Genomic DNA, 62,458 nt, shown 5'->3' with positions numbered 1-62,458 from the left:
AATGTATAACATTAGGAGATACCCTTGCCAACAAGGTTGGTAGCCTATTGAAAGGAAACCCTTACCCAACAACCGCTCAAGTCTGTTGGTTGTGGGTTTGAGTCGACATGTCCCACTATCGCTTGTTGGTTTTGTGGTAGCGTTGCCTACCATATGAGGGCTTTGGCCTGGGGACTATGAAAAGGAGATTAAGTATCATTTCATATCAATTAGTCGTGGAATTTGAAATGTAACACCTACAAAATTGGGAGGGAGCAAAATTTATGTCATTGCTTGACTAAATAAACTTATCTGGTTGGTCTTAAAATCTGCCACATTCACGTCGAACATGCTAAAATTCTATAGATAACCTTATGTGTGCTACTCATATGTCAAGTTTTAAGTCAAATGGTGTCAACCAAATGCAAAACAAAGCTCTACAAATCCAAGATGATGGGAGAGTGCACTATAGTTGTCAGAGTACTATAGTTGTGTATGATATACAGGGGATGCTTGCCAATATATACGAGAATCTATTTTTAATTTAAATTTGAATTTGATCTATCCAAATTGCCCACTACCCATCCAATGGTTGAAATTATCACATCATTCTCCTACAAGAAGCCATGAAATGGCATTTTCCCCTTAAAACTATTAAATTAAAATTATTTTTTGGGTAATTTTGAATTGATTTTCAGATCACAACTAGTCAACTTGATAACGTCATTTAGGTTCGTATACAATATGACCCAAAATTTATACATGCACTCAAAAACATAACTATCAGATCATGTTTGTGTTAGTTTTGCTTTTGTCACCATTAGTTTTCTTATATCATTTAAAATTTTAGGAGAGAGTTTTCTATGCTGATAATGTTCGAGGAATCTTCTCCCCTAAACCAATCATAGAGTAAAAAAAGGTTTCATCTGATAGGGGAACCACATGATCCGGGAGGACAAACAGTGTCAGTGTTAAACCCTCATGGTCATGATGTGAGAGAGCATGGGAGAGCACTCCCACACTGTTGGTGAGGGAATCTTTATACCTAAATTAATGCATGTTTATAAAATACAACATGAATGTAAGTATTGTCAAAAGGCAGGCCAGCGAAAGCCTAGTTCGGGCTCATTGTCCATAACTATGGCTTGGGCTGGGCCCTAACTAAAAATAGGCCCAAGGCAATTCACATCTGTAAAAAGAGGTGTCAATCCTGAGCCCGCCCGGTAGGCCCGACCTAGCCTGACTCACTTAAGGCTCGACCTGAACTGGCCCGTTTAATAAACGTGTCGGGCTTAAGCCCAGCCCGTTTATTAAATGGGAGTTTATGGTGCAGAGTAATAACCCGTCGGGAGCCCGACTGGCCTGATTCACTTAAGTAGCCCGTTAGAACCGACTCAATTAGCCCGACCGACCCGACCCCCTTTAGAAAAATGCTTAAATTGCAAATACTTATTCTATCACTAATACTACAAAATATGAGTAATGAATAAGTAGGACTAAACTAATAGTTGACAACACAATGGACATATGGGATTTCAATGAGAAATATGGTGACCTTTGTGATTTCACTGTAAAGAAAGACAACATAGAGAAAAGATAAAACATTTGGCATACAGCTTGGTTTTCATTGAAATAATAAGATTGAACACAAACAATGTGCAGAATACCTATAAAAAACTAACATAGTCAAACAACTCCCAAAGTAGTGTAATAATTGAAAGGAAAGACAGCTGCCCAAATTAGGCTTTTTCTTTCGTTGTATTATTTATACCGGTGAATAAAAAATCCAATTTTATGTTTGTAATGTTCTTGGATCATTTGACTGTTAGGAAGAGAATAATTCTTCTAACTTAGATTACATTTTAAAAACATGATTCCCTTGGATATGGTTCCGGAATTGTGAATGTTATCCTCCGTTAGTTTTAAAGCCAATAGTTTAATTTGCTTAAAAAATGATTTTAGGATAGGCCCGTTTAGAATTAAATAGGCCCATAGCCCGTTTAAAGCCTGTGAAAGGCCCGTTTGAGGTGGCCTGATTAAAACCCGACACCGATCGACCCGATTACAAACCATACCATGCCCTCCAAACCCAAGCCCGATTAAGTAAACAGGCGTTCACAGTGCCAGGATTTCACACCGCCAGGCCCAGTTAGGCCTGACCGAGACCAGCCTAACCGGACTGATTGACACCCCTACCTGCAAATGCTACCACACAAGGATTTAAACTGGACTAGACTCTGAAGTCATTGGATAGGATTGCCAACTAGATTTAGACCCAGAAAGTCCAATCCCAATACTAACATGAGAGAGAGAGAGAAAAAGGTGGTGTGGGGAGGAGTACATTGCCTTAGAAGTATGTATCCATTCATAGTAAGCATATATACTAAAAACTTCTTAGTCAACTGCAAGTCTGCAGCTATTCCTATTTCAATATGAATCACAACAAAGCCAAAATTAAAAAACCCCAACCCCCCCAAAACCAAAAGGGGAAAAAAAAAATTAGTATGAATGTAGTAATTCTTCCACCCGGTGAAATTAAGCTTCACTCAACTTTTGTAGCTTAGCCTTGGTCAAATCAAGTTGTTCTGCACAGTAAAATCAACAATGTGTTAAGAAAGAAAACCAAAATATATAAATGATCTACAAAGAAGAATGTTTTATGCATGAAGGTGGTAATTACTTTGCTCAGCTGTTCTTGCCTTCTGGATGCTTGTACGGAAGAAAATATTACTGTTTTTCTGATAGACAGTCTGCAATAAAGAAAAATTAATATATGAATTGATAATCCAAATAATCCAGCTGATGCGGCACACTGTAAGTAGATATTGGCAACTGTGCTGAAAGTTGTGAAAAAAATAATCAGGAAAAACAGAAATTGAAGTGCATCTCTTTTCTACCCTTGCTTTTGGAAAAGCAACCGTGTGATGGCTGAAAAACAAACTCAAAACTAGTTTCACCACCATGAAAAGATTAGACAATACGAATCTCCATGTCCGTGTTTATCTATGCTCGTCTCAGAATGCCCTCAGTTATTCCATCTAGCACATGTTATTTCCGTAAACCATTACATCTTCCCTTGGTCTTCAGCAACAAAACAACTTTCCTACTTGGCTTCCTTTCAATGCTTGCTTGTTAGCTGTTATTATCAGTCCTAAAGCAACAAATATCTAAGGAATTGCACAATGGTACAAGGAAACACAGTAGCTTTGGAGGCAAAATGTCCCGATTATGTCTCACCTCAATACCTGTAAGACTATAAGAGCTGTTACCTATAAAGCTGCCTCTCGAATACCCATTTACCATAAAAGTTTTGAGTGTTCAAATTTTTTTCTCAAACTTTACCCCTAATGTGAGAATTAAGAATTGCTACTATCAAAACTTTCCATTCCTTCAGTCTCACAACAAAAAAACATCAATCCTTCAGTTGCTTTATAGCATGACACTACATTATAAAACCAATTGCCCCCTAAAGTTGAAGTGTAAGCTTGCAATGCGAATACATTATTAGATAACATTCAAAGCAATGTGGAACCAGACCAGCAAAGAAAGACTTGAAATAAAACTCATAATATATAATAATTACAACTACCTAAAACAGACTCTTGTCACTGACTAACACCCCACCAATAAATTGGTCAAAACTTTTTTACACGACTCAGAATTGCAAGATCTTGGTATCGTTGGATTGGTTACTCAATAATCTCTCAAATGACACCAATATCACATAATACAAACAAGTGTTGGCCTACTTAAAATAAGCAATTTAAAAGAAATAACGTAATCTCCAGTATCACGTGCTCACAATCACCAAAATCTAATCCCGAGCTCTGTGGAGCATATACAAACCACTCAATGAGGCCATTTGATGCTCCTGCATAATTACCTCTCTCACATGTCTTCAGCATGAATGGTCTTCCCTCAGACAAATCAATCAGATAGAAGCGTTCTGTAGAAAAGACATCCCAATCATGGTAGGTGGACTGAAAAGTCTAATGAATGGTGACACGGGACAGGTTGGTAATGAGCCAATCCTCCCACGGATTATGGGCCCACGAAGAGTTCAACAAACAGCCCCTCCTTTCAGTCTCTGCCACTGTGAACAGTGACTTGGAACAGACTAAAGCAACAATAACAACAACAACAACAACAACACAGCCTTATCCCAACTAAATGGGGTCAGCCACATGGATTTTTACCCTCCAATCAGCTCTATTTGAGGTCATACTTCATACAAGGCCTAGATTGGAACAGACTAAAAGTCAACCAACAATTTGTGAGATTTGCGATGTAACTTCATATCAAGCCATATTTTTTCAATAAGTTCCTAGCCCTTGCCCATCCCAAAGTCAATCAACCACCAGGAAATTTATTAAAATTCAGTTCAGGGTTGCTGTGATTGTACTATAGCAGGCAGGTCTGAAAAACCCCAATTTTATCTTCAAACAACATGTACAGAACTCTACCAATACCAAAATACTATAGATGCTTCTAGGAAAGGATACATATAATATAACTGGAATCAAATAAACTCTATAAACTGGAATTTCAGTACTAGATTTCAACTACTTCAGCCAAAACAGAGCAACCAGAAGCTCAGAAGTATTGTTGTAACTTCCAGAAATGGCACAGCATCAATTATTCAACAGATTAGAAGGATTCTTGCAATCTGGAACAGGAAAAAAGAGAAATTACCAGAAAGTAGAAGAAAAATAGAGAATTAACAGTAATGCAGAAATGCAGTTGCAAAGAACGCAGTGCAGCAACCAAAATTTTATAATAGAAGAGAGGTAATTAAGAACAACAAAAAAATTTCTCCAAGTCCACAATGAACCAGAAACCATCTTCTCCTCCCTACTTATAGACTTAACCCTATTAAAATAAAGGAAAGAAAATATACTTCCTCACCCAATTGTTCTAAATCTGGAAAATCAAATAAACTCCCCTACATATCTGATCTCTCCAAGATCACAACTTATTTCCAAAAAAAAAAATATCCCAACTTATTTCTCAAGAGTTTCCATATTGAAGAAACACCCTAATAAGACTTTCTAGACATGCCCTCCTTTGCTGCAAAGAAGTCCATGAGCTAAACGGCTGGGTTGGGCTTCTGCCCCTCTTATAAGGTGGCACATACAGTGTTATCACAGGCAATACACGAACAGTGCCTCAGATGCATGGCAAGGCGAAGTGAAGTGCATGGGTTCCAGCATTCCTCTTTGAAGCGAGTCGCAGGTCTTCAATCAATCACTACACTTTTGTGCACCTTGCCTCGCTCGCGCATGGGTTGCGGCTGGGTTGGGCTTCTGCCCCTTTTGTAATATACAGTGTTATCACAGGCAACACACAAACAGTGCCTCAGATGCATGGCAAGGCGAAGTAGTGCATGGGTTGCAGCAGTGCGCATCTCTTTGAAGCCAGTCGCAGGTCTTCAATCAAGCACTACACTACACCTTTGTGCACCTTGCCTGGTTTGTGCATGGGTTGCGGCATTGCACATCTCTTTGAAGCCAGTCGCAGGTATTCAATCAAGCACTACGCTTTTGTGCACAAACCAATGTGCACAAAGGGTACTTTTGTAATATGGATTTATGTTCTACACTTTTAAAGGGTTAAGTTTGTAATATAGAAGAAATGTTCCAGGCAGTTTTACAATTACAACCAATGTTGATTGTTCTATAAGTCATGAGGAAGAAAGAAAGAGAGAAGACCACAAGACCTCAAGAGTGGGAGAAGTTGGAGACCTGGAAGGCAACCAACCACAGTTGCAACCTTTTTTTTGGGGGGGATAGCTGCCCAAGGAGAGTTGAACCCATGACCTTTTAATCGTGAGGTGTTGAAAGAAAAGGTCCACCTCCTCTAGTTGTCCTCCTCTTCTTCCTACTATCTTATTCTTCATTTTCTTCTGCTTTGTTTTTCCCTTCTTAAGTCCTTCTCTTCAATTCTTTTTTTCTTGTTTTCATTTTTTCTTTTGGGTGTTCAACCTACAAACCTGTACCTGGCTCCTACATGGCTGTACCTCTCCCCTACATGGCTGTACCTACAAACCTGTACCTTGTTATGCTTTTTTCTTTTCAATGCAAACCTGTCCTACATGATAACTATATGGCCATGATTTTAAATGATAACTATATGGCCAAGACCCAAATCAAACATTTAAAATGTCGAAACATTATGGTTGAATCCTATCCTATCATTCCAATTAGACTAATTTTTATAAATTTAGGAACTTGGGGCATTTATGTAATTTAATCATCAACTGTTAACATGCTCTCAGGGCACCAACCTTAAATGTAGATACCCTGGATGTGAGGTAACTCAGGTATTCGGGTGTAATTTACTCTTTTCTTTCAGTTTCTTTTAGGAGAATGGATACCAAATCTATCATCTCCTATTTCTATATGTCATTTGGTCATTTTGCACATCTCCTTGCTCAGGAATTGACTCATTGATGGAAAATCACTATAATCGGCTTATTGTACTGGAGAAAAGCCTTGGGTTGGTATCTACACATGTTGGGCCTTGGTTAAGAGGTTTGCATTGTAATGGACCAATTTAATTGGTCTAAAATAAGGATAGGAGTTAGGCATTCAGAATTTACTTTATTAATGGTTTAAGTTAGAGTCCTAGTTAGAATAGGAGTTGTTTCAAGTCTTTTATTGAACCAGTAGCTAGTTTTATTACTAGTTGGTTTAGGTTACTTTTTGTCATGTTATGAGTTAGAATTTGGAAGTTTATATCTATGCAGTCAACCATTCAGGAACATGAAGTTATGAGATTATGAAGCTTTCTTCAATATTTGAGTGTGGATTCATGGAGTGCTTGGATGGATTTCTAGCAATGCTAAGGTGGACCTATTCAATGTCTTCTATCTTTTAGTTCATATTAGCTCAGCTTTTGGGTTAATTTACCACTCTTTTCTGAAACTAGTTGCACCCCTGTTTTCTCGTTGTTTCAAGTCATCTTCTACTTGAAACAACTACCTGAAATATGTGTTGTTTTGCTTCAACTTCTATATGGTGGTTTTTAAATACTAGTTCTATTCAATCTCAGTTCTGTTGCTATTGCAATATCATATAAAATACTGTTCTGTTTTAGCTAATTTCATACATTAGTTCCTACCAGATTGCTTTTTGAAAATATGTCATTGGTTTTTGAAATTTCTAATCGATAGTACTGTTATGGACTATACTAAAACTCTTTATTCTGTTATCAGATTTAGCTCAAACTTTGCAGGCGGGTTCTTAGTAGAATAGAGTACTCAATTGGAGTTTGGGACTATTCTGACTTTCCCTGTAAGTTGTATAGCTTTTCCTAAATCTGAATTTTTCCTGTCCTGCGATCCTATTGTGAGCTATTTTTCTGCTAGGCTATTCTGGCCGGGAGACTGGTTTGCATTAATCATCGTCTGCATAAATTTTCTTGGGTGGGTATGCCTCCTCTCCCACCGACGCACCCCCAATTTTTCTTCCGGAAGTACTGAACTTTGACTGCAGTAGAATCCATACTGCTTTTTTATACTTAATAAGTTTCATGGTGCTCCAAAAAAAAACTATTAAATTTTAGGGGAAGGTTCTCTAAGCCAGGGGAGGGTACGGTAGGACCTTCTCTCTATCTCTCTCCTCCTTGCATGAAATGACCTTGCTGCTCTCCTATGTAAGAAACCATCCCATAGAGGACTATGCCGCTTGCTCATAGAACCCTCTCACCAATCCCATTAAAAAAAATATTTATTTAAGATCATGTCAACAAATCAGTCCCAGAAAACAGTAAAAATCAGAGAAGAATCAGCTAGTTGAAGAGAAAATTAAAACTACATAGATTCATTCATTATAACTTAACCTACCAATCGCTGATTTTACCCTACTGAAGAATTGGAATTAAGAGCAGAGAGAAATCGTGATTGGCTTGGAAGATGGTATCCAAATGATTTCAATTCAATAGAACTTACCCGAGAAGAAGAGAGGTTATCCAACTCAACAATTGCAACCTCGTGGCTTCTTATCTGAAAAAACCCAAAATAAAATAAAGCCATTGGTTTCTCTCACTCTCTTGCCATCTTCTGCAGAAAAAAATTGATAGAGATAAGAAAGCCCGTTTCGGATAATGGATCTCACCTGCTTTCCAAGTTCGTATCTTGGGTCTTCGGCAGCTGAAACGAAGGAAGACGGGATTGGAAAGGAAGACGAAGCGGCAGCCATTCTTTCACTGTCTCTACGACTCTGCCCCCGCGGCGAAAGATACCGGACAAACGGATCTCTCTCGGTCTCTCTCCCTTGGGCTTTTGGCCTTCTTAATACTTCGCAGTATAGTTTGTAAAGTGGCGTATTATGGGCTTATCAAACGGGTATCCCGACGTTTAGTTAAAAAAACGTTTTCCGTATTATTTAAAAAATACGGAATTATACACATCTTTTAAGGATTATACCTAAATAATACATGTATGATACAGTAATGCTTTTTAATAAATTAAAAAATCAAATCTCGCAATCTATCTTCCCCATCTCAAAATACCTAAACAGTGACTATTGCCCCCCTTCTTCACCAAGTTGGTACCCTAGTGGCCTAGCCCCTTGTCCCTTCTTCTCCTTCTCTGTCTCTGTTCCTAGCAGCCAACAACTGAGGGTGATAGTTATAATAATCAATACCTCTGCTCTATTAATCTTTTATGTTTTCTCTTCCCATTAGTTGTCCGATTAGTCACCGTCTGAGGTTATTTATTTGAGCCCTTGCCCTAGCCCCCCTTATTTTTTTCGTCTTCGTTTATCCATGGATTCTATCCATCTCTGTTAGTTTTTCTTAAAGTGAAGTGAATGCATCTCTCTGTCTCTCTCCTTAGCAATTTTCTTGTATCAAAAAGCTCCAATTCCTCGATTATGAAATTTGGAAGAATTAGGGCTATAGATAAACCAAAATCATAGATTTCTACTGGAATCCTTTATTTAATTCTGCAAATAATTTTTGGACTACTTACCCTGGTTATTTAATTATGGGAATAATTCGTGATAATATTTTAACTACTTACAATAGTTATTTAATTATGTGAATAATTTGTGAATTATTCGACCGTAACATAATAATTATGAATAATATGAATAATTCTGTCTGAATGCGAATTTAAAATAAAATTCTGAAAAGTTGCGAATTTTTTGAATTTGATTAAAAAACACGAATAAGTCGGAGAGGGTCTAGGTAAGGGAGTTTCAAGACAACGGCAAGGCGAGCAGGAGGAGAGTCGAGAGAGAGGGATCAAAGGTAAGAGAGAGATTTGTGAAAGAACGGCCAAGAGAAGGGAGGAAATCAACAGAGGGGATTGGGGGTATACCGTATACCTACCTATGCATAGTTGTCGCTACCTAAGGTAATGGGGGTGGAGGGTTGTTCATTGCCGCCGGTGATCAAAAGAGAGCCGTTAGCAGTCCATTTATATAAACTAATACAGAATACAAAAAATTGGATTAACGTTCACAGCCTCACAGGTGTAAAAGCTAGATCTACTACAAGTACAAAGTTTGATCGACAAAACACCGCTAAATAAGCCAATAACTCATTGGGATTTGGGAATCTCTTAAGGCTTTGATGCATATCATGTGTTCGATCAATCGATTGTCAGAATACCCACCTAAACAGAACAGAGCTCCCCAAGTTAACTATGTAGTATGCATGCTCTCTTCTGGCTTTGATTCCTAGCACATGTTTGATGAATGGTCAAAGTACCCACCAAAACAAATATAGAGCCCCCCATGTATGGAGAAATCCAATTTAACTATGGAGTCCAATTTACTGGTTTAGTGGGTCTAATGGGGAAGCAGCTTTCTTCAACATGTGGGTGTTGTAGCCCGGCAGTCACTGAGAGGGGGGGTGAATCAGTGAGTTCAATTCTGATACCTAAAAACCTGTCCGATGTCTGGCCAATAAGAACCTGATATACCTGTCCCTGTTTGCACACAGTCGTATGCACACTCAGCCTCTTATAGGCACTTCCAAGTGTGCACACCCATTCCACATTCCACGCACTTCAATATAAAATGCAAACAACAAACACCCACAACACAGGGTTTTTACGAGGTTCGGCAATTTGCCTACATCCCCGGAGTAGTACCTGTAAAGGCTTCGTACCTACTCAATACACTACTTTTGACTGCACCCACAGTCGGGAGCACCCACACCCAATTTTCTCAAGCCGAAGCTGAGATGGCACTCGTAGTGCTGATACAATGTGTAGCACCCACTACACGGGAGCACCCACTCCCGGTGCTTAGCACCCACTAAGCACACAATAAATAATACAATTAAATTGGGCTTATATCAATGCCCTACAGTCAAGCTCTGCCTAGCATATGCATCCACAACTAGCTAGCATGCTTACAGTTCATCCACAACTAACCTAGCATGTATACATTCATCCACAACTAACCCTAACATACATACATACATGTAATGTAAAATCACAGGTTAGAGAATCTCACAACCGATTGCCTGGGATGACTGGAAACTTGTACTGACAAGTTTGGTGCTCACACCTTCTCTCTCCTTGGCTTCTTGCTCTTCAAAGCAAGCACATCCTTGCTTTCTTCTCTTCTTCCTTGGCTTTGAGTTAATCTACCATTAACACACTTCAACCACCTCTTTTACCTCCTTTAATGGCCTAAGAACATTTATCATCAAGAATGTATGTTCATTCAAGGACCAACAAAGAGGGGGAAGCTTCTCCTACCAAACCCGTAGCCTTCTTTCACTCAAAACCCATTTTTCTTACTTCCATGGTGTAGGGATTGAAAAAACGAAGAAGCTGCAACTTGGTTCACCCAAATCCGACTTAAAATGAGGGAGATATGACCTTTTGAAGTTGGAGCAATGAGATAGCCTGAAATGGAATCTTCGTACGGGTGGCGTAGGCTACACCGGCGGCGCGCGCAACAGGGGCGAGATCTGACCGTAGATCTCATATAAGAGATCTTATAATCCAAGCCGTCCGATTAAACCAACGGACAACAGATCCAAACCGTTATATTTGAATCTCGATGACGTCATCATGACGTAGGCGCTGACATCGTCAGAAGTGTTGTCGATCTATGATTGGTTGCTTTTCCGGATTTTAAGGGAGCTTGTCTCCCACTCACAAAAGAGAAATGGCATATCGACCGTTGGATCCGAATCCTCCATGATACTTTAATCAGATTTCATGAGATCATTAAGATCGGAATCTTTTTATACCTTCTATACACGCGCGAAACACCACAACATACCTTGATAAGGTGTAGCGCCAGTGCATCAAGAATTATGCACGTAACCAATTAAATTCTACGCGTAAGCATCTATCTCGTCCATGTCAGCGCAAAATCTCAGCAGCCTTTGGATGGGCATCAAGCCTACGTGGACGAATCTTGGCCGTCCATTTCACTTCCCTTTACTCCTCTTTATTACAATCAAGCCCCTGCCTCCATATGTTTCAGTGCTTAAAGACCCCTTGCAACTCAGACCTTCAAAATATTTAAATTACACAAAAGCCCTTCAAATTTCAAAATTAAATTCCGAAAAACCCACCCAACACCGAGAGCAACTGATGGATTTTCGGTTTGGATTTTCGAACCGACTTTACGGAAACGCTTATAACTTTTTCATACGATATCCGATCGAGATGAAACAAAGTGCGTTGGAATCGTAACTGGATGCTCTACGATTTTTAGAAGAATCAATCATCTGAATCATCCATGTAAAAAGACCAAAATGCCCCTACACATTTTCAATGATGTATATTTCTCATACGCAATCGGAATGCGATGAAATCAGAACCGTTGGAAAGATTGTATTTTTTTCGTATTTTTATATGTAGAACACTTCCTTTAAAAAAATCATCTTCAATGCCAAAACTGCCCTCGACTGTCATAAATGCCGTAACTTCTTCATACGGTATCGGAATGTGACGAAATCAAATGCACTGGACTAGGAAAATTACAATCTATCTTTTTCATGAAGAGCCGATCTTCCAAAAATGTCATTTTCATTACCGAAAATGCCCTCGATTGTAAATAGGCCAATTTTGCCAGTTTTGACCCAGACACCCGCACCACCTATTAATGATGTATTAAACCACTCCATGCATACCAATCTGCTCTGTTATCTCATCGGTGACACTTGATACTGCCATGTCATCATTTTCATCCACGTCACCCAAACTGGCCACATCATCACCGCCACGTGGCCGAGTTGCCAACAAGGACAACCATAAAACAACAGTGGGTTCTATCATTGAATTAGATTATCATTTCTGAAGCCTTTCAAAGGCAAATGCTTTAATATGGTAACTGAGTTGATTGTTGCAGTGTACCATGGAGTCATGATTTTTTTTTTAAAGCCATGAAGTCATGAACTCAATGGCATCTGCAAAAGAAAAATTGCCTACTAAGAGAAAATTAAAGATCAAAGTAATAGATTTGATTATATTTATAGTCTTATTGAGTTATGCAAATGGGTCAGTCTGAGATCTAGGAAGGATCTATATCCCAAATGCGGGCAATCCTCTTTGCATAGGTTGGCTGACACTATCATCAGTATTAATAAGCTCAACATTCCTGGAAATTGAGAGATTTAATCTTAAGTAGTTATTAATGAAAAATTATGCATATATCTCACATATTTAAATTATAAAACTAATATCTGAATTTTTTACTTGACTTTTAATTTGATAAAAAAATAATTCTTTAAGTCAAATCCAAATTCAAATCAGGATTTTATTTTGCCCATTTTTTTGTTTTTTTATCGAATTCAGTAATCGAATTATTCCGAATAATTATAGAATCCAAATTTACCGACTACGTTGACACCATTTCGCACCCAATTCTTTGCGCAGGGGCGTGCGCTACGGGACAGAGAACGCGTTCCTTTTTGCCTTTTATTTCCCAAAACCGAACAAATTGGAATCCGGACTGGCCAACAAGAGGGCCAATTTTGCGCGAGTTAAAACTTAAAACCATGGGCATTGAGATAAGAGAGGAGAGAGGGGTTGCCACTAGTGAGCTCTGGTGCGGAATCTGGGGGCGGCTTAGTACTTACTGAGGCCGGCGGTAAAGGTACGATTTTCTTCTTTCTCCATCTTCTTGCTTTTCTCTCTCAATCTTCACAACGTATGACTTGCGTTCATGGTCTTCCCCCATCTCTATTTTCACCTTCTTGAGGACTTGCTTGAAGAAATAAAACCCTGAAAAAATGTTAAAAGTTTGTTAGATACGTTTGAATACTCTGTTAATGTAGATTACATTGCTTTTATAAGTTAATTTGGAATTCCCCGTTAAGCCATAGGATAATGCTGTTTCAAGTTTTGTCAGATATGTATGAAGGTTTCGTCATCAGATAAAAAATTCTGAGATTGCTTACAGTACTTCTTTGGAGTATATTATTTTGCTTTAAACAGTCCAAATATTTTTAATAAGTGTAGATATGTTGAAGACAGTGGTGCAGTTGTCTATCTTTCCCCACCTCTTCTTCATTGTATCAAACAGAAGAGGAGAAAAGGGGGGAGGGATTTGGAAGGGCCTAATATACTATTTATTGAGCTCTTGTGACTATTGGAACTTTTCTCATGAGCTCTTTTAACGTTTTTTGATAATACCAAAGGTCCTTAGATTACAGAACCATAAAAATGATCCAATTCACCTTGGATTCTGATCCAAGATTGGAATTCTGGATTGCACGCCAAACCCATTTTCGTTTGAGCCTTTTACCTGTTTGTATCATGTCGTCAATGAACTGAAGACTTCATTATTGATTTCCCACATGGGTTTTTTCTGTTGAGATTCTCAGTTATTTTTTATATTATAATGGTGGTGTTTCAGCCCACTTGTTTGAATATTATAAATGTGGTGTTTTAACCTTAGGTTATTAACTCATATTTGATTACCTTAGGTCCTAACAAGCTCAAGAGGTCTCTCCAATCTCCATGGCAATCTCACTTGCACATTCCGCTCTTTGCAAGTCTTCATTATTGTTTCATAGGTCTTGTGTCAGAAGCTACATCCTAACGCCTTTGGCTTCTGCCTCCACTTCATCTTCTGCTTACTCTGCAAATAATCCCAGGCATCAGAAATGGAGGCAACCTGTTGCATCTGTACTAGAGATTGGTGGAGTCAAGATTGTGAAAGATGGTAAGATTTACATCTTGCTAAGCAGTGGTTTTGTGATCAGTCTCTTGATTTACTTAATTATTTCCTATTCATGCTTTGTTCAGTATGGTTGATATAAATAAGCTCATGTCATCTAAATATTTTGAGCTCTTTTATGATTGGACCTGTAGATGTGGTGAGAGATGATCCCACAAACAACGTTACAGATACAATATTTTCAAAACTGGGTATGCAACTTCACAGGAGGAATCACCACCCAATTGGTATTCTGAAGAACGCGATTTACAATTATTTTGACATCAATTACTCAGAAAAGTATTATAAATTTGATGATTTGTGCCCTATTGTTTCTGCAAAACAGGTATGTCTATATTTTGTGAAGTTATTCCCTTTCTACATTTATACACATTTAAATTCTTTATCACTAACTTGTATCTTTTGCATGTGGATAATTAGCTTTGTTAGATTGCTTATTCTGTTTGTAGTCCAATATTTCCACTTCCCCATCTTGATGTTTTTTTATATGCGGCTTGTTTTACTTGTTACTATACTTTGAGATTTAAATTTCAACTTGGGTCTTGAAACCAAATATTTCGGATTTCGACCTGGGGTTTTGAAACCAAATGTTTTGGATTTTGACATATGATTTGATTTCGGTTTTCAGTTTATCATTTTGGTGGTCAAATGGCCATACTTTGGTCTGAAACTTTAGAGAAGTCCTAATAAGCATCTCTAAATATATTTGAGCCTTTAGATTGCCAAAAAAAAAAAAAAACACATAAAATGGTGGTTTGGCTTCGGATCCTAGGTTGGTGCTTTATGCTATCTGTTTCGGTATCCTCTCTTAATACGGATTGCATACTTAAGCATGTTTCCATATGTTAAAAGTATTAGATTGGATAAAAGAACACCCGAAGTGGTAGTTTGGCTTTGGACCTTATGACATAAGGCGGCAAGGTTCCAGGTTTCGGGAAAGTGCAAAATTTTAGTCAAAACTTTGAAGGTTTCGGTTGCTGGTTTCGAGGCCCAAATGGTCAAATCAGTTCCCAAAATGTTTAGGAAACCTTATTTTAGGTCTTTTAAAGTGGAGCCCTTAGTTTGTTAAAAAAACATACAAAATGGTAGTTTGGCTTTGGACCCTAGGTTGGTAGTGTACGTGGTACATTGTACAATTCTGTATACCCAAAATTTAGTATTAGAACACACATACTTGATACTTCAATTAAAACAACTAAAATATGTGTTAGGAATGAATAAACATAAAATTAGATACCATTTCATAATTATCAAATGTTCTTCATGGTTCATTACGAAGATATGGGAGTAATTTGGCAAAAAATCACGAAAGCTGAGGTTTTCTATGAAGTCTCTTTCTTTGGATTCGAAACTTGTGAACCGATACCGAAACCTGAAGCATGGTAAAAATTTCATCGAAACTTTGAAATTCTGATCGAAACCATACATTTTATACAAAGGTTTTGACCTAAACGACACCAAAATCCTAAACATGGTCAATATTTCGGTCGAAACATTGCAGTTCTTCAGTATCGGAGGCTGTTTCATTTCGACAGCCTATGAAACCGAAGTATTTCGGTTGGTTTCGTGAAATTTCATTGAAACATTGTATTATATATGGCGGCCATGTAATTCTCTGCGTGAAGAATCTCTTAAAGAATTAAAGTGCATCACAACAGCCCTATAAGTGGAAATTTTGAAATTTAAGAAAATTTAACCAAATGATGCTTCAAATCCTCCCTAATGTTGACTTGGGGGTTTCTAGTAGTTTTATAGTTCTCAGGTGAAAGGGGGCGAAAGCTTGAAATTTTGCTGAAGCGAGTCGAAATTTCATTGAAATTCTGCTGAAATGAGTTGAAATTTTGCCTAAGTGACTGAAATGACCGAATTTGGCCGAAATGCCAAAATTTCGGTTGAGGTCTGGTATGCCTGCAGAGTCGGCCCTTGCTTTGTTTTGAGGCTTCTTGAAACCAAAATATTTTGTGAAATTCAGTCATTTTGACCGTAGTTTTGGACCATTTGTGTAATGCTCAGTTCTAAGTTAGAAGAAAGAAGAAATATGAAGATGATTTGTATTAAACTTCTTTACTTGATAATTGTTGTTATATTTCTCAAAGAATCTTACTGCTTCTTTTCATCAAGAGTATTCCAGATAGTTTTGAGTTTTTGAGGTAACTAGAAACAATATTTGAAGTATAGCAGAATTGTTTTTATTTATTCTCTGATGAACTATGTATTAATAATGGAATAAGTGTTGCTCTGCCAGCTGCACTTGAAAGTTTCCTTTTACAAATTCCAAGCATATAACTTCTGATTAACTTTATCGAGGATGGAAGTCAAAGTTGATTTCAAAATGCTGGGTCTATTACCTCTCATCTCCCTTTGTTTCTTTTCTTTCCAAGAATGAATACAGATCTTCTCTGCAAACAGTATCATTGAAAAGTGTTTAAGCATAAAATTGTACACTGAACCACAACATTGCAATGTTTAAACAGAAGTTCCACAAACCACCTCAACTTTTCTTTACTTTGAGTATTTGGAAATGTTCAATACCTCAATGTGACTAATTTTATTTGAGCTCCTGTCAGGCTGAAATTTTGCTGCCATCTCTAGTACTTGTTATCCCAGTATGGTGCACTCAGGATTATATACCCTTAGAATGCTCAAAACTAAAAGGCTACAAAAATGATTTTTGTTTTGGGGGTAAATTGCAGCTACTTCCAAGTATGAGTAAATTAAATGGCAGACAGAAACTTAAATAGCAGCTCCCAGAAAAAAGAATTGCAGCTCTAATTGTCAAAATTATTATCTTAAAGCTTTAATTTCTTCAGTGCCAGAAGCTCTTAGAAGTTCCTGGAACTGGATGTGGCTTCCCGCATTTACTTACTTTTCACTGCAGGATTCCTTTGAAGCTGTGCCTTAACATGATTTGTTACTTGCTTGGCTTCTCAGATTTTATCCTGTCTGAGTTTACCATTATCATGTTGAACTCAGTGGCTCACTAAGAGGGGATGAATCAGTGGCACTCAAAAACTTTCCTTGAGTTAGTCAATTGCTATGTGTCGCTGTGTCAACCATACAACCTTATGCACATCCACACCATAGACACTAGGCAAACAAACCACAATCGAAACAAGCATAGCAAAATGAAGAATCAAAAGATAAGATATACATGGTTTGCCAGTGTGGCTATGTCCACGGTGCAAATGGTTAATTGGGCTACAACCCAAACCTAGACTGGGTATAATGCTCAATACAAAGTTTAGTTTCACCCGCCACAAGGAGCACCAACCCCTAGTTCTTGTAGCACTCACCACAATGGAGCACCCATTTGATAGATACTAAATGTAATTCAAAATGGCATACACAATTGCCAAAGCCCAACGTTATGGCTGTGGCGATTATAGAAGACAGCAGACTAAACTAGAACAGGTTGTCGATCTCAAATCACTAGGGGTTCTTAGGACAGATTAGTAGAACTGATAACAGGGCTTGCAGGGCCTCAAATAGGTTCAAATCCACTTAGTACTATGAACCACAGTCCAAAAGAACAACAGGAACTGAAACAGATCTATTGATCTCAGTCCTGGACAGCAAGGTCACTAAAAGACAAAATTATGGAGATTTGTAATATCTTCAGATTGGCTGGTCAGAAACAGCCCAAACCAGGGTCGAGTCTCACTTTGGTAGGGAGGAAGGTTTGACCAGAATTTTAGCTAAAACCTATGGCTGGAAGTGCTTCAGGGAGCAGGGAAACGATTAGGAAGCTAATGAAAATTCTGGGCAGAACTGATAAGAAAACTGAATTTAATACCTATAGAAACTTGAGCAGATCAGTAACACTTTGTGTGGTTGAGAGAAGAAGAAGATAAGCTAAGGAAGAGGACCTCTCGGGCTTCACACCACAGAGAGTCAATCACTCAATTGGATCAAACACCAATTCCATCAGCCTTGATCAAACACAAGACAACTCTTCATGGAGAAGACAATAGTAGCAGACATTAATTTGTTTATCAAAATCATTCTAAGCTTTAGGAGCCTCCTCTTCTTTATTTATAATATTGATGGTGGAGAGAATTACAAAATAGAAGGTTCCTCAAAAGGAAACCTTAATTTAGTTTCCTAATGCAATACTTACTAAAAACTGAAATTAGAAATTAACTGAAAAAGGAAACTAACTACTAATGACTTGACTCAACTAATAACTTGAATCTTAAGTAAACAAAGACTAACAAATTAAATTGAACCCAACTAAAAAGGAAACTAATGAAAAAGAAAACAAACTAGTAATCCAGTATGCAACCTTAAAGCCCCTCTTTTAGGCCCATAAAAGTGGCCTATTACACTCCGAACCTTATGGACTGAAGGCCCAACACATATACAACCCAACCCTAGACTTATTCCTAATAAAATAAGCCTAGTTTGGTGAAGAATCTGCATCAGAGGGTGGTCTAGGTTTGAGTTGGATCAAAGAGGTTAACTTGGCTGGCATCATCAAGCTGATCTGAAAGGTTGTGACCAAGAAGAAAAGTATTTGGGTTGATTGGGTCTATTCTGGGCTTCTCCGCTCTGATTCTATTTGGACTGCCCCAGTTCCTTCGGATGCTTCATGGGTTTGGCGTCAGATTCTTTCTGTTCGATCTATTGCCCTTGGGGCTATCCGTTGCCAAATTGATGATGGTTTGTGCACCTCTCTTTGGGTTGACCATTGGCACGCTATGGAAGTCCTCCTTCATATGGTCAGTTTGAGAACTATTTATGGATTGGATCTCCAGAATTCGATGGTTGTTGGCATCCTTAGCTGTGGAGCCTGGACCCCCTGGTCCCCTCCTCCCCTTTGCTTGCTAGTGTGTGGAATGCCTTGTTGTCTATTGCAAAAAGCCCTAGGGTAGGGATGACATCATCACCTGGTCTCTGGCCTCCTCAGCCTATTCAGCTCTAAGGCGGCTTGGGATTTTATTCGGTCTCAGGACCCCCTTGTTCTCTGGCGAAGGTTATATGTTTTAAACACCATATTCCTTGCCATTGCTTCATTGTTTGGAGGGCTCTCTCCAACTGCTTGTGATGCGGATTCGGGTTCCAAAACTAAAATCGGATCGCTTATGGGCCCACCAAAAAATAAATAACTCAAGTCTAACGGTTCACTGCAAACTTGTAATTTCAGAAGCAAGTGTGCACATCACATGTAAACTACTAAGTGAGGGGGACAAACTGGAATAGAAATTAGAAGTGGAGGGGTGTTCTAGAATTACTCAAAGTGAGGGAGGAATTAATAGATCACCAGCTTAAGAAAGAGTGGGTGGGGGTAATTGTAAATAGTACTAAATAGGTCACTTAAGAATAAAAGAAGAAGTGCCAAAAGAAGAAGTCCCACCCCAAGGAATTCCCTCATCATTGCTTCTTGGAACCTGCAAGTCGACCTCATCCCTCCCCCCACTTGATAGCTTTTTGGATTCCGGTTACCTGGCCCACCATTGCCCCTCCCCCTTTTTTTGGTTTTAGTTGCCACTGTCGGTGATTGCATTGTAATTGTTCTCTTCTAGTTAGCTTTTTGTGGGCCCCGGCCTTGGCCTCCCACTCCCCTCTTCTCTCCTCCCCTTGTATATTCTTTCTCTCTTGGTAATGAATTATTTATTCATCCAAAAGAAGAAGAAGAAGAAGAAGAAGTTGTCTTCTTGCTTCTTACGATCCTAACCAGCCAAGGCGGAAGAGAGAAACTTCAGTTCATTCTTCTTTAACAGATCTCGGCTTGGGCTAAAACTTCTGGTGAAGGCTGGAAACCAAAGGGCCTCTTGATTCCGACTGATAGGCATCGCAAATCATCAACCAAAGAAAATCAACTGTTGCTGCAACTTGGATCTGGCAGTCGGTCAAGTCCAGATCTGAATCTGGTTTGGAATCTGTTGCTGGAAGGACCTGTTGGAGATGAGAATCTAGGGTTAAGGTCGCCCAAGGAGAGGAAACCCTTAACCAAACCTCAGCCCGAACAGATCAAGCACTAAGGAGATCTGAGAGCTTGATTTGGGCTGCAAATATTGCCAGAAACGGGATTTTCGGCAAGGAGAGAACAGTCACAATATAGAAACAGAAAAGAGAAGAAGATAAGAGAGGCAAAAGAAGAGAAGAAGATCAGGACAGGGAAGGAAGGAAGCTTCCACAACTAATGGCATCCATAGCTTTAACCAAATAGTCGTTCAATTCTCAAAACCTCTTCATCATTGGCCACAATAAAAGTATTTAAAGACTCATAACAATCATATTTTCCGATTCTGAAACTGAAACAAATACTTGCATCTAATCCAAAATAGAAATAAAATCTCACTCAAATAAGAATAAAATTTGACTGCTTAACTAAGTTCTAACTTTAAAAAGGAGAGAAATAGAGATATAAACCAAATCCAAAAGGTAGCCCTAAATCCAATGTTTGACTGCATCAGCGTGCCAACTCAGTCCTTTCTTATCCATCACCAGGTCGCTCTCTCCCTCTTATGCTGCCTCTGTTGGAATGCCATTGAATATGTTGAACACCTATTATTTGATTGGCCTTTTTCCTCCTCTATTTGGAAAGGTGTCCTTGCAAAATGTTGCTAAAGAAGTCGTAGGATCCTCGTGTTCCACAGGGAATGGATTTGGGTGGACATGTCTTTTGCTGGTACTTCTTTTTGTGATATTGTGGGAAATCTTGCCTTCAGTGCCGCTATCAATCATAATTGGATGGAGAGAAATGTAAGGAAATGGACCTCCAACTTTTGGTCTCTTTGTCAAATTTGGTATTCTATTTCCTTTGACATTAAAGCTGAGCTCTCTGCTGTCTCTTTATCTTTTTCAGATTCCCTAAGGAACATGCATATTGTTGTCTCTTGGGACCTTGCCCTTCTCTTCTTTGACGTCCCCCTCTCTTAAGGGAGGGCTTTGTGTATTTTCTTTGTTTTTCTCCTTTCCCCCCATTTTGGGGTGGCTGTTTTTTGCTCTCTTTGGTAAGGAAATTTTTATTCACCCACCAAAAAAAAAAAAAAAGAGTAATGAGCAAACTGCAGCAGCAATATATCTTAATTCATCCTTGTCCAAGCATTGGCCTAGGACTTGTACTCATCTATACTAGCCAAACCTCAATTCATAAAACTGGAATGAGATTCAATATCCACCATTACACACACACACACACACACACACACACACACACACACACATATATATACTTTACCCATTGGACTGAAGGGAAGATCTAATTGTAACCAAGGTTTTAAAACTCGATCTCGCTAGCCTTCTCGCCAGCCAAAAAAAGAGATCTGGCGAGATCTTGCCGAAACCTTGTATTTTTTGGGTGGTCAACTCGCTGTTAGATCTCGGTGGGCATATAACCTTTGTAGGCTCTGAAACTGTATATTTACCCTATTTTAGCCATTATAAACACAATGGAAACATCAGATTTGCAAAAAACAAACTCAAAATGGTACTTTGACAATGTACCCTATGTAAGTATGCGGCGAGTCTTGAACACTTCATCTAGTATGATATATTCATCAATCCACCTTCCACAATCATCATTTTGACACAACTTAATGATTAGAATATATAAAAGCCATAATTTCTAATTCCTACAATCATACTGCTGATTGATGAATCACATACATTCAAGTAACAACTAACAAGTAACAACTAACAACTAAAAAGTAACAAACTAAGTTAACTAACAATGTAGCATAACAAGTAACAACTAACAAGTAACAACATAGCAAGTAAACATAAAGCCATAATTACATAACATCTCCGTCCTAGAAACCAAGACTCCTTGTACTGAAATGAGTGACAGGCCATATCATCATGGCCTCCATGTTGTTGCTGTTAGTGTCGAAGTATGTTTTGCTTTGATTGAATCACAAAGGCTGGCCATGTCATAGTTTGACGGAAGTAATACTCAAAGTCAGCCACAACAGCCATATAAACATCATCACTAACAAACTGGAGGTACCCAATCCTTGGGTAAATATCTCTGAAACTAAATGAGCTTGAACGTAATCCATAACTGCTGCTTGGTGCTTGACGGACAGGAATCACCATGTATGGCTGGGGTTGGGGCTGGGGCCAAGGCTCTGGAGCCCCGAAGATGTTATCCACAAAACCTGACCCAATCTGGGAGTGTGAGTCGTGTGATTGACCTCCATACTCAGTGGCAGAGGGGTAAGAGCTGGCCTATGGCTGTGGATATCCAAACTGGCCAAATTAATTATAATGACTATAGTCTGAACCGGTTGTCCCTGTGCTATATAGCTGAAGGTGCATCCAACGGCTCCCCAATAATACAAGTACCAGTGATGTAGTACCAACAAGGGTTTACACAAGGAGAACCAAGACCAAGGTCGACCCAGATCTGGTCCAAGTCAGCCCACGATTTGGGCTGCTGATGGGGTTACTAATTAGTTATTTAGTTTCTATTTTGAAGTCCTAAATTAGTTTCTAATTTCTGTCAAGACTAGTTTCTATTTTCATTAGATTCCAATTTCCAGTTTTTAGTAACTTCTTGTAATCAGTTTTTAGTAACTCAGATTTAGTAACTATGAGTTACTATTATTTGTAAACCCTCCCCATCATTATAAATAAAGAAGAGGGCTCTTTTATGAGCCACGATTTTGATTAATAAGAAAACAACTCTCCTGTTGCTGCCGTTGGGTATCCATGGCTATTTCCTTGTGTCAGATCGAGGAAGAAGGACTTGGTGTGCAATCCAAGTGACTCCTTGCGGAGTGAAGTCCAGGAGGCCTGTTTTTAGTGTGTTTTCTTTACTTTCTTTCACATCTTCAAGGCTTACTAAAACTGCAGAAAACCAGGTACAATTTCTTCTATCTCTGCCCAGAATTTTCTGCAAAAACAGAGCCTTCGGTCTCTGCTGGAAAGATCAGTTCTGAAGGTCTGATCAGCCTAGTCTTTTGGTCGAAGGATCCCCTCTGTCCAAGTAAGGATCTACCCTACTTTTGGCTGATTCTGATCAGCCATCTCTGAGATATTAAAAATCTCCGGATTTTCGTCTTCTAGTGATCTGAAGTTCCTATTTCTGAAATCGACACTGCTGTTGGTTTAATTACTGATTTCTCTGGGTTGTTATTTATATTCTGGACATCTGAATCTGATATTTACTTGCTCAGTCCCTGATCTAGTATTAAGAATCACTGCTGTCCTTGGTTATTCTCTATATTTCTGTTTCTGGAAGTCGATTATTGCTGGGCTGTTATTGAAGTCTGATTTTTCTGTTATATGTATTTGGACTGGTTTGGTTGTTCTTTGGTCTAAAAGTTCCTGCAAATTTGGGACTAGTTGGGTGTCCAATTTAGTCTTACATTAAGTGGTACCACTCTCCATTCTTAAGCCTCCTAACAAAGATGTCCATGGAGCCCACATTATCCTGCTCCTCTCCACCAGATAAGAATCGACGACGTGAGCCTCTCCTGTAGGGTGTGGGTGTGGGTGCGGGTGCGGGTGCGGGTGAACGTGCACCATGGTCTATGTCCTGTGTGGCATGAGTGAACTGAGTCTCTCCTGTGAACCGCATCTTTTCTTGCTTCGGTTCAGTGTAATGGTACCTCTCACGTAACCCCCCATCACCACCATCCCCATCCCCATCCCCATCCCATCCCCATCATCATCATCACTTGCATCATCATCACCACCACCACCACCACCACCACCACCACCACCACCATTATCACTGGACGGTGACCAAATAGTTTCAGGCTCCACATCAACCCCAGTAGCTTGGGTCTCGAAAGGCCTGGGTATCTGTGAAAGCACATGACCCTCTTGAGACATATACTCATCCACGTCCCTACCCATCTGACTAGCTACCACGGGGTCGGGCCTACCCCTAGGCTGATCCATAAGTGGATCGCCTCGATCCTTCACCCATTGGTATAAGGGACATCCTCCTCCGGATTTGAGTCTTCTTGGAAAATGTTAGCGAGTTCAATTGGTTCATTGCTACCCTCTTGGTCTTGACGTATATGCTGCATCTTCAATCTCATATTGTAATGCACAAGCACCAATTGCTGCAGCTTTCCATGACCCAGTCAGTTCCACCTCTTGGAGTGGATCAGTGAGAATGTACTCCAGTTACGCTGACATCCAGATGTAGAACAAGTTTGAGAGAGCACCTTGATTGCTATCTTCCTCAAGTTAGGTGCATCTTTTCCATATAGGACCCACCATTCACTCGGGGTAGTAGTTTGTCTCCCAGCCACTGCCATTGCCGCTGCCGCTGCTCTACCAAAACTCCCATTAGCATCCCTGAATTCCTTCATCTACACATATTTCAAACATTGAATACAAGTTAGTACACAATACGGTATGTACTTCAACACTTGGGAACCTATAACCTATAAGTCTGTATGTATCTTAAACATTAACCCACTACCCACCTCAGTGTTGCATGCTGCCTGTAGATCAACTTTAGGGACCAACTTTGCCACCACAAGCTCCAGTGCTTCTATCAATTCATCATCCATTCCTAGATCGTACTTGTAGTGGAACTTAGGATTGAGATAATACGCTACAAATTCCATAAGTAACTTGTCATTAACTGTAATGTGTAAAGTAGTCTTTAATAGTTAAGTTTATAAACTCACCAGCTTTATGTAGTGGATGCATCAAATATTTCTCTCATCTCTTAATCATTTTGATGTAGGATTTTGCACCCCTAGGGATATATGCCCTCACCTTGTCCTTCATTTTCTCCATTGCAGTATACACATATGGTAATGTAGGCTTCTTCTCTGAGTCTACCAACCTCAAGACAGTTACTGTTGGGCCAAATAGAAGAAGAACCTTCTTCACATCTTGCCAAAATCCTTCACTAGAGATAGTGGTCTGTGCTGCGATACCACCTGGCGAACCCAATTCCTTCCATTCAAACCTCTCTTTGCTGGCAAACATCGATCTCAAACCAACCATCTTATCTTGAAAGCTCTTCAATGCAATGTAGTTGGTTGCAAATCGGTCATACCTGCCCTTACCAAGTGATGTAGGGATAGGTTTGACAAGCCAAACTAGACCCAAACAACAGGATCTTGTAAACCAAAGAACAACCAAGAACCCAATATACCAGCAATAATAAATCAGCAAAAAGCAATAATAAATCAGCAGTCCATCGATCTCAGTGTTTCAGAATTTCTGTAGTTGAATAGAGACCAGGAAAAACAGAGGCTTAGTAGTCCAATAACAGAGGCTGAACCATGAACAACAGCTACCAATTTTAATACATCAACAGCTGGAACAATCGAACCAGAATTCTGGACAGAAGTGAGTTAGAACAGAGATCGACCAGATTTGAAAGATTTAATATATCAGACAATCCCTTGGTCAGATTACTCTAAAAATTGGATCGAGTCTTCCATACAACAAGGGTAACACTCGACCAGAACCTCAAAGCCATTGGGTGGCCAGAACTCCAAATAGACTAGGTCGATAGAATAGGAAACAGAGAGCTTAACCCAGAAATTTCTGCAGAAAAATTCAGATTACTTGCCTGTATTGCTGGAGAAGAGAATCCAATAAGAGAACCAGAAAAGAAAAGACCCGCCTGGACTTCTCGCCGCAGAGTGTCGATCGGATCACACACCAATCCCTAACCCTTGATCAAACACAAAGGTTTAGCCATGGAGAAAACCCAGCGGCAACAGCATGAAGCTTTTCTTTTTTTTAATTGTCAAAATCGTCTCTCTATGATGAGAGCTCTCCTTTATTTATAATAATGATGGGGAGGGTTTACAAGTAATAGTAACTCAAAGTTACTAAATCTGAGTTACTAAAAATTGATTACAAGAAGTTACTAAAAACTGGAAATTAGAATCTAATGAAAATAGAAACTAGTCTAGACAGAAATTAGAAACTAACAATGACTTGAAATTAGAAACTAATTTAGGTACTGAAATTAGAAACTAATTTAGGTACTGAAATTAGAAACTAAATAACCCCATCTAAAAAGGAAACTTAAAGAAAAGGAAGCAAATCACTGAATCCCGTATGCAACCTTAGAACCCCTAGTTTAGACCCATAAAAGTAGCCCAATATACTCCAAACCACATGGACTGAAGGCCCAACACGTATACAACCCAACCCTAAGCTTATTCCTAATAAAACAAGCCTAGTTTGGTGAAGAATCTGCATCACCAAGTCTCCACCGCATTTTTCCCTCAACAAAGCGAGAGCAAATCCATGGTTGTAAACAAATGTGGTCACTTGTCTTGCCCGTTCAACCACACCTGCTACCAAAGACTTCTTCGCCATTTCTTTAAGCATTAAGTCAATGGAGTCGGAAGCACATGGTGTCTAAAAAAGGTGGATGTGTTTGCTCTTCCTATTCATTAGTTTCTCCCCCGCTTTCTTGAAGTTGCTTCCATTGTCTGTGACAATTTGAACAACATTCTCAGGCCCCACCTATGTGACAACATCCTTCAACAACTTGTATAAGTACATTGCATCATTCTTTTCTTTGGATGCATCAACAGACTTTAAAAATACAATCTTCCCATCACAATACGCAATGAAGTTGATGATGGACTGTCTAGTTGGTCCAGTCCAACCATCACACATCATAGTAACTCCATATCGTGCCCACTGTGTCTTCAAGCCAGTAATGTACTCATCTTACTCCTTCTCTTGAGACAAATAAACATTCATCATGACATCATCTCATAAGGAGTGGGCCCCTTTGTTCCTGGACTAGCCCCTCCTGCAGTGTCGATCATGGTCTGGTAATTTGTCCCTTGTACAACATTAGCAGGGATGCTATTATAGAAAAAAAATTTTGACATTGCACTCCCAAGTTGTTTCCGTGAATCCCAAGCTTGCTTTATGGTTCTTTGATATGTATCCTGCTGTCTAAATAACAAGGGATCTTGCCTCTCTTCAGGATCTCTTCGGGGTGGTGATGGGGGTGTGGCAGTCCTCACACTCTGAGCTCTCCTTAGAGGCACATCCACATTCCTTTGCTTCTTGTTCATTCTTCCCTCCGTGGGAGGCACATCTGATGTAGCTGCTCTAGAACCAGAGCCACCTGCTCCTTTCTTCATCTCTACCCGCTTAACGTTTTCTATTTGATGAGAGACCAGGCTCGCTGCCTTTACTTTTTGCAATTCTCTCCATTCTGCCCTTGACATACCTGATTGTGGGTTGTAATCACTATCAGAGTCATTAGAGTCAACATCCACTGTTGTTGGGTGAGGATGACTCTCTAAGGGGGTGTTTGGTTCGGTAAATCAAATGGTGTATGTATCGGATATGAATGTCAATCTTTTGATAGACATTCTTCTGAATTATGTTTCTTTCTGAAAAATCTTTTGGTTGCCTTAAGGCTAGTACTTGTTTCTCGCGGGTTGAGATATTGGATTCCGTAGAGAACACCTTTCCGCTTACTCCTTTTATACTAGGTGGTAAAAAAGGTACTCAAATATGAGTTTAAGTGTTGAGGTAAACTCAGATTTGGAACACATCCTTTGTAATATGGTCATTCATGGGAAGTATGATGCTCACTTATGAGGGTCATCCTAGTGGAACCAAACAACTCCAAAAATTAAGAATTATCATTCTAAAGAATGTCATCCCAAAGATTTACTGAACCAAACACCCCCTAAGACTGCCTCATTGAATTCTTGGTCCAACCTTTGTTTCTCCACCTTCTTTAACATTTCACCTCTTAGACTACGTTGTACATCTTTTATGACTTCATATGGTGCTTGGGGCATTTGACAACATCCTTATACCCCCCCAACCAAATGCTGCTTCAACCTAGTAGCACCTCCAGAATTTATCAACTTCTGACAATATCTACACCTTCACTTTTTCTTATCATCGGACATAGGATCCCCATGTAACCATGCAATATCACCACCATGAGAAGTAGACATTGTTCCCCAACTTCAAGTCTTCAACACTATTACATAAAAGTGTTTGTGCATGAATTAGTAAATATTAAGATAGTAACTATTCAACATAAACACTATATTGTAAAGAATGCATGCATTAAGAGCTACTCAATACCTTGTAGTTATTACTTATTAATCCCCTACTTTTTATATTTTTTTCTGTAATTTTAAATCATAATTTTTTATTAATAATAAATCAAAGTTCATAATAAAGTATATTAGAATGCAACTAATAGCGCCATTTTCATTTCAAATTATACAAACAATATTTACACAACATTAGAGTAATTTTCCATTGAAAACAGAAATTTTTTTCATAATTTTTTGATTTTTCTGTAATTATTTAATATATATTATATATTTCAGAAAATTAATTAATTAATTTATTGGATGAAAAAAAAAATGGCCACCATGAGGCTGTAGATCAGCCTTTGGTGATCAACATATAAAAAAAATGAGTACCAAACATGTTACATAAATCATATATATATTTTTTCCAAGAAAAGCATTTATTGTAGCAGAAAAATAAAAAAAAATAATTTAAAAGCAGAAATTAATTTTTCTTCCATGAATGTATAGATCGCCTTTAGTATCATGACATATAAAAAAACCAATGGTAAGAAACAAGATTTGATAATTACTTTGAAAAAAATGGATTTGGGAATAAGTTTTTACTTTAGTGTTCTGGAGGGGAAAAGCCACCACCAATCTTGAATATCTTTGCTTCAATGCAACTAAAAGTGAAGATCTCCAAGAAAGAACAGATGTTCCACATATTTTTTGTATTTTTTCTCTCAAAAATAGGTCCCAGAGACAAAACCAGGCGAAACCAGCGAGATATTTCGCCTCTTGAGGTCAAAATCATGTATATATAGTGTGGTTTGGGCCAGAAAATGGACCGAAACTGGTTGAGTCGAAACTTTGACCGAGATCTTGGCGAGATTTCGAAATCTCGCTCGAGATTATGTCGGTTTTCTGCCTCGCCAGTTGGGCCATCTCGCCTTTTGAGGAAAATGAGATCTCAGCGAGATCTCGCCAAGTTCTTAAACCATGATTGTAACCACATTGCTTACAATTTTGCTTTGTAACCATGGGCTATTTCTGCTAGATGGAAGAATGATGTGGCAAAAATGATCGTTATATTTGGGGAATTTCCTAGCTTGGCCACGTGTCTAATTCGAGCCCCAAATTCAGTTACTTGACAGTCCATCTATTCCATACCCTCCTGTGTTATCCATGCACCCCACTGTAGTCTCATGCGCCCTCTTGTCGTCCTTAATTCTGTTTTGCCACATGGCAAACTCTGATCAGGGCTGAAATTTGACATGGCTCCTACTTTGATCCACCAAATGAAAATAAAAGAATGCAAGACAAAACGACACTATATTCATGTGAATTTACTTTATACTTTATTGGGCTTTGTAAGCCTCCTTGTTACTCCTTACCCCGTTAAAGTGAAAAGCTCAAAGCCCACCTAAACAACCACTCGTTTAGACTTAATTAATTCTTCTTTGCTACGGTGGTTCTAGGACTGGTATAATAAGAAATCTCACTGTAAGGAGGAATATAAAACCCTCATGGCATCTTGTTTTGCTAAGTTGTCTATCTTCATCTCCTTTTATATTTTTCTTATACACATTAATACCCATTATTGATCAGAAAACAGTACTTGATCAACCTTGAGGAAGAGAATAATTACCATCCCATAACCGGTTCATGGGTGTGATCAGTTACATACTCCTGTTTCCATGGGCCTGTATCACTTAATGCCCAGTGAATGCCATTTGACATGTCCCTTTCTACGACCAATGCTCTCATTAAATAATTCCAAAATATTTTTGGTACTTTCCTTAGTGCTATGATATTGCAAATTTTCAAATTGGTGGCACCTCTAGGACCCCATAAAACCTCATGAATTCCCAATTTCACCGGTGACCAATGCCTTATTTTCCTTATATTTAATCAAGTTGATATATGATTTACTTCCTACACAATTTTGCTGTATTTCTGGGGCAGTGGTTATATGCTTCTTGTGCATTCCTCTTATTATTCTTCTGTTAGGTATGGTATTCATTTGAAAAAAAGGAAGGAAAAAAAAAAATGCATTGCAGCATGGTTCAAAATATCAGTCGGTTCCCTCCCCTTTCCACTGCCCCCCCCCTTCTCGGATATCTGGTCCTCTCTCCCTCCTGTCCCTGCTGGTCACTGCGGTAGGGGTGACAATCATTTGGATCCCCTCCCCCTTTGGTTCCTTTAGCTCCTCCTCTGCTGGAAACCTTGTTCGTGTCCATCATCCTTCCATCCCTAGGACTAAGGTTGTCTGGTTCAAAGCTCACATTCCCCACTACAGCTTCACCACTTGGAGAGCTCTTTCCAACTGCCTCCCCACCCAGTCCTTCCTCCTCCATCACTATATCTAGGTCCCCTCGATTTGCTAACTCTGTTGGAATGGTTTTGAGGACCTTAACCACCTCTTCTTCAGTTTCCCTTTCTTTTCCTCTATGTGGAAAAAAGTCCCTAGTCATTGCTGGCCTAGCAGGAGAAGTCCCCTCCCCCTTGCTAGAGAATGGATTTGGGTTGATATGATATTTGCCGGATCATCTATCAGTGACACTGTTGGAAAGCTTGCTTTTTGCGCCACCATAAACCACATATGGATGGAAAAGAATCTTCTTAAATAGACATCCAACTCCCACTCTTTTGATAGGATTTGGAATGCCATCTCCTTCGATGTCACTTTCAAGTTCAGATTGATCCCTTCGCCTTGTAAGGGATTCTTCAAGGAACATGCTCATTGTTGTTTCCTGGGGTCTCCCCCCTACCCTCCTCCCTCCCCCTACCTAGTCTTTGTGGAGCAATATGTTTTTTCTTTCATTTCTTGCTTTGGCCCTAGGGCTTATATATTCCTTGTTCTTTCTTTCCCTTGGTAATGATTTATAATTCACCCAAAAAAAAAAAAAAAATGCCAGTCGGTTCCATTGGTGATATATGCAGAGTGGGTTATATTGTCCATAGTTGTAATGTTTAACTTTGCTTCTTGCAGAACTTTGATGATGTCTTGGTTCCTGCTGATCATGTGAGCCGGAGCTACAATGATACATACTATATTGATCCTGAGACTGTCTTGAGGTGTCACACAAGTGCTCATCAGGCAGACCTATTGACACAAGGACACACTCATTTCCTTGTAACTGGAGATGTTTATAGAAGGGATTCTATCGACTCAACTCATTATCCTGTATTCCATCAGGTTTTCATGTCTGATTCTGGCACCTAAGGTATTCTTTGGATGAGTTGCTTTTCTTTCTGTTTAGTGATGAGTTTGTATCCTAACTGTGCAGATGGAAGGTGTTTGTGTATTTTCCCGTCATGAGTGGGAGGCTTCTGGCATGGATGCCACGTCTTATGCTGCTGGGGATCTAAAGAAATGCCTCGAGGGTTTGGCAAAACACTTATTTGGTAAACTTTGAGTGAAAACTTCTCATTCAAATATATACTGTATATGCTGTTGTACTGGATCTTTAACAACGTACATAATTTTTTGAAGCACTTTGAACCAAAATCTGTTGAAACTTGCAGGGGCGGTAGAAATGCGCTGGGTTGATTCTTTTTTTCCATTCACTAATCCATCCTTTGAACTTGAAATAAATTTTCAGGTCTATTGTCGAACCTTGTCACCTGTACATAAATAGCATACTCAACAACAGATTTGTCATTGTCAATGGTTCAATGTTTATCTTGCATATACTTATCATTTTAGAAGCTTGGTTTAGTGTTCTCATGTTTTCTGTTGGGGCTTAAGTATGCTATTAACTGTTGATACATTTCTGTGCTATTAAAAAAAAAAGTTATGGTTGTCAAAAATGTAAATCTTTGTTCGTTTCTATAAAAAGCACAATCATCCCCCACCCCCTCCAAAGAAACAGGAATAGAAACTCGCTTTCTTTCTTGTCTTTTCCTTTTTTGGAACCAATGGACATGCTGAGGATGCACAATAAGTGTTAATTTCTAGCGAGTTCATCAACCTTCAGAGGGAGTTGGTCAGTGGTTGACAATTTCAGTTCAGGTGTCTGGATCAGAGAATTGAGCCAAGTACCAAGAAAAAAAAAAAAGAAAAAGAAAAAAAAAAGATGAAAAAGATCACACATTAAGCCGTAATGCATTTGCTTTTTTCTACACCTTCATGAAAATTATTGACTAGAGTGTACTTGGAACAGGTCTAATAGTTAAATCAATAGAGTTGGATCATCTGACATTTGGATCATCTGGGTGTCATGTGCAATCTTTTGACATTTTTTCCCCAGGTAAAATCTGGGTTTTCACCTTTGTTAAAAACCCTCTATTGAAATTGGTTTTGCTTTCATCAATGTGTAGCCTGCACACTTGGGGGAGGGGTTACAAGGGGGAGGGGGAGGAACACATGAGAACCTATGATGCAAATGGTGAATATGGGGTTTGTTCCTAGGTCTTGGCCATGACTAGTAAAAGGCCTTAGAAACTGAGCTAGTTCAGTCGTCATCATGTTCAGCTTGTCTTGAATAGACCACTAGCTGATGGGACTATCTGGATATACATTGCTTGCAGTTAATAATGTATTTGCTGTGTCAGACAATGGAAGACTTTATTTCATTTCATATTTTTATGGTTTCTCAAAGAGATGTTCCGTTCTTGTTCTTTTTCTCCTCGTTTTCTGTTTCTTACCTACAAAGATTTTCTACTAGGAAACCAAAATTGATTGTAAAATTCATTCCTAGATCTGTTAACTAGTTGAATTTGTCAAAAATGACAAGGGTTACAAATAACAGTTATGAAGTAATTGGTTGTGAACAGCATTTAAGAATGTTAGTGTTATTATTATTATTATTATTATTATTTTTTGAGAAGAGAAGTATTTCAAGTATATTTGTGGTTATACTCACATAATTAAATATATGTATAATGGTGTTGTGACTAGTGTAAGGACTATGGGGGGGGGGAGTCAAGGTAACGAATTCCCAATTACAATCGAGTTACGTCAAGGATCAGCTTTAAGTCCCATCTGTTTGTGCTTATCATAGATGAATTAACTAGAGGCATTAAAGATGATGCTCCTTGATGTATGCTTTGTGCTCATGATATTGTTTAGGTAGATGAGACAAAAGCAGAGATTAATGCCAAGTTGGAGTTATAGAGATCAACCTTGGAATCAAAATGTTTTAAGATAAGTAGAACAAAGATGTAATATATGGTGTGTAACTTTAGTTACATGAGGACGGATAATTAGATGGATAAAATTGATGAGGGAGGTTCCACGGAGTGATTATTTTATGTATCTGACAATCTGGGCTAAATTATAAATAAAGAAGGTGATATAGAGGATGATGTTTCACAAAGAATTAAAGGAGGATCGATGAAGTGGAGAGGTGAGTTCGGAGTGTTGTGTGATCAATGTATTCCTTTAAAACTCAAAAGAAATGTTATAGGAGAGTCATACAACCGAGATGATGTATGGTGCAAAATGTTGGACAATTAAGAAGCATTATGTAGATAAACTCAGGGTGGTAGAGATGTGGATGTTGTAGATGGATGAGTGGTAAAATTAAGAAGGATAAAGTAAGGAATGATCATATTAGAGATGGTTTGAGAGTAGCTCCGATACATGATAAGGTACGAGAAAGTCGTCTAAGTTAGCATGGTCACATTCAATTGAGGCCTTTGGATGCTCTAGTACGGAGAAGTGATTTAATTCTGATTGAAGGAAGAACTAAAAGAGGTAGGGCCAGACCTAAAATGACCTTAGGAGAAATGGTGTGGAAAGACATGCATAGCTTAGGCCTTCTATCAAGTATGACATCGAATAGAGCTGATTGGAGGGTAAGGATCCATGTAGCCGACCCATTTAGCTGGGATAAGGCCGAGTATAGTGTTATATTTTCTTGTCAGATTTCTTTTTGTTTTGTATGAGACCAGTCTTCAAGGTGTCAAGTATTGGTACCGGGAATAATGCAGAAGTTGGTAAGAGATTACTAGCTCCCACAATGTTAACCCCAAGTACACAATTAACAGTTCCACAATAGCCTTAAGGATAGCTGATAGAATATCAGAGGAATAACAAAGAAACAACCAGCAATAATAGTCCAGAAATATAACCTGAAAACAGGAACAAAAACCCAAGCTAAACTGTCCCAAAAGAGAGGCGAGAGAAACCTGCGACTGGGAGAGAGAGAGAGAGGTGTGGCTGGCTGTGTGTAGCTCCAATGGAGCTGCACTTCTGGTCGAGTGGAGGTCCCTTGAAGGCAATAATAACCTGTGAGTTTGAAAAGATTCTGACGGTTGAGGTTGAAGATATGGCAGTTCTTGAATTCCAGCCCTAGGAGAGAGAATCTGAACTGATTCTTCAAAACCTGCAACTGATTGTCTTGAACAGCCTCAGGAAGAGGATCGATTGACCCTTTAGAGTTCTGGAACAATCCCCAACAGTAGTTCTTCAATCAGATTTCAGAATGCCTTCAAGAGAGAGATCGCAGGTCTTCAAAAAACCCAGGTTCCAAGTCTGTCGATTCTGGTTTCTGAGAATTAGTGGCCAGAACTGATATGCTAACAGTAATAACAGTAGACAGAGAATAAGAGGTGATTGACTGCAAGAATAAAGGAGAAAAAACAGAGATAAAGTGGGGGAGGAGTGGCTGTCTCAGCCAGGGCTTCTCACCCACAGCTATCTCGGTGTTCTAACAGTTTGATTGCAAAAATATTTTTTTCAAATCTGAAAATTAGGTTTACATAAGCTCCTCTTATATAGAGGGCAGGACCTTCCTAATTACAGTCATACTAATACTAGGAAATAAAACCTATGTTGAAAATAGAGTCCTAAGACAATTTGGACTCGACATACACTTAATTAAATCAATAGGACCAATGGGCCTCTACTTAATTAAAAACAAACTAATAAATACCCCCTAGCCGATGGGCCCATTGGGGCCCTTATTTATAACTAATGACTTAGCCACTCAAATGGACTAAGTAGGGGTCCGATTGGCCTTCTTGGCTGGACCCTTCTTCCTCTCATATCTCCTTCCATAATGTGCATCTATGTCAGGGAAGCTGGTTTTAGATATGCATCAGAGATATATCCGATAGACTCGAAGAAATGCTAGATACTCTTTGACACACATAAATATGCTTATGATACATGCAAAACTAGTGTTTGTAAGCATTCACTACTATTTGCAATAAATAATGATATCCAACCATGTCAAGTTCTCTCTTTCTTTGCAGAATCTATATGATTCAAATCTTCAACAGCAAATGCAATATCAAATTTACTAATAAGTGATGAGAAACAATTAAGCATGAAGATTTGAAAAGAAAAGTTGATGTGATTCAAATCTTCATTGGCAAGTGCAATTTTTTTTGCTCTTTTAAGCAAATTCTCCTAGGCCCTTTTTTTTGTTGATGAGATCCACTAAGGTTTTGTCAGAAAAAAATCAGAGTAGGAAGAAGTTTTGTTTTGCTACAATAACAGAACCTAATCCATAAGAAAGGAAGAAAAGAAGAGAGGAGAAGAAGAGAAGATGATAGAAGGGAAGAGAACACAACCCACAGTTTGAGTTATGGGCAGAATACTCAAAACCGAGGGTGGGAGATTGTATTTATATTGAATAAAAGAAACAAATTACACTAAGACCACCACCACAACTAATGACTAGACTTATGACTTAAAGACTGGACATAAGTGACTTTACAATCAAATAAGAAAGACATTACAATAGTACCCCTAAGAGAACCGACTCACTTAACAGTTTCAAACACTAGCATTTTCGGTTCAGGCAACCTGTTTTATCAAGTGTGTCGATACCAGATTGGCCTGTATTGGTTCGATACAGTTCTGTGCATAAATATTTTATGTATCGGTTTTGTATCTTATCGACATGGCCAATCTCTATATGCATCATGTAGAAATGTAACCCTAAAACGATGCAGAAGATAATGAAAAAACAAGATCAAGCAATGCACACAGATTTACGAGGTTCGACAAGATTGCCTACGTCCCTGGTGAGATGAGATCTTGCTTCACTATCAATGGAGAATAGGGTTACAGCGCTCGTCCCTCACACCTCTCAGTATTGCTTGCATTACAGAGAAAGAAACCCTTGCTGCAAATATATAACGAAAAAACCCTAATCCGGAAAGTACACAATTGCCCTCAAATAAAAAATTCGAGCGGGACCGCCGTCCTGCCTATCGAGGTGCTGCACCAGTACTCCCTGGATTAAACTCTGACGGAATACAAGACATCGTACACCAACACATCAGACCCATACGCTCAATACATTGAGACTTAATAACGTGCTAGTCTTATATGAAATCACCATTTATTAAAGCATATTGGAATAAGGTAGGCCGTTGGGGTTGAGTTTGACCCGCTCTTGGAGCCCCTTGATAGAGGACAGGAAGAGGATGGTGATGATGGCATTGTTTGTTACTGTATGTTTGTTACTTTCTTTTGTTGTTGTTCGACTTATATACATCTTCAAGGCAAACCTCTATCATACCGGTCTCTTATGGATTTGGTCTCACATAAAATTTTCCCACATGTTGTTCTTGTTGTTGTATAGCTTGACCGTTACTAATGTTGGGGACTATTTCAGGAGAAATGGCTGGAGGTTCTGGGTTGTGGGGTGATGGAGCAGGAGATATTAAAGAGAAGTGGTAAAATTAATAATGTTGCTTGGGCATTTGGACTTGGGTTGGAGCGGCTTGCAATGGTTTTATTCGATATACCAGACATTCGACTTTTCTGGTTGAATGATGAGCGGTTTACCTCCCAGGTATTTCACGAATTTGTTTTTATTCCTTCTCTGTTTTGCTCCCTTATGTGCATTTTCGTGTTTCAAAAATTTAATTCTATGGACAATTGAAATCCCAAAGCTTTAATATGTTGCAACTCACCTGATTTTGAGCTTCTTTCTTGCAGTTTTCTGAAGGTCAGCTTGGGGTCAAGTTCAAGCCATTTTCAAAAGTAGGGGTTATGTATATCCTTCCTCATGGATATGATAACAACTATTGTCATACAAGTAGTTTAATTTCAAGATCTGCATCCAAACTGTTTTACGGAGGCACATCTGAGGGTCATTGCTACTGGAAACAGAATTGAGTGGTTGACTTAATTTAATTTCTTGTTTATGTAAAGGACTACATCCTTCAAAAGGACAGGACTTTAGCGGTTAAAAAATTCTGGTAGTTGTATTTATGGTTTTGTTGAAGTGCACTGAAGCCTTGTGGCATCATGCTGTTTTACCATTATGCACTAGCAACATAAGATAATTTTCTCTTTTGCAGTTTCCTCCGTGTTACAAAGACTTGAGTTTCTGGATCAATGACTCCTTCACTGAGAACAATTTGTGTGAAGTTGTCAGAGGAATTGCTGGGGATCTTGTGGAGGAGGTAGGTATTAAGAAATTCTTTTGAATGGTAAATTATCTGCTGTTGGACATTTTTCCATTTCTTTTTGGACATCAATCTCCAATTTATTTTTTCTGTCCAAAATGGAACCCTTAATACTTCTAACAAGTAATAGATTGCCAACCCAAAGACTTTTCATGCTTTTATTTCAGAAAACTGCAATTAGAAGTAGGTATGGCATTCGTAAGATTGATGTATCTTGCTGGCTGAAAGATTGCATATTCCTTATTTTCATTTTTATATTTTCCAGTCATTTTTGATAATGGAGGGAGTCTACTGGAGATTTCTATATGATATCACTAGTATTGGAGCATGCACTTGATAATCAAATAAACAACCACAGTGGTTTCCTTGGCTCAAAGATGATACTGAAAAGATTGAGACACCTTGCATAGTCTCCATAAAATGGCACTGTTTGCTTTCAACTTCACCATGTTGCCAAGGATAGTGATCGTTATCCCTCAACAAGGATTCTCTTTCAAACACTTACACATGGCCTCAAGAGTCTGTCATAACCAACTGTAGTTAACTTACTTCACTTCTGTTGGACCGGCATGATATTTACGTGACTTTCATAAATTTCAGTACTTCAGTCAAACAGTAGCCAACTATAAATATAACCTTAACTTTGGTGGAAGTGGAAGACTGGGAAGTATTTCAACTACCTTTGCCAAAGTTCAGGATTCCAAACTACAAATTATAGACTAGTTTGAAATCCTCTCTTCACATACTAAGATTTCATAAAGTAAACTTATACCATACATTTTGGATGCGGTAGTATATGAGATTCCTTCAGCTTTAAAGTGACCAAAATGCTCCGGTTCTATTGACAGAATAATAATTAGATGGATCCTGTTATAGATTGTGCCAATTTGGGGATGGTTGTTGATGCATTAACACATTTCTCAACTTCACTTACTGCTTATAGTGTATTAACAGTACCATGGAGATTGTTATAGGATCTGATCAAGATTGGTTTGTCAAAGAGGGGCAAGTCAATGTACTGTACATATTTTTCACCTTGGCTCTTGAAGTTCTATCAAGGTGTATTCAGTGCTGCATGGATCAAAATCTCATTTCCTCTATCCTCAAATGCAAAGCCATCAAGCTTACTCATCTTGCTTTTGCTGATGACTTGATAATCTTCTCAAAGGCTAACATCCTTTTTCTTGAATCCGTTTTGTCTTGCTTGGATTGCTTTGAAGATCTTTTGGGGTTGAGCATCAACTTGGTGAAATCTCTCTAATTCCTTGTGGGGGTCTCTGATTTGGTCAAAGCTTCTTGGAAGGATAAGTCTGGTTTTTCTATTGGTCATCTCCCAGTCAAGTATTTGGGTCTTCCTTTGATTACGGCTAGATTGACTGCTCATCATTGTGCTCCTATGCTTGACATCAACAGGAAACGGCTTCAGTTATGGAAAAGCAAGCTTCTCTCCTATGTGATTGTTACTTATCGGATCGCTTCTCCAATTCTCGTATATTTATTGGTTTGGGATTTATGGGCTGTCTCAAACTATTATTAAAGGGTTAGAATTCATTATGGTTGCTTTTCTTTGGAAAGGATCGGACTCCAATAAATTTCTTTGCCCCACCAGTTAGGTAGCGGTTTTTCTTCCTAAGGAAAGGAGGGCTTGGTTTGAGGCGCATCAAAGAGGTTAATACAACAGGCATTATTAAGTTTATTTGGAAGATTGTGACCAAGAAGAAAAGTATTTGGGTTGATTGGATTTACTTGGGTTTGCTACGTTCTGACTCTATTTGGATAGCACCGGCCTTATCGGATGCATCTTGGGTTTGGCACAAGATCCTATCCCTTCTATCCATTGCCCTTGGTGCTTTTACTACTCATATTGTTGATGGCTCTTCCACCTCACTTTGGCTGGACCATTGGCATCCCCTGGGTATTCTTCTTCACTTTGTTAATGTTAGAGCCATTTGTGGTTCGGGTTTTACAAAGTTTTCTAAAGTGGTCGACATTATTAGGTCCGATTCTTGGCACACTCCGGTCTCTGCATCTCCTCAGCTCGATTTTATTTGGAATTCCTTGCCTTCAATTGGCCTAGTAATCATGGTTCAGGTGACAAAATCCTCTTGGCGCCCACTGCATCCAAAATTTTCTCCTCCAAAGCTGCTTGGGATTTTGTTAGATCCAGAGGTCCTCTATCTCCTTGGTGGAAACTTGTTTGGTTCAAGTGTCATATCCCTCGCCATTGTTTCACAGTTTGGCGTGCCTTCACCAACTATCTTCCTACGCAGGCCTTATTCATCGCCAAATTTTTGTCTCGTTTCTTTGTTGCCTCTATCAGAATGAAGTGGAAGATCTTGATCATCTATTTTTTGGTTGCTCCATCTCTATTTGGAAAGGGGTTCTTGCAAAATATTGGCCAAGGCAAAGAAGAATTCTCCCCTTTCAAAGTGACTGGATATGGGTTGATATGACATACTGCGGCACTTCTATTTGTGATGTTGTGGGCTTGCTCGCTTTCAGTGCTACTCTCAATCAGATTTGGATGGAGCGCAATCTTAGGAAATGGAACTCCAACTCTCGACCCCTTTGTCAGATTGTGATTCCATATCTTTTGATATTAATTCCAAGCTCTCTAGTCCAGCTTCCTCTTGTACTGACTCCCCACAGAACATGCATATTGTTGTTTCCTAGGGTCTCCCTTTTTCTCTTTTTTAGATCCCCTCCTTTGGGCTAATCTTTGTTTTTGTTTTCCTCCCCCCTCTTTGGGGTTTCTGTATTTATTCTTCTCCTTTGGTAATGAATTTTTTATTCATCCCCACCCCCCCCCAAAAAAAAAAAGGGAAAAAAAATGAACAATGCTCATCAACCTTTAGAATAATGAAAAAAATGTTTCGCCGCCCACAAGATGATGGGATCAAGAAGTGATTTGTTTGTTGTCATGTTGGTTCAAGGAGGGTTGGTTTATGTTCCAGACTCTTGTGGTAGGGTCCGTTGAGCCCACAACATGTCCAAATTGCCCCTTGCATAGAATAAATGCTTAAAATAAGATCAGATCAGGACAGTGCTGGTCCATAGGGGGTTTTTCAATGTGTTAGATATTACACTTTTGTCCATTACTGTTGTATAGTCAAAATGCCTTAAGTTGACAATTGGCATTCTGGTGTACGGTGTACCATCAATAATGCTGTTAAATCGACTATGTAATATTCCCTAATCCTATTTATCTCAGTTGACTAATTTACTACTACTTAAATGCCAAAATTAGGGATTGTTTCCGTTACAGTAGGAACTAAGAAGAAACAAAATGCACCAATATCCTCACTTGAACACTAAGAGATTATTCACCTCACAAGAAATAAATAAAAGTAATAACTTAAACAGAAAGCAATGTGGACCCAAAAGGAAGCCAAAACTTGTTTGTGATAATTTTATATGGACTAGACTTCCACCCATCGATTTGGGATAAATCTGACCCTTAAAACCAAAACGATCTAGAGAGAGATGATGGAGAAAATTATTGTAGCTTTCTGTTGCTGCACATTTTTAGTTCTTCTTTTTCCTACAGTATATCTGTAAATTTTTCCTACATCAGTTCCCTTCACATGGAAAAAACTTTTCCTCAAGATCAATAAAGTGAAGCTAATGTGGGTCAAAATTGTCAATGGCATGCTTAGCAATCAGCAAGAATGCTTTCTTTTCCTCCACTTTAGAAGTACTGTCCATTTTCTTCATCCCAATAGGAACCAAAATAATCTTTTTCATCCTTGCTGAAATCAGTGGTTTCCACTACCATGGTGTTCCACTCATATTTGAATTGCCGTGGTCAACCATAGTGAAGTGGCAGGTGTCCAGATCCTAGACATCAAGCATCCAATTGTCATGGTAAACACTGCCGAGGAAGAAAGCAACCTGACACTGCTTATCAACTTAATTTTATTATCATCTTTCAGTTTCATCCAATGAGCAAGTTAGGTGTGGGTGTGATTTCATCTTCAAAGCCATTCTTGTAGTCCAATCTCCTTCCCTGCAATTATTGATAACTAGGTCTTAAGAGAACATCAACTTTGCATCATGTCAGGAAAATCTGGGGATGTGCTCTCTACTGTTTAGGAATAAATAGAATAGGAACAGAACACACAAAACTGTTATCCATATTCATCTGGACATATGTCCACTCCACACCATCATCTATTCCAAAGTCCAAAGACATGTCTTTCTTTCCTTGATCAAAAGATGTTCGACCTATTGATCAACAATGTTCACACTGTGAGTATGAGGGAGTGGACTATCACCAGAACAATGTTGAGACTATACATGGATTTATGTATTGGTATTGGGTATTGTATTGAAAAGATGATTTTAAGAGACATCGTACCGTATTGAAGAGACGCAAGACACAGACGGAAACTCTTCAGAAACAAATAAATAAATATACTTAGAATACATGCAGAATATTTTTTCGAAGCATAATACATCTTGAATAAATAGTAATCAGTTTCAACCAAGGTTCTAGGTTTCAGGTTTCGACCCTGGTCAAAACTGAAACCTAGTTGAAACTTGGGTTTTTTTCTGCGACAAAATCGAAACCTAGGTTTTGAGGCCCAGAAATTGGTTTCTGACCTTTTTTTTTTTGTGCTGCCTATTTTTACCATTTTACACCTATTCCATGAATTAGTTTGACAAACAACCCACTCGAAATGGTACTTGTGGTTCCGACCCAAGTGTGTATAATGAATGTTGTACTACACTGATCCTATTATAAACACTAACTACATATATTTTAGCTATTGGAAATGTAAATATGCAATTAAAAAAATCAAAACATAATTAAGTTTGGGAAATACAAGTATACCACATTAATCACTCAATACATGGAGTTTCTTGGTGGGTCTAATCCACGAGTTGCGTACCACCGAAGATGCTGATGCTCCTCCGAATGCAGCATATATGTATCCCATGACATATTTTGTGCCCAATTCTTCTCATTGTCCAAGATAGTCCATTTGTAATCCACATCATCAATATACCGGAGATGTTCCAACCTAGGGAATGGCTCACTGAGTCTGGAAATGGGTGGAGCCGGCACAAATGGTCACGAATGACGAAACTACTGTCTTTGTACTAATCCTTCCAAAAATTAGATCTGAAAAAAAAAAAAAAAAAATCCATTACCTTTTCTTAATTCACATGCATGTGATTCCATGCATCTCAAGACTAATTATTCCAAGACTACAAGGATCACCAACTCCTAAATTTATGTAGCACCTACTACTACGGAGCACCAACCCCTCTACCAAGCACCCATGCACTTGATAGTTACAATAATATAATTAATTTGACATTCAAAGATGTCCCTCAATATAAGCACAAACTGACTGGTATTTTATCAAACACCTTACTACAATTAAATATTCATTTATATATATATATATATATATAAGAAAGCAAAATAAATGGGTTACCTACAACCAGGTTGTTTCTTCCTTCTCCCTTAATCAAACTCTTCTTCTCCTCAATGGTAGAGCTTCATACAATTTACTCAATGAAGGCTTGTACAATTGTTGAGTCTTGTTACAAAACCATTTTGTCGAGTCTTGTTACAAAACCCTTTTTTCTTCAATCTCTTTTCTTCTTCCCTTTTCAACTCTTGATGATTGAACAATGAAACTTGGAGAATACCTCTTACAAATGATGGTTGATAGCTTGAAGGAGTAGCTTCAAGATTCTCTTCTATGGTTCTTCTTGGGGACTCTCTTCCTCTTCTTTCTCTTGAATCAGGTCCCTCACCTTTTTTGTATGCAACAGATTCCCTTTTATATGGCACATAATGATTTATGAGAAGCTCTTAATCAATGGTGACCAATCTTCATTAGGCGTCGAACATAATGCATTGTCAAATTCCCCAGTAACACCAATCGACATGAGACATCCTCTGGTTGTCACTTGGTAAGGTCCAGTCGATGTCGATTAACTGTTGAGTATCCCTTTGTCAACATCGATGCATCTCTATTCAGTGTCGAACAATGTATTGAATGTTGAATTCGTCAGTGTTATCGAACAGAGTGTATTCAATGTTGAATTCGTCATTGTTGTTGTATCTCCTGCTCTTCTTCACAACTGAACACTGGCCTCATCCACATCGGCAATGTACCCATCCTCTGGTGAGTGTGTTTACAACAATGAAAACACTCACCACCTTACTCAACAATCTCTCCCTTTGGCAACACACACTCCAAAAGTCTCCAGAAACATAGACTCCAAAATCGTCAGAAACATTGCTTGCGTGCATTGGCACATGAACGTAAATCACAAAACCATAACTTCCATGAATCATTTCATTTTTGTAATCACTTTCCCCTTTCGCATATGCTCTCTCCCTTTGACAACAATACCAAAGGGTGCAAAATTGATTCTCCTGAGTCTAGCAAAGCAAAAATATCACAGTTTTACATGCTCCCCCTTTCAATATGTGCCTTTTTGAAAATAAATGCTCAGAAAGAGTAACCACTCCTAATTTCATGCGAAAGTATTCAAACACCTACGTGGGTAATGTATTGGTGAAGATGTCAGCTGCTTGCTCTGCTGTTAGAATGAATTCTAGGTAGACTTCTCCTTCAACGACCTTTTCTCTCAAGAAGTGATGCCAGATAGCTGTGTGTTTGGTACGTGAATGCATCATCAGATGATTTGAGATGTTGATTGCACTTATGTTGTCACAGAACACTAGATGGGCTTGTTAAGGCGTATGTCCAAATCCTTCAACATTTGCTTTATCCACGACACTTGGGTATAACATGAGGTCACCGCTATATATTCTGCCTCAGCTATGGATAGGGAGACTGACTCTTGCTTTTTATTGTGCTGTGCAACTAGATTGTTGCCTAGCTATAATGTACCTCCACTATTGCTCTTCCTATCATCAACACAACCTGTCCAATCTGCATCGCGTATAATGAGAGTGAAGTCATTGCTCTTTGGATACCACAATACTCCGTAGTCCCTGTGAGGTACCGAAATATCCTCTTTACTACTGTCACATGTGATTACTTTGGGATTTCCTGGAAGTGGGTTACCATACAAATTGCCCGCAGTGTCTAGTCTAGGAGCTGCCAAATACAATGAACCCCCCAATCATGGACCTATATATATATATATATGGTCCACTGGTTTGGATTCATCGTCTGCTCAACTTGTGAGAGACCGAGAGCGCTTCCGCTGAAACCCTTTATGGCAACTTCCTCTGTGAGAGCTGCTAGCTGGTGACTACGATCCCACTGGCAGTGACTCAAGTGGTGCTCTGGTGGCTGCGGCTATCGCCGCTGCTTCTGTTTTCTTATTCATCTTCCTTTTTCTTCCATCTTTTTTTTTCTTCATCCTCCACCGCTGTTTTCATTTTCTTTTTTGCAGACGCATCTCAAGGGTATCGATAGTATTAATGGTGTCAGTGCTGTAGTGGCCATATCGGTGTTGTATTGTTCATTTCAGTATCATATAGCTACCGTATCAGTTGATATATAGAAGTAGGGGAAATGAACTCTCCCTGGTCGTGAAATGACACACTGCCCGTACATAGGGTGGCGAAATGACACACCCACCCCTGTGAAACCCAAAAACCTTCCTCTGTTTATGCCCATGTGTGCCCCCTCATTGGCCCCCATGCTGACACAGGGGTTGCGCGACCAGGGAAAGTCCTTATCCCCGTTTTAGGATAGAATGATTTTCACACAAGGATCTTTTAGGATAGAACGATTTTCACACAATGATCCGATAGGAGGATAGAACGATTTTCACACAAGGATTCGATGATCCATCTTCATTAACATTGAGCCCTTTTATAGGGAAAGGAGTACATTGGATTCCATACATAGTGGATCCCATATGGGTCCTTATGATTACCGACATAAAAGCAAATAGTACAAAGACATCATTACAAGACAATACAATACATTATTAAAGCACACTTTACTTTTTGATAAAGCACACGTCTTACGAGAAGATAACTCTAGTTGTTATCAGAACTGTCAGTGCTGCTGGCTGGATAAAAAGTAGCATGATCAATGAGCCATTCATTGTGCGCATCAAGGAGGCACTCGATTCGAGGATCAGTAAGGTGACCGGATTGATGGAGATCCCAAGCCTTATCTAAACGGTCAAGGAGTGGAGACAGTACTTGTTGTGGTAGAGTGTCATTGACTCGACACATAGTAGAAAGAAATCTTCTCCATTCGTCTCGATGGCCGAAACGAGTGTGGTAAGGATCATATGGTTTGATGCCATAGACATGGAAATCAGACACATTGAATGTGATGGCAGGGTTGTTGATTTGGATCAAAGGTTTGATGGATAACAGGGGGTCGGTGAAAGAGAATTATGATATGGGGAATATCCGGGTATGGGTCATCAGAGGAGGGGAGATAACCAGTCAAGAGATTAAGCCATTGTTCTGGTGGGGCGAACAACTGGAGAAACTGTAGGATAGGATTAACTGGTTGGTGGTGGTTGTAAAGAGGATGATGGTGGTGAAGAGGATCTGTCCATCGACCTAAAAACCAATGAAGGGTAAGAAGGGGAAAATTAAGGGCGATGGTGTGGGTAGAACAGAGGTGCCAGAATATGCACTTGTAGATGAGAGGAAATTCTGAGATTTCAGCGGGAGAAGTAAAGGTAAACATTGTTAGGAAAGGGTAGTCAGGATGAAAACAAAGTCCTGAGATGAGGAGTCCATGTCTTCGAAGAGAAACTTCGAGAAGTCGGAGGGTTGTAGACATGCTATATGAAAGGACTGTTCTCAAGGTGAGGTCTTGAAGGATTTCAGGGGGAAGAGCTGGAGGAAGAGAACAACAAAGGTTATGATCTGGTGGTGGTGGTGGAGACTGGGAGGTGGAGGCTCCAGGGGTTGTGGGGAAAAGTAAAGGGATAATGGCAAAGGTTGAGGTTGGTCGGGAGAGGAAATTTGCCAAAACATTTTCTTTTCCTTTAATATGTTTAACATCAAAAGACCATTGGGACAACCACTGAGCCCATCAGAGAAATTGTGCCTGAGGGAGATACTTTTGTCGAAATTCAAGCATCCATGGGAAACTGGACATATCGAGTTCGACTAGGAACTGATGGCCAATTAAATGGAATTGGAACTTCTCTATGCCTCTTTTGATTACTAGAATCTCTTTAAATGTAGAGTGATAATGAGTTTCAGAGGGCTTGAAGGATCCACTTTTGTATCTGCAAATAGTTCTTGTAGCTGTAGAAGGTTGTTCTTCAAGAAGAACTGCACCCCAGTGAGTGTCACTGGCATCTGTTTGTAAGATTCTTTTTCCAGTAGAGGGAATTTGAAGTGTGGGGAGGTGCTCAGAGAGTTTCTTTAAAGCCTGTATAGCTGTTGTGTGAGCAGCAGACCATGGAGGAGCATTCTTACGCAAAAGTTGATGTAGCAAAGAAGTGTGAATGATCTGTTGTGGAAGAAACTCTGACATATAGTTGACGATCCCAAGAAATTGTTGAACTTGATTTTTGGTGAGAGGACCATCTGGAAATAGCTGCAAAGAAGTTGCAATATGTGGTTGCAGATGATATTGTCCTTTGGAGATAGTAACACCAAGAAAATCAATGGAAGGGATGCCAATTTGTATCTTCTTTGGAGAGAGCATAAGACTATATTGTTGAACAAGCTGATGAAAATGCTGGAGAAGCTGAAGATGGGTTGCTTCTATGTTGGAGTAGAGAAGAATATCATCAATATGTATAAGCGCATGGTCTTGGATGGGAGCAAAGATCTTCATCATGGCTCTCTGGAAGATAGAGGGGGCTGTTTTGAGACCAAAAGGCAAGACTGTCCATTGCATATGGTAGCCTGGAATGCAAAAAGCTGTCTTTGGTCTGTCTTCAGGAACAATTCCAAGTTGCCAAAATCTTGTTTTGAGGTCAAACTTGGATAACACAGTAGCATAGGCTAACTGGAGAAGTAAAGCCGGATGTGTGGGAAGAGGAAACTTTTCACCAGCGAAAAAGAAATTTAAAGGCCGATAATTAATCACCATTCGCAACTTTCTGCGAACTTGTTCTGTTCTTTTGTTAACATAAAATGCCTGGCATGCCCATGGAGAGAAGGTATGTTCCAGAAGTCCTTGAGTCTAAAGTTGTTGAATCTCTTGAATAGCCAAGGAAAGATGTTTTGGATTAAGGCCTGGATGGCTGGCTTTTGTCGGATTGACATCTTCATTTTTCTTGAAAGGCAGTGTAATGAAGAAGTCAGGGTTCTGCCATAACGGGCGAGAACACTTTGTAAGAAAATCCGATTGAGATTCTGCACAAGATGTGGAGAGAATATGTGCCTTAGATTCTTCAAAGAGGAAAGTTCCTGCAAGAAATAAGTTAGAAATAGGGGACCAAGGGAGAAGCTGTTGCTTACAGAGAAGACCTTGAGGTGTCCATCGGAGAGGGAGATGTCGAAGAATATCAAACCCGATGATAAGGTCTTTGCCTGGAAAATGGGTTCCAAGGACTATATGGGTTATTGACAAAGTAAGAAGAAGTTGGATTTTTATAGGTTGTCGAGACACAAGGGTGATGTGGAAGATTTCACCATTAGCTGCAAGAAAAGGTAAAGGTGGATCTTGAGGTTTCCAGAAAGGTTTAGGGAGGACTTTTGGGTTCAGGATTGTAGTAGCAGCTCCAGTGTCAAGGAAGGCAATAAGGTTTATGGGTTTGGCATAAGGTTCAGGAAGTATTGTGACAGAAACATGGGGAAGGGTAACTGGATGACTTTGTAAGAAAGGAGGCTGATCAGCAGGATGGGCAGAGGGAAGGAGAGGTATTACCTGGTAGAGGGGATCAGATTCCTTGGACTCGGAGAGGGAAGACTCTGGGGCTGAGTCTGTATCAGGGAAATCTATTGCAAAAAGAGAGAGGACTGTAGGAGTTTCATCAAGAGAATATAAAGACTCAAGGTCAGCGGCTTGTAGCTCTTCCTGGTGAAGAGAAGATAAAATGTGCAAAACCTTGTCTTTCTTTTGAGACTGAGGACAATTTTTTGCAAAATGTCCATGTTTTCCATAGACATAACAAGCAGAGAACCTGTTTTTTCCTCTAATTTGCTTTTTTCGGAGGAATCGCCATTTTTTCTTTGGAGACTGAAAAGAGAACTTCTTTTTGAAATGGGGTTTCCTTTTGTGGGGGAAAAGAGGAAACCTTCGGTGATGAGAAGTCTTCTTGGTAGAACAGTCACATGATTTGTCACCTTTGCACTTGATTTTTCGATAAGAGGTATCACAAGCAGAGGAGACTTTATCAGAACGATCTTGCAAATCTTTCTAGACTTTTTTGATGTTGCAAAGCTTATCAAGTGCAGTGAGAGCATAGCTGTATAGAGAACCAATAGTACATGAAGCTAATGGAATATTCTGGTTCTTCAGAAACTGCTGTGTATCTGTGCCAAGGGGCTCTGGCAGAGAGTTTAAAAAGACTTGCTTTAAATTCTCATCATCAATACCACCAATTTTATGAAATCGGTCGGTCATTCTGGAGAAATGTCTGTCAAGGTCTGGCCGAAGAAGAGAACAACACTTCATCTGGAGAAATTCATCACGGGCCTTTGAGAGATCATTTGAAACGGGACCAAGAAACTATTGATAGAGAGTGGTGACAAACTGGCTTTCAGTAAGCTGTACAATCTGCAGTTGTCTGTAAGGACCAAGAGCTAAATACCATTCCCTGAGTTTGCCTTGGAGTCTTGCAACAAATTTGGACAAGACAGTGACAGATGAAGCTCCTTCATGAAGTAATTCAGCATTAATCCATGCATGAAAATCAGCAATTCGAGATGCCCATTTGGAAACAGGAATATCATCCAGGGTGAAAAATTGTTTTGGGTCTTGATTTTGATATGGGGTAAAAGGTGTAGGAGGGACAGGAGGTTGTCTGGGTGTGTCAGGATTCTGTATTTCAGGATCATCATCCATTTCTGAAACATGAGGTGCAACAGGTTGGGGTCCTTCATTCATGAAAGGAGGGGGGGTGGATCTGAGATAGAAAGGGTTGTAAGATACTCAGAGAGAGGGTTTTCTGAGGGGGAAATGATGGTATGGATGGATTTTGGTGGTGTAGTAGTCATAGGGGTAGAGGTAGTAGTGGTTGGGGGAACTAATGATGGTGTTCGTAAAGGATTAGGAGGTGGAGGGGCAGGATAGGAGACTGGCATAGGATAAGGGGTAAATGGGGGAGGTGCTGGTAGGGCATCTGCATATTCATCTTCATAGTCACTAAGATCCATAAGGGCAGCAGTGGATGTCCATGCTGGGGGTAGGCTACTGCGGGCACGTCCTCTGACTGCTCGTGTTCTTTCGGGAAGAGCACGCTGTTAATGTTGAAGTTCTTTCAATTCTTCAGTAGGAAAAGTCCTTGAAGAAGAAACAACAGGAGGCGTCGGAGAGACATACATAGCAAAAGGATCTTATGGGATGAAGCTTGGAACTGTTACTGGAAGTGGTTGCTGTTGCCGATGAGAAGAGGCAAAAGAGGGAGCACGAGGTTGTTGTTGCTGCATTTGATGAAGCTGTGCTTCAAGGTACCTGAGGTGCTTCTCTTTTTGGCCAATAAGGGCAAAGATTGTAGTAGTATTAGCAACACTAGAAGTAATTCCAGCAAGTTCAAGGTGAACCTGATCAATTTCTCGTCGGAGAGATTGAAGAAGATGATCATGATGGGACAAAGTACCATGAGTTTGTTGAGTTTGAGCTAATATTCTTTCAAGGTACTGGTTCTGGACTGTAGCATTTTTTGCCTGCCAATTCAAAGCTGCTTCAGCAGGAGAGATGGGTTTAAAACTTCTTGTAGCTTGGACTGATGGTTTAATTTTCCGAACTTGACAAATACCATGAACATCCGGACCAGTGTCATGAAGGCCGGGAAATGATTTAAGAGAAGAAGAAGAGGAAGAACCAGGAGGAGGTAAATCTGGTTTTGGAGGAGGTTTACATGAAGAGAAAGAAGTTGGAGGAGAAGTCTTGGGGGGTACCATACTTAACAAAGAAAGGGTATTTGGATTTAGTGCTTAGGGGTCCAACAGAAGGATCACCTGCCTCATATCGGTCTTGTAATTGGTGCTGAGTAGATTTTCGTCGAGCAAAACGACGAGAGGGAGGGAAATCATCGTCAGAATCTTGAAGACAATCATCACAGTCACAGAGGTCAAAGTATTTGTGATCAGTAACTGGATCTTGAAAAAAGTAGATCGGATCACCCTTGGAATCAAAAGATTTAATGGGTATTTTTTCTTGAATCATTCCAAAAGAGGTTGGAAAGGGAGAGGGATGGGGTCGAGGAACAGGGAAACGGATTTCTACTTCACCACTAGGATGAGTGATATATTCAGGATCCATAGACTGGATTGGTTCAGGAGGGGCTTGTGGCTGAGTTGCGGAGACCTGTTGTTCATAAGCTGTGACCCAAGAAGAGGGAAGAAGACGAAGAAGTTCGTCATTAGAAATTTGTCTAGGAACATAGGTACAGCAAGGGACTTGGTTAGAGTCCATGGTTATGAACAGTGCATCTTCAGAATGTCCTGTGAGAAGATCAAATGCATGATTCTGCAGGCGATAAGCCATCTGATAGTGCAAAGTCGCAGCCTTTGTAATTGCATTTTAGGGGACACCAGTAATATGGATCTGGAATTTCAAGGTTGTGGAGAGAAGAGGGTCAGACAAAGGGATATTAAAGTTGGGATACAGCGTTAAAAACACTGTTCCTACGTTCAAAGTGGTATGAATGGTGGCAATCACGGCATGTTGATACCGTAAGAATCGACTGTCAAGCAGTGCAACCCTAGAGACCACTGGGAGTCCTTTTCTTCCACGGAAAGAGAGAGCAAACTTGATAGCTCCTAGATGGAGATGAGTATAACCTTCTTGGATCCATTGAGGGATAAGATCCGAAGGTATCTCAAGACTGAAAAGCTGCTCTTTATCAGTAGCAGGGACCTGGAGTTGATCAAAGCGAGAGGCCTGGACCAATTCTTTTAAAGGAGGAGTCTTCTTTGGGCGAAGAAGAGCAGTCCATTTGGACTGGGTAGGTGTTTTGGGAAAGACGGTATAAGGGATACGAAGAGGAGTAGGAGTAGCAGGGATGACTTGATCATCAGGGACATAAGAGAGCTCATAAAGATATTCTAAAGAGGAAGAAGAAGAATGGGAAGAAGAAGAACGTCATGGAGAAGAAAACAGGGAAGAAGGGGAAGTGGAAGCCATTAACACTGAGTAAAATTGGAAAAACCCAAATCTGAACCAACACCACCTGCTGGAGAAACTGGAATAGGTAAAGACATAGCTAGTCGAGGCCGATCAAGAACCCCCTGACCATAGTACCTAACTGCAAAGCAACCCGAGCCAAACAGGGCACAAAACAGCATCCTTCGCCTGAATGCCCACAACGCTCAAGGGTCTTTTTCTGCCAGTAGGAACCATAAGTAGAGATTACTTGCAAAAGGGTGTGGCCTAGACTGTATCTTTAGCTATAGCAGGTTCAATCTAGACAAGAGGGATGGCCAGAAGAGGAGTTTAGCCGGAGAAGAAAGTCACACAAGGCTCTGATACCATTTTAGGAGGATAGAACGATTTTCACACAACATATGACAGAGTTTCTTCCACAACAGATCATTCATACTTCTTTGCTACATCAACTTTTGCGTAAGAATGCTCCTCCATAGTCTGCTGCTCACACAACAGCTATACAGGCTTTAAAGAAACTCTCTAAGCACCTCCCCACACTTCAAATTCCCTCTACTGGAAAAAGAATCTTACAAACAGATGCCAGTGATACTCACTGGGGTGCAGTTCTTCTTGAGGAACAACCTTCTACAGCTACAAGAACTATTTGCGGATACAAAAGTGGATCATTCAAGCCCTCTGAAACTCATTATCACTCTACATTTAAAGAGATTCTAGCAGTCAAAAGAGGCATAGAGAAGTTCCAATTCCATTTAATTGGCCATCAGTTCCTAGTCGAACTTGACATGTCCAGTTTCCCACGGATGCTTGAATTTCGACAAAAGCATCTCCCTCAGTCACAACTTCTCCGATGGGCTCAGTGGTTCTCCCAATGGTCTTTTGATGTGAAACACATTAAAGGAAAAGAAAATGTTTTGGCAGATTTCCTCTCCCGATCAACCTCAACCTTTGCCATTATCCCTTTACTTTTCCCCACAACCCCTGGAGCCTCCACCTCCCAGTCTCCACCACCACCACCAGATCATAACCTTTGTTGTTCTCTTCCTCCAGCTCTTCCCCCTGAAATCCTTCAAGACCTCACCTTGAGAACAGTCCTTTCATATAGCATGTCTACAGCCCTCCGACTTCTCGAAGTTTCTCTTCAAAGACATGGACTCCTCATCTCAAGACTTTGTTTTCATCCTGACTACCCTTTCCTAACAATGTTTACCTTTACTTCTCCTGCTGAAATCTCAGAATTTCCTCTCATCTACAAGTGCATATTCTGGCACCTCTGTTCTACCCACACCATCGCCCTTAATTTTCCCCTTCTTACCCTTCATTGGTTTTTAGGTCGATGGACAGATCCTCTTCACCACCATCATCCTCTTTACAACCACCACCAACCAGTTAATCCTATCCTACAGTTTCTCCAGTTGTTCACCCCACCAGAACAATGGCTTAATCTCTTGACTGGTTATCTCCCCTCCTCTGATGACCCATACCCGGATATTCCCCATATCATAATTCTCTTTCACCGACCCCCTGTCATCCATCAAACCTTTGATCCAAATCAACAACCCTGCCATCACATTCAATGTGTCTGATTTCCATGTCTATGGCATCAAACCATATGATCCTTACCACACTCGTTTCGGCCATCGAGACGAATGGAGAAGATTTCTTTCTACTACGTGTCGAGTCAATGACACTCTACCACAACAAGTACCGTCTCCACTCCTTGACCGTTTAGATAAGGCTTGGGATCTCCATCAATCCGGTCACCTTACTGATCCTCGAATCGGTATCATATCCTTTTGCACATTCCGATAAAGTGTGATACTTCAAGCTTGACTCCATGCACCTGTAGCACTTGCCTGTGGCAAGACAAGCGCAAGGGTTGTTATTATGACATGTCTGGTTTTGTTGCTGCTTTTGCCTTTTCTGCTGATTGCATTGTGATTTTTCCTCTGCTGGTACGTCTACATGATAGAAGGTGGGCCACATGGAGGAATGATTATTATTATTGTTATTGTTGTTGTTGTTATTGTTATTTATGATAGATATCAGAAAGATTTTATAGAAAAAAGGAGGTGACATATAAGAATAGTACAAGGTATAAAACACAATAAGAACACCGAGGGAAGGCGAATGGCCTAAACAACAGAGAAGAATGTGATGAGGTAAAAACCAAGATATATAAAGAATCCCTAGCCACTCCTACCCTAATCAGATCATTGACAATAGTATTTGCAGATCGCATCCTCCAAGAAAAAGAAAAGTTGCCTGACACTACAAGACTCCTCTCCTTCCTGATGAGATTCAGGAAGCACCATCCCCCTCCCCCCGATACACATGAAACTTTAGCCAGTGCACAAACCACCCAGGATGCTCCTTCCATAATCATCTGTCTGTCCATTATTTTAAGCTATTTCCTGCTCTTATATGCTTGCCTTCAGCTCTGCTGTTGAGTGTTGTTATAGGTTTGTTGTTTGTCGCATCCACAGCCTTGCCTTTGTCCCATGTCTGGTCAGGCTTGAATGACCTTTTATTGTAAGCTTCAGGTTGATGGGCTTCAAATGGAAAGCTATCAAGCTGTTGTTCAGCCTTGACAGTTGATGGATGACTAAATATGACTCAAAAGGCATCTTGTTTTTAGGTATTCAGTGTCAGAAAGCCCCCTATGTTCAGACTCTCGTAAAAAATTTGTAGCACAGTCGTGCACAGATCAATACTGGGAGAAGAGTGACTGGTCGTAGTAATGTGGGAGGAACTGAGCATTCAGGGCTTCAGTACGTTGCTTGCGGATCTTTGTTTGATCCTTTCATTTTTGTCTCGCTTTCTTCCTTTCAACAATTCTTTGCTCCTAGCACCAACATGAAAGCCAGTTGTTGAACAAACTAGACCTCCTCAGGGATCATCCTTCTAAAATGAAATGGTTTTTGTTTTTTCCATGATCGAGAGATCGGCCCTGGTTGACAGAGATGCCATACACGACCTTGGGGATACCATCTGACAAGGGGCCTTGAAGTTTGCTGCTACCATAGTATAATTGCTGATACTATACTTCTTTGGTGTTGGTCTCTGTGACAATATGTTAACCTCCAGTACCATACACATTTTAACTCCTACCTCCATGCCTGGCATATATAATGTCTGGTCACGTGTAAATGGTATGGTTTCAAGAAGTGAGGGTTACCGGTTGATATTGTTCTCTATCTTCCTATTGCAACATTGTTCTGTGTATTTCTGAGATTGTTCAATTGATACTGTTTATATTTGTTTTTTTTGTCCTTGTTAGCGAAACTGATTATTTTTTTCTTGGCTTAAGTAATAAGTTTCTGGGATTTTATTTAAATTAGAAGCCATGTATACTGTCAGGTGCAATTGATCGACAACTTTACCAACGAGAAAGGAATGACAAGTCATTGTTATAGGATAGCATATCGGTCAATGGAACGCTCACTTACAGATGAGGAGATTAATCAGTTGCAGGTATTTGGAGAACTTTCATGATTATAAAGTTTTATTAGGAAATTAATTGACATTTAAATTAATTATGTTTGTTTGTGGCTGCAGTGGAATGTAAGAGAAGCGGTGCAGAGCAAGTTGGCTGTTGTTCTGAGATAGATTTTTTATTTAGAAAAAGAAAAAAAGAAAAAAAACTGAAGCTGTAATTTTGTCATGTAGATTCCTTATTTTTGTATTTATGGAAAGAAATGAATAAATCTACAATTTATTTTTATTTCAGGCATTAGACTTTTCTTGTTTTCTTTGGCATTTAAACGAGATTTTCAGGCATCAGTCTGACTTTTCTTGTTTTCGGCACTTAAATGAGATTTTATAACCAATGTTGATGTTTCTTATGTGCTTAACTGATATGGTCCCAGTGGGTTTCGTAAGAGGCAACATGGCTTCTGCACTAGCATAGGGACCAATGGGAGCGAACATGAAAACATCAACAACGGTAGGATTTCCACCTTTCATGTGTGATGGGGTGGTCATTTTACCCTCTCATGTGTCTTGGCGTTGGGGTCATGTTGCCTTTTATGGTTCTTTTTTTCTTATTTTAAATTTGAATAATTAATTATAGCTTTATAGAAGTATGGGACCTATAAGCCATAATGGCATTTTAGTGATTTCAATGAGGTTTATTTTCATTTTTTATTGCCCGTTGGTTCATTATTTTGAGTTATATAGTAGGAAGATGTGGACAATTTGAACTATTGGATAGATCTATGGTAAGGTTTTTTTTTGGATGAATAAATGAATTCATTACCAAAGGAGAAAGAGGGGGAGGGGGAATATATAGCCCCTAGGGGCCAAGAAAGGAGGGGAGAAGAAAGAAGGGGAGCTTGAAGAATCAGGCAGGGTGAGAAGAGATACAAGAAGAGGGGAGGTTTCAGGAAACAATAATGAGTTTGTTCCTTGGGGAATCACAGCAAGCTGGGGGGTTCTTGCTCGTCCTACCTAATTCCTTATTCTCCCCCACCCTTCTTTCTCCTCCTCCCTCCTCTCCTTTCTTTGCCCCTAGGGGCTGTATCCCCCCCTCGCTTTTCTTTCCCCTTTGGTAATGAATTTTAAGATCAAATCCAATCAAATACTTTCCCATTCGTGTTCATGCATACATGTATTTTCTCAGCTATGCTTGTTTTTGCACACCTTGCAATTGTTCGTAGCTTTGTTTTATCACTTGACAAACTCTTTGTGCTAAAACTAGATATGTAAACAGGGGATATAGAGATCTATCTGCCCACAAATTTTGAATCCCACTTTGTTAACAAATATATGAGGCCATTTTGATAGAAAATTAGAAAGGTCCATTTTCACAACATTTGTCCATATTTTTTTATTCTAGGACTAAAGAACATAACTTCTTTGTGGACTTCCTCTTAAAGAAACGCTGTTTGAACTTTTTTGTTCAAGGGAGTGTTTCTAAAGTAGATTTTTCTTTCCTCATTTCCATGTTTGCATTGCACTACTATTTCTTATGGCAATCAAGAAATTTATGCACCCTCACAAACAAGCCTGCCAACCTTAATCAAATCATATCTAATATAAACAACTAGATTAAGGATTTGAACCTCACAGGTCATGATGGTTCACAACCTCCTTCAAATGATCCTAAACCCCATTGTTTTACCTTGGAAAGATTATTAAGTTTTCTTTTTTGAAGACACGTAATCTTCGTAGCTCACATCTTAGGAGTAGTTGCTTGAACTGATAGTATCAGACAACATATGGACATTTACGATGTATCATCTTTCTTATTTTCTCTACCTATCCACTTTTTTTGATAAAAAAAAAAAATGGTGAGGGGATTCTCCTTACCATTGGTAAAGGTAAACTTTTACCTTAATTGTTAACTGCCAAATCAAATATATAAGGTTAGGTGGATAGGAATTCTGTGAAAAGTATGGTGATGTTTATGACTTTGTAGTTTTCCTTATCAGTTAAGGACTAAGTTATCACGAGGCCACGGTGAATGAGTATCAGTTTAGCGTGGCCCATCAACAACTGTACAATAGGAGGTGAAATATATGGAGAGAGGGGTCACATCAGGACCGTCTCTTCCCTTCCTTCACCGCTAACTTTGTCCATTAGTTAATGTTATCTTTCGTTTCTTTCATCAAACAAAAAAGAAAAAACTCAAACATGTTAGACGATAACGAGTCACTAAAATAGTATGCTACAAAATTAAGGGCCCGATTGATAACGTTTCTGCCGTTTCTGTTTCAAGAAACAGCAGAAACATAAATTTCCGTTTCTAGAAACAGAAACAGAATTGAAGGTGTTTGATAAGTCATGTTTTTAGAAGTCGATAGTAACCAATGAAATAATGGCCACAAGTCGTTTCCAGAAACGGCGAAACAAGTTGAACTTGTTTCGCCTGGGTCGTTTCTTGAATCATAAATAAGTAAAAATTTCTATTTCTATTTCTGAAAATAAGTGAAACAAAACAATTTTATCAAACGCTTTTTACTCCGTTTCTGCTGTTTCTGGAAACAGAAACGGCAGAAACGCGTTTCTTGAAACGTTATCAAACGGGCCCTAAAAGTGATATAATTAAGTAAAATAATTTGTTTGGATGGAAAAAACCAAATGGTGATAATGATATAGTAAATTTCCAAAAAAATAAAAATAAAATGAGTAGGGATAGTGGACCTCACATTCTTCTCTTTAGTCAATTTTCAACATAGAATGATTATGCTGAAAAAAGCGTATCCCCTCCAGTAAGGTGGCAGTGAACTACATTGTCTCACATAGATCCTCTTCTTCCTCTTTTGCTAAGGAGTATCTTTGGTCTTATTTGTGAAAAAATAAAACTCATCAAAAATTTTAAAAAATTCTTTGGAAAGCCTTGAAAAATGGGTTGAGTACTAGAGCCAACCTTAAGAGATTCCTGCTGGTTGAGTACCTAAGTCCCCCATATCACTTAGAAAGGAAAACTAATTAGCACTTATTACTATTTCAAAAAAATATAGGCAGCATGGTTCTTAGGGTTAAGGACTAAACACTTTTATGGATCAACATAACAAATATATTAGTCAACTTGGCCAATCAACCCCATTTATCCAAGATAGATTACTTTTTTTTCCTTTTTGTGTTTGCTATCACCTACTATTTTATTTGGATGGCTAGAACTTATTGCTTCTAAATCCCCATTCTGTTTTATTTAACATTAACAAATGGATTAATGATCTTAATCATATCCAACATATCATCCTTGATAATTGCCAACCAATTAATGATACCTCGTTGTCAAGCTAGAATACCAAGGGTTTTAACCTAAAACATCTAGTGTTGTAGTTTGTGATGCAAGTTTTGATTCTTTCTCTTACATGACTAGATGGGCAATGATTATATTCTTAAGAGAAACATATGTTTGTGCCTCCTTAAACTTTGGTGATACAAGAAATGTACAAGAATTTGAAGCTAGGGGAATTCTTGAACGGTTGTAGCAAGCAAGACGATTAGGTCTCACTATCACCTCCGTTTAGACTGATTGTGAGGAGCTAATGAAGTTTCTGTGGCAAGGTAAAGAGAGTTGACCAAGGGAGGTATTTTCTTTCTTGTAAAATATGAGAAACAATTCTAGTCAATTTATAAAATTTTAAATGTAAAAAATAAAAACAAACTTTTGGTTTTTATTACTCATCAGTTAGCTAGGAGAGCTAGAACTAATGCTATTTTGGGGTTTATAAACGATAATCTTTCATCATTTATGCTTTAATAAATTTTATTTTCCAATAAAAGAAATAGAATAACTATATTATAAGTCCAAAAAAATTATTGTAAAAAATTAAGAAAAGAATAGCAAACTTCTCAATCTATCTACTCTCTCATTTTTCTTTTCTCATTAATATGTGATGGTCCCCTTGCTTGTCCTCTTTCAATATTTCGTTTTATTCTCTACTATTGACTTGACTTGTAAGATGCTAATATAAATGGGGTAATGTATAGATACTTTTCCTTAAAATTATAAAAAAGATATTACCAAGGTTGAAACTTCATCATTGTTAAAACAAACTTGTGATGTGAAACCGATCTAAGGATTGCTGTGACGTTTGACACTACTCCATTGTAGAGTGTTCAAGGATTTGATTAGTGAATCAACTCTCCCCTACGGCATCTAAAAATGCACCTCTACTAACCCACTAAGTATTCTTTCTAACTTTCTAAGAAGTGTGACCTTCTTAGGCCCCTATCCTGGCAAAAAAAAAAAATGCTTTTGATGTGATAATAAATTGTAACATGATTTGAGACTGATAGCAGTTGACTAACACTTATGACATCAATGACAAATATATATATATATATAAGAAAAAGAAAAAACAAACACCTACCATTGTCGGGTTTGAACCTAGGTATCCTTGATTTGAGCTTAGTATGCTACCTCTCTAGATTACATCCATCTAGATAACAAATAGTGGTATTGAAATTTCCGGTTTATAGGTTGGATTTACCTTGGTTTAACCTTAGTTTAACCCCTCCAAGGTTTGAACTAAACCATTCGATTGTACAATAGTAAATGCTATAGATTTAGCATTTAATGAATTTTATTTTCCAATAAAAGAAATAGAATAACTATATTATGAGTCCAAAAAATTTGTTATAAAAAATTAAGAAAAGAATAACAAACTTCTATTTCATAATCTATCTACTTTCTCATTTTTCTTTCCTCATTAATATATGAGGGATTCTTTGTCTGCCTTCTCTCAATATTTTGTTTTGTTCTCTACTATTGACTTGACTTGTAAAATGCTAATATAAACGGGGTAACATATTGATACTTTTTCCTTAAAAATATAAAAAAGATGTTACCAAGGTTGAAACTTTATCACTGTTAAAACGAACTCGTGATGTGAAGCCGATCCATGGATTGTCATGGTGTTTGGCACTATTCCTTTAGAGAGTGTTCAGGGATTTGATTAGTGAATCAACTCTCCCCTGCGACATCTAAAAATGCACCTCTATTAGCCCACTGTGTACTCTTTCTAGCTTTTCAAGAAGTGTGTGACCCTTTTAATCCCCAATCCTGGCAAAAAAAAAAAAAATTGCTTATGATGTGATAAGAAATTGTAAGAACCATACACCTCAGGAAGTGTGTGGTTCTGAGTTCGACTCCTCTTACTTTATTGGGTCCACTCACACGGGGGTGTTTAGTGCTCTTCACTGCTTTCAGTGAAAGTTGAATGGTTCTCATTCAACACCGGTATGACCTGGTCTATGCAGTTATAGGGTTCGTATAGACCCACGGGACTAGTACTCATCGTTAGCAAAAAAAAAAACCCCAAGTGGGTAGTCGAGTTGGCAAGGGACCTTCACCTCAAGAAGCATGTGGTTCTGAGTTCGACTCCTCTTACTTCCTTGGGGCCACTCACATGGGGGTGTTTAGTGTCCTTCACTGCTTTCAGTGAAATTTGAATGATTCTCATTCAACTCCAGTATAACTAGATCTATACAGTTGTGCGATTGGTATGGGCCTGCGGGACTACTCAGGTTGAAGGCCTGGATACTCGTTAAAAAAAAAATCCCATAAACCAATTTTTAAGGTGAGGGAACCTAAGATTATATCAACCCACATCAAATTCCTTTTGTAATTGATGTGATATGTGATCATATCATACTACCACACTTCTGAACCGATATTTTATAGTGGTCTATTCTTGATCAGATAACCTTTTTTAAGGGGCTTCACTCTATTTTAGGGTCTCTGCATAATGATAGATAGCTCTTTCCTAGTGGTTTCACTTTGACACTAGGTCACCCTTCTGAGTGAGGGTTGGGATCGATGATTGACTATTCTGATACCACTGTTTAGATTACCTTTTCTAAGGGGTTTTACCCTGCTTTATGGATAAGTAGTCATTTTTTAGTGACTTCACTTCGACACTACGTCGCCTTCTTGGTGAGGATTAGGACCGATGATTTATTGTTCTGATACCACTGTACAAGCCTTAGAAGAACTCAACCCCATAAATTAGCTTTTAAGTTGAGGTAACTCAAGACCATATCAACCCACAATAAATCCCTTTAATAATCGATATGAAATCATCCACCCATATGATTGATATGAGATTATAACAAAGTCGGACTAGATTCTACCCACATATCATTTGTCAAAGTCTCCTATTGATTGGGTCAAATCTTGTAATGCATTTGAAATTTTGAATTACATGCACAACATGGGTCAAGAATGAACTAAACATAGGCTCTAACTTAGCCTCTTTATAGTGCCAGTGAAATTAAGTATTTCCCTTGTGAGAAAATATTTAAAGACCATTAAGTTAGAAGTGAAATGAACTTGAAATTAATCTTTCAAAGGTAAAGTGAATAAAATAGAGCAATGAAGAAATTATAAACTTGCAATTAAGTTATTTGGTTAGAAGTAAAGTGATATTAAAACTTATGGTCACTAACTCACTATATAAAAGTGAAGAAATTAGAATTTCAAATTCTATTTTTTATTTAAAAGTGAAATAAAATTACTGGATTGCCCTATAGGTTTCTTCTCTTTCAAGAATTCCAAGGTTCTAAGTTTACACGACAATAAAATTTTATTGTTGTGTATAGTGGTGACAATGGATCATGACATATTCTGATTGGTTAGTTTTGAAACAAAAACTACTTTCTTCCACCCCCCATGTGTTATTTTTGTGAGGGTGTGTGAACAATTCAATTTCAGTTTAGTTTGAGATACAACATGTGGAATTTGAAACCAAATAGGAACCTCTTTTTTTAAACTATAATCAAATTGGCATAGTTTGATCTCAGTTTGATTTTTATTTGGTTCTTAATTCAGTTCATTATTTAGTTTTGACTCAATTTGTTTGGTTTGGGCTTTATTTTTGGTGTTTGGACAGATTTTTGTACATTTTTACCAACAAGAAAGCCTCTTGTTTGATAGGTCCATAATTTATCATTTTTTTTACATTAAAAAAAATTAAAAAATAAAAAGAATTTATCATCCACATTGATTAGAGAATGAAGTTTTCCTTCACCTGGTGGCGAAATTAAGCACTACATCCTAGGGTTCACAAACCCCTATAGGGTTTCCCAAAACCCCTTGTCATACATGTGTGCATTTACATCACCCATAGTGAATGGGAATGGATTTCCATTCATCATGGCCTTAGGAAAACTTTGTCCTTGATTAAAACTATAAATAAGAAAGGAAACATGCACAAGAGATTACCTCGATGTAGCTTTCTACGCAATGGAATGGATCTGGTTGTGGTACGTGTCAATCCACACGAATAGCAATGAACAAAGGATTATAGCTCGCTAAGCAATGATCCACCCTCCAAATCTAAGGATTGCA

The 62,458-nt window shown here is 39.0% G+C and overlaps 2 protein-coding genes across 2 annotated transcripts; one reads left to right on the top strand and one right to left on the bottom strand.

Moving 5' to 3' along the window:
- Positions 1 to 2,321: 2,321 nt before the first annotated feature.
- Positions 2,322 to 8,275, bottom strand: LOC122064839. The gene is made up of 4 exons (XM_042628622.1): positions 8,094 to 8,275; positions 7,928 to 7,981; positions 2,660 to 2,729; positions 2,322 to 2,564 (listed from the first exon to the last, which is right to left on the bottom strand). Exons 1-4 carry the CDS (start codon positions 8,175 to 8,177, stop codon positions 2,515 to 2,517), a joined length of 258 nt encoding a protein of 85 aa, XP_042484556.1. The 5' UTR covers positions 8,178 to 8,275; the 3' UTR covers positions 2,322 to 2,514.
- A 4,554-nt stretch (positions 8,276 to 12,829) lies between these two features.
- Positions 12,830 to 55,484, top strand: LOC122064840 (phenylalanine--tRNA ligase, chloroplastic/mitochondrial). Its single transcript, XM_042628623.1, has 11 exons — positions 12,830 to 13,049; positions 13,882 to 14,120; positions 14,270 to 14,460; positions 31,071 to 31,277; positions 31,369 to 31,486; positions 31,607 to 31,683; positions 36,655 to 36,834; positions 36,981 to 37,025; positions 37,346 to 37,450; positions 55,015 to 55,128; positions 55,213 to 55,484. The coding sequence occupies exons 2-11, from the start codon at positions 13,916 to 13,918 to the stop codon at positions 55,261 to 55,263; spliced, it is 1,293 nt and encodes a 430-aa protein (XP_042484557.1). The 5' UTR covers positions 12,830 to 13,049; positions 13,882 to 13,915; the 3' UTR covers positions 55,264 to 55,484.
- The last annotated feature ends 6,974 nt before the right edge of the window (positions 55,485 to 62,458 follow it).

Source organism: Macadamia integrifolia, unplaced genomic scaffold, assembly GCF_013358625.1.
Source record: "Macadamia integrifolia cultivar HAES 741 unplaced genomic scaffold, SCU_Mint_v3 scaffold1790, whole genome shotgun sequence".
Taxonomy (NCBI): domain Eukaryota; kingdom Viridiplantae; phylum Streptophyta; class Magnoliopsida; order Proteales; family Proteaceae; genus Macadamia; species Macadamia integrifolia.
This window is presented reverse-complemented; position numbering and strand designations above follow the sequence as displayed.

Bases quoted from the DNA above. Each gene is read 5' to 3' on its own strand.
- LOC122064840 (XM_042628623.1), top strand. From the start codon at position 13,916: ATGGCAATCTCACTTGCACATTCCGCTCTTTGCAAGTCTTCATTATTG. The intron at 14,461-31,070 runs GTATGTCTATAT...TGCTTCTTGCAG, and splicing joins CTATTGTTTCTGCAAAACAG to AACTTTGATGATGTCTTGGT. The intron at 31,278-31,368 runs GTTTTCATGTCT...CTAACTGTGCAG, and splicing joins ATTATCCTGTATTCCATCAG to ATGGAAGGTGTTTGTGTATT.
- LOC122064839 (XM_042628622.1), bottom strand. From the start codon at position 8,177: ATGGCTGCCGCTTCGTCTTCCTTTCCAATCCCGTCTTCCTTCGTTTCA. The intron at 7,982-8,093 runs GTGAGATCCATT...GGGTTTTTTCAG, and splicing joins GATACGAACTTGGAAAGCAG to ATAAGAAGCCACGAGGTTGC. The intron at 2,565-2,659 runs GTAATTACCACC...TTTACTGTGCAG, and splicing joins GGCAAGAACAGCTGAGCAAA to AACAACTTGATTTGACCAAG.